The 69186-nt window shown below is 50.0% G+C and overlaps 4 protein-coding genes across 4 annotated transcripts; 2 read left to right on the top strand and 2 right to left on the bottom strand.

The window, feature by feature from the left end:
• The first annotated feature begins 245 nt into the window (after window positions 1–245).
• LOC148161541 (testis-specific Y-encoded protein 3-like) lies at window positions 246–3804 on the top strand. Its single transcript, XM_088020798.1, has 8 exons — window positions 246–410; window positions 863–1000; window positions 1262–1471; window positions 2185–2262; window positions 2402–2513; window positions 2612–2757; window positions 2851–2935; window positions 3646–3804. The coding sequence occupies exons 1-8, from the start codon at window positions 246–248 to the stop codon at window positions 3666–3668; spliced, it is 957 nt and encodes a 318-aa protein (XP_087876924.1). The 3' UTR covers window positions 3669–3804.
• Window positions 3805–18811: 15007 nt separating this feature from the next.
• LOC148161542 (polyserase-2-like) lies at window positions 18812–34256 on the bottom strand. The gene is made up of 9 exons (XM_088020805.1): window positions 32605–34256; window positions 31903–32085; window positions 30778–31038; window positions 30477–30610; window positions 30066–30366; window positions 21241–21376; window positions 20619–20866; window positions 19623–19756; window positions 18812–19081 (listed from the first exon to the last, which is right to left on the bottom strand). Exons 3-9 carry the CDS (start codon window positions 30944–30946, stop codon window positions 18812–18814), a joined length of 1392 nt encoding a protein of 463 aa, XP_087876931.1. The 5' UTR covers window positions 30947–31038; window positions 31903–32085; window positions 32605–34256.
• A 2309-nt stretch (window positions 34257–36565) lies between these two features.
• LOC148161543 (uncharacterized) lies at window positions 36566–43865 on the bottom strand. The gene is made up of 7 exons (XM_088020799.1): window positions 43808–43865; window positions 43326–43488; window positions 42768–43015; window positions 42238–42374; window positions 37799–39659; window positions 36692–37735; window positions 36566–36570 (listed from the first exon to the last, which is right to left on the bottom strand). Exons 1-7 carry the CDS (start codon window positions 43863–43865, stop codon window positions 36566–36568), a joined length of 3516 nt encoding a protein of 1171 aa, XP_087876925.1.
• A 7343-nt stretch (window positions 43866–51208) lies between these two features.
• On the top strand, window positions 51209–54078 carry LOC148161544 (testis-specific Y-encoded protein 3-like). Its single transcript, XM_088020800.1, has 7 exons — window positions 51209–51373; window positions 51826–51963; window positions 52225–52434; window positions 53148–53225; window positions 53365–53476; window positions 53575–53720; window positions 53814–54078. The coding sequence occupies exons 1-7, from the start codon at window positions 51209–51211 to the stop codon at window positions 53976–53978; spliced, it is 1014 nt and encodes a 337-aa protein (XP_087876926.1). The 3' UTR covers window positions 53979–54078.
• The last annotated feature ends 15108 nt before the right edge of the window (window positions 54079–69186 follow it).

The following is a 69186-nucleotide window of genomic DNA, read 5'->3' on the forward strand; positions in this document are numbered from 1 at the left end:
GGTGCAGCTGGGACCCCGAGGCCACCCCCGAGGAGGCGCACCGGCGGGCTCCCTTGCTGGATGGCTGTCTCCCGTGGGGGCGAGAGGCGGGGCCGGCGGCGGCCACGCCCACCACCGTGAGACTACTTGGACCCGGGGGCCGGCCCGCGTCCTGGGCGTGGCTCAGGGACTCCATCCCGCCAGGGCCGCACGGGTGCCCCGGCCAGGTCGGCCCCTTGGACACCCGGCCCCAGGCCCTTGTGCGCATGCGTCCCAGAGTCCGGCAGCCTCGGGGAAGAGACCGTTATCGGTCGCCGCCCCTGGGCGCCGGACGGAGCCCCACCTGCCGAGCCGCTTGCGGAGGCCTGCGCTCACACCTCCAGCCTTTCCCTCGCAGCTGCCCCAGCGAGGCAGGGTCCGGGGGTAGCGAGGTGGGGTCCGGGGGAGGCGGGGCGATCCCCAGAATCCTGAACCCGCCTCAGTCGGGGAAGGGGCCGGTCACGAGGTGTCTGTGCCCGGGGATAGAGGCCCCCGGGGCGAGCCGGGGGCGCAGAAGGCCCTAGGTGTGGGGATGGCCGACGAGGCTGTGCGGGAAGGGGAGGAGCGATGGGAGAGAGAGGATGCCATCCTGGTGGTGGAGCTGGTCCTAGTGGGGGCTGACCTGAGGTTGGTGCTGCAACTGGCCGTGTTGGAGGGGGAGGACGGAGAGGACGAGGAGGACACGGAGGAGGACACGGAGGAGGTAGACGAGGCTGACACGGAGGAGGAAGACGAGGCTAGGGAGGTTGAGGAGTCGGAGGAGGAGGGGGAGGGGGAGGAGGAGGAGGAGGAGGCTGACAAGGCTGTGGAGGAAGAGGGCGACGAGGCTGTAGTGGCTGAGCAGGAGCAGGGGGAGGAGGAGGAGGATGTGGACAGGGAGGAGGAGGGGGAGCCTGAGCATGCTGAGAAGGAGGAGGCTGAGGAGGCTGAGGAGGCTGAGCAGGAGCCAAGGGCGGAGGAGAAGCCCGAGGAAGAGGAGGAGGTGGAGGGGCCTGAAGAGGCTGAGCAAGAGGAGGGGGAGGAACAGGCTGAGGAGCAGGCTGTTGTGGAAGAGGCTGAGGTGGAGGAGGCTAAGGAGGAGCATGTTGGAGAGGAGGTGGCTGAGGCAGAGGAGGCTGGGGAGTGCGAGGAGCCTGAGGAGGGAGAGGAGGCTCAAGAGGCTGAGGAGGAGGCTGAGCACGAGGACCAGAGGGAGGAGGGCCAGAAGGAGGAAGAAGGGGCGCAGGAGCTGCAGGAGAAGCAGAAAGGGGAAGAACAGCCACAGGGGCGGCGGGGTCCGATCCCGTCCCCGCTCGAGGCTCTAGAGGCCTTGCAGTCAGAGCTGGAGCCCGAGAATAAACAAGCCAGCAGGTCCTCCTCTCGGCTCAGACTGAGCTATTGTCGGAGGCGGCAGCGTCACCTGGAACACCGAAGCGCCCTTATCCGGGGCATCCCTGGCTTCTGGGCCAAGGCTGTATCCTTGACGCTGTCATGGAGGAACCCGGATGTGGCCGGGCTAGAGCAAGAGGAACTGAAGGGAGGGGGCCGTTGAGTATCCAAATACATCGGTTGGAGAACCCCCCTCAACCCCAGCCACACCCCCGGCCGCGCCGCGGTGTGGGGGCCACGCTCATGCCCTGGTGATCCCGACAGCCTCAACATCCTCGTTCTGGTGGGGGTGGGGCCTGTGGGCCTCAGAGTGCTCTTGATGTCGCAAGAGGCACTGGAAGACCAGTGGGGGAGTAGGAGCAGAAGTCCAGCTGAGAATTAGGAATTAGGAGTCGCTGCAGGGCTTCTTCTCACAAAACAGCTGCAGGCAAAGCTCGGGTTCCCCTCGGGGTAACGCAGCAGGCCAGTGGCTGTGAGTGCCCACCTGCTCAGCCTGAGGCAGGAACGTGTGCTTGTCCGGAGATGAGCTAGTTGTGTCTGGCTGTCAGCACAGGAGGATGAGCTGGGGAGGGGGGTGTGGGGCGGGAGGGGTGGTCTCTCAGGATGCACAGCTTCCTGTGTGAGTGCCGAGATCTGCAGCATCCCCTGTGGGGACCCAGCGGGCCTTGACGCAGCCCGTGGGGAGGGAATGCAACCCGGGGAAGCAGACGGGAGGCCGTGCCCGGCCGCTGTCCAGACTTGCTCTGTTGTTGTAGCTCTTTCATCTCCAGCCCTCGGAGGGTCCTTGACTCACAGCAGTTTGTGAACCACCCCCAGATGTCAGCCGTGATCAGTAAGGAAGATGAAGGCCTCCTTGGCTACATGACGGATTTGAAGGTGTGGCGTGGCAGACTGAGACCGGGGCGGGGGACGGGAGTGGGGAGCGTGCTGAAGTGATCCATCTCTGAAGTCAGGACGGGGAGGTTCTGCTGGACAGAGATTTCACCCCCGTCTCCCCCACTCTGCCACCCGGCAGGTGGAGGATCTCAGGTTTCCCCGTGATTGCCGCCAGATCCTGCTCTTCTTTCGCAAGAACCCCTACTTCCGGAATGAAGTCATTGTGAAGGAGTATGTCCTCAGCGCTGCTGGTAAGAGGCCGCCGCCTGGATGGGCGGCCACAGGGACAGGAGGGGGGTCGAACCCGATTCTTTACCCGGTGCCTTCTCACATCCTTGTCTTCCGGCAGGGTACGGGCCTTTTCATTCCACTCCCATCCAGTGGCACCAGGATTATGAACAGGAGGCCTACAGTCGCAGGGACCACAACACCAGTCTTAACTTCTTCAACTGGTTCTCTGACCCCAGCTTTGCCAGCTCTAGCAGGATAGCCGAGGTGGGGCCCTGTGACAAAGAGCGGGAAGGACCCTGCTGGGCTCCCCGGCTGCTTGGGATGGGCCTCTGAGCCCTGCCCCGTTTCCCCTGCCAGATCATCATCGACGACCTGTGGCCCAACCCCCTGCAGTACTACATGAGGAAGAAGGCCCCAGGAGAGGGAACCGAGAGGAGGACAGGTGAGGGACCCAGGGTGTGGATGCCGAAATGTGCACCATGGGGCTCCGTGGAACCATGGCTCCACCAATGGAGAACCTGAGGCTCAGAGGAACTCTCCAACGCAGGGGCCCCGGGTCAAAAGGGCATCACCGTCAGAGAGGGAGATTGGACAAGTGCAGTGCCAAACGGCTTCTGCCTGGGGAATCTTGAGGCAGGCGGGGCCAGGCAGCATCCATGAGCAGAGCTGGAGAGGCAAAGGCGGCTCGGCAGCTGCACTTGGGGGAATTGTCATTCCGGGGCCATGAGCCCCAACCTCAGGTCTCCTAGCACCGCCTTACACTTAGGCCCACCAAAGTTGCCTCCCGTCATGCTTGGCAGAGACGTGTGGGTATCCTGGCGCAAAGGCTCACCCCGCCGCCCCGTCACCTTTCTGTGTTGGTCTGGACACCACCGTTGAACCCTTCATTTCCATAGGCAGCTCCTTTCCTCCCGCCCCCAGGCACACCGAAAGCACTGGCCAGGGTGCACAGATTAGTTGAATACATGGGTGGAGGAAAGGTAAGGCGATCACAGTCAGCAGCAGGGAGTGGCATGGGAGAGGGACCGCCGTTCCCAGGGAGGGCCTTCAAACCCTGAAGCAACCTTACCTATGGCCCAGAGAAGGTACACACGGGTCTCCTCCTGAGTGCGTGTGTATCTGTCTGCGTCTCGGTGTGTCTGACCCTCCCAGGGAGCATCAAGAATTTGAGATGAATATGAGGGAGCATCGCACTTGACCGAAGCCAGTCCAGAAGCTTCAGATGCTCAGGCCAGTTCCTCTGCGCAGGAAGTAACCGAAGACTGGTGCGGGGGCGAAACATGGGGCAGATTGAGGCCCCAGGAGCCCTGGAAAAACATTGAAAGGTTGATAAACAAGGTCAAGTGTGCTTTGTGTGTGTGAACGCGCGTGTGCGCTGGCGCTCGGGTGTGCGCGCTCCCCTTTGGGGATGGGGGTCGGGGGAGGGCCTGAGCACATCGGCCTCATGTGGGTGTTTGACTTCTCTGCCTGGGCATTGCCGGCCCGTGGAATGGCTCGGCCTGTATGCTTGCCCAGAGGGCTAGGTCACACATGCGTGGGGACTGCATCCCAGGGGGCAGAGGTCCTTCCCCTGGAGGTGCGGGGGTGCTGGGCAGGGAGCGGAAATGAGACCAAGGCCCGCTCCCTGGGGCTCATCTCTTCCCTGGAGAAATGAGGACGTTCAAGGAAAGGGAGCGACGAGCCAGGGCCAATGTGTGTAGGACCCAGGTTCAGTGGATGGAGATGACAGTCGTCCAGGGATGCTCCCTGGTGGGTGACCTCAGACACATTCACTGCAAACGCCACGGGGGAGGCGGGGGGAGAACCCAAGGTTCATTACTCAGTTGAGCGGGCGCTGGAGCTCTTCCTGGGCCTAGGAATGCGCACAGGCTCTTGCTGACACGGTCAGCCTCTCAGAAGCAGCAACGATGATAGTGAGTGTGGGTCAGGCCTGATGGCGGGACGCTGGGAGAGGGGACAGAGTGAGGTGGGAAGGTAGGAAGGATGGCACTCTCAGTCGGGCACAGGAGCCAGGGCGAGCGTCTAATCTGTGGGGAAAGACACGCATACACACACACACACGCACAGATGCACACTCAGGGGCACAATCACTCACCCCCCATACGGACACACTCTTTCAGGCACTCCCACACACTGACACCCACACTCACTCTCACTCACCGCCCCACCCACACTCCTTCACTGACCCACATCCCCTGACATACGCCCACTCGGTCCCTCACTCAGGCACCCACTCACTCAGGCCCCTCCCCCAGAGGCTCCTTCAGTCACATGTCCTGACACTCACACACTGACGCACCCAAGCTCCCCCAGAATCCCTAGGCCCCTGTTTCCCTAGGGCCCTCGTTTGGGGTCCGCCAGAGTGCAGAGAGTCAGAGGGGAGGGGCGGGGGTAGCACGATTGGTAAGTGCAAGGGACGGGCCACTCACCCGTGTGCTTTCTGTCCCATGATGACTCTGGGGCTGATATCCCTTAGCCTTCTGTGCGTCGGTCCATGGAAAGACCTGGAGCATACAGAGCAGCTGTCTAACGCCACACCCAGGAGGCGGTGAGGTGAGCCACTGGGGTGGTCTTCCCCCAAGCGGACGTCTGCTTTCCTGAGATGCCTCTGCCTGGGGAAGCTGGCAGACGACCGAGTCCGCTGCCAGTAGAGTGGGGAGATGTGAGCGTTTGCCCCACGAGGCTCTTCTCCATCCCCAGCTAAAGTGGCTGCAAGGCAGCAGCCCTGAGGGTGACGGACGATACTAATATTCCTGCCCCCCACCGCGCCGCACCCTGTGAAGCTCCCCGCTCCACAACTTCCGGGAAGTACGGCGGCTCTTTCCCAGAGGAGGGTTTGGCAGTCAAACAGCACGGATGCTGCTTGTCCCTTTCAGTATGCAGGACAGATCGCCTATCCAGCGTCAGGTTGTGGATTTGATGATCTGTAGGACCTAGCCTTGCCCCTTCCAGGGTGGGAAGAGGCGCCTGAGGCTCTAGGAGGGAAGGCTTGGCTCTCTCAGACTACGGGGAGACTGGCCTTCTCAGCTTCTTGGTCTGTAAATGCCGGGGTACCCGCCAGCTGGCCATTGGCTCCGCTTGTGCAGGTCAGATGAAAGTGTGACCTCAAAATCCGCAGCGGGACCAGGATAGCTCCCATGTTGGCGCACGGTCTGAGGGTTGTCCTAGGCTGGGCCGTTTTGGTGGACCGCAGGGTGTTCCTCTACACTTGTGCGGTTTGCTCGGGTGTTGCTGAGGACGTAAAGATTGGGGGGAGAGTTGGGCATAGGGGCCCCCACCTCTCAGCATCTCTGGCCAGCGCTCGGGCAACGGCGTGACGTTGAGGCCCGGCCCGGAGAGAAGGGTGAGGCGGGGGTGGGGGGGCGGATGCTTTGGGAGATCAGGGAGCCCCAGATGTCAGGAGTCAATTGGATGCTGAGGGCGTCAGGGCCAGGGTCCCCAACAGGAAAGCGGGGAGCCGGGACAGCTCAGACAAAGCTGTGCTGGCGTCCCGTTTGACCGCTTGGATAAGACCATGAGAGCATCCTGTCTAGCAGGCTCTGCAGGGGTGACCTTTCCAGCACGACCCAAAACCAAGCCACTAACCATGACACATCCGTCGCCGTCACGAGCTGAGGCACTTAGTCTCGAGATGTCGGCCCACAAGACCCATCATCACGGTAGACGGGGGCGTGATCCAAGCCCTGATTGGCAACACTTTGGCAACAAATCCACAGGCGGTCCACACTCAAGGTCCTGGAAAGAGCTTATAAGAAACCCTAAGTCTGAACGGGAACCCAGCAGCCTTCTCAGGGACTTTTGTACTCTGGCTCAATAAACTTTCCCTGCTGCCCAGTGCTCTTCGTCTGGTCTACCTCTTCCTTCCTCGAAGCAGCGCGGCCAAGACCCCAGGCACTAAGGGAACAAAACTCCTGTAACCCAGAGTGCAGTCTGATCGGAGAGGACCGCCTCAGGAATTCATGAGCGTTCTGGCTCCATGGTTCTGAAGCACGTGCTTCAGTCCCTGGCCTCTCTGGGTCTTCGAGTTCTTCTCTGCGTAAAGGGTGGATCGCGGGCGTCCCACTTTGCCCGTGTTTCTGTGTCTTCCTGAGCGTGCCTTGCCTTGGTGTGTCTTGGCCTGGCTCTGCCTGTGCCGTCATGTCTCGGTTCTCGCATCCGCGCCTGAGCCCCGGACGGGCACACCTGCGCCCCCATAAGTGCCTTGGGCTTTGCGAGTCTCGCTGCTTTGCTCCAGCTGCCGGGCTGTTGACCTGACTTGGGTCTGTTGTGAGAGTTCCTGTCTCTGAGTCTGTCTGCCTGTGGATTGGACCCCGTTCCTTCCATTTCGGGATCGGAATCCTGGCCTCCTCAAAACAGGCAGGAGGGGTGGGGTGGGGGTGGTGCTTTACTAATCACTGGTGAGCCCTGTGTAGTCCTTTGCTGCCTGTAGCCTATTGGGCGCTGTGACACCTCCTTCAGTACAGATGAGCAGCCACGCACCGAACCACCAGTCAGCGAGCGGCAGGGATCAGAGTGGCCTCGCTTAGGGCGTAAGGTCACTCTTCTTACTCCGTCCACCCTCTTCCAACTGCTCTCTGGCCTCGGGCCTAAAAGGTCAGTCTCTTGCACGGAGCATAGACTTGGGCAGCTTTTCAAAGGCAGAACGTTCTGCTGTTGTGCACATTGAGCGGGTTGCTGCCTACCCTCTTTACTGACCAGGGCAGATTGGCGTCCGCTGATGCACTACTTGGTTTCTGCGTACCCCGCGACATTTCCCATCCTCAATGCCTCCGTTACTTCCTCCTCTGGTGTCTCATTCATGTTTTAGGTACATGTGAACACTGACATCTTTGACACCGCAGGATGGAGCTCTGCTCGGCCTAGGAGAAGTTTGAGTTGCAGTGTGTGTGAGGGAGGTACGCAGGGTCGCGTCAGGGACGTGCGGGTGTCCGTCACGTCCACGGGGTCCTTCCTGCCCCCTTCGTTCTGAAATCTCTCTGCAAACGCTTGGCTTATCCATACGCTAGGGACACAGCCAAGTACGGTTTCCTGCAGGCCTCGGGCACCTTGGGTCTGCAGAACTCCTGCACCTGGCCGACCTGAGTCTTCATACCCTCGGGCCGACACGTCCCCCTTGTGCCCTCCCCACAGCCCTCCCCCACCCTGTTCACCACGTAACCTCAACTTTCCCCTCTGGTTGCTTGCACACCTCGGACTTAACTTTCAGCTTCCGCATTCATGGGTGGTTCCATCCAGTAGGCCCCCTTCTGGGGCTGGCTTCTTTCACTTTAGCACAGTGCTTTACCGCATCTACGTTGAACGCACCTTTTCGGTGCTCTCCCCTCTCACATTGCAGCAAACACCTTAGCCGGGGGGGACCCAGGTCGGCCAATAATACGGACTTGGTTGGCGTAAGGCGCGAGGGGCCTGCTCCCGGCTGTCTGTCATGACTCCACGGAAGGGCATCAAACAGCATACAAGATACAGCTCTGTGCGTGCTCAGCTGAGGAATGCAGACGGATGCCTGCTTGGACGGATTTGTCTTTGGGGCCAGATAGGCAGCCCAGAGTACTTCCATACTCAAATCCTGCTCTGGTGTTTCTTATGCATGTACTCTACGGGGTGCCTTATTTCAGGCCAGCAGCTTGACTTAATGGACACATGGACGCGCTTCATTTCGGCAGGCCCGACTCTCCTTAGCATAGAGCCCCGCCTCCCACCTCCATCCCAGCCCCACCCCTCCGGACCCACGGGCTCATCCTCCCACTCCTTCTCCTTTTGTCTTGTGAACATTTTCTGGGTCATTGGTGCCGAACATCGCCTGCACGTTACAGTAGTTTATCTCTGAACCTGTCGAACGTATCACGTACCGTGTTCTGGCCTCCGTGCATCCGTAGGGGAAGCTGGCTCTTCCTCTCCCTGAGGCTCCCTGGTGTGTGATCGGTCAGTCCCAACTCTGTAGGCTGCCAAGAGACATGTCTCTGCCTCGCTGGTCCACTGGCCTGGGCATCTCTTGGGAGCGTGCCTTCCGCTAGGAGCGCACCGGGCTCCTTGGATGTGCAGAGTGAGTATTCTGGGCCAAAGTGCAAAGCCCTGTCACCTTAGGTCTTCGTGCAACTGCTGCGTGACTAACTCCCTCCCACCTGACTCTGGCGTTCCCGACTCGTGCCTGCCGGTGGTGGGCATGAGGGTTTCCCGCAGACCTCTGAGAAGCCTTCACTTCATTGCTTTGGGGCTTTGCCTCTCCATCTCACCCCGCATGACCTCGTGGGATCTGTCTGCAGGTCCACAGGTGCCTTCAGATCTCCTCTTGACGTCCAGGGAGGAATGTTTCCTTTCAGGCTGTAGGCTTTGCAATGTACAGAATTCAGCCTCCCTCCCTGCCTCCGGCCGTCCTCGCTTCCTCCCTCTCTCCCCCCCCCCCTCCCTGTCCCCATGCCTCCCTCCTCCTCTGCCCTCCTCTCTCCCTCGCACCCCCTCCTCTCACTCCCTGTTCCTCTCCCTGGGCCCACCCTCCCTCCTCCTCTCCTTCTCCGCGCTGCTCTGCGTTGTTATCCGTGCAGGGTCCCCCGTTTGCGTCGACAAGTAGAGTTTGAAACGGTGACGCGCTACCGCCCAGAACCGGGCACTTCACCCCAAGGGGGCTCCTCCGGCCTCTTTCCGGTCAAATACCCCCTCCTGCCACGGGCGGGCCGACCCATTTCTCTTATGGACGGGAGGCCCTCCCACGGTGCAACACCAACACCCTTAGCCTTGCCATCACCCACTGGGCCTTCCTCCAACCTCATGCATCGTGCATCGTACACATTCCAGAATGCCTCCCTGCAGCGGACCGGCATGAGGTGTGGGACTGTCACCAAGGACATGCTGAGTACCGGAGAAAGGGCAGGTTGTGCTGCAAGTACTCACTTTGCCATCTGCTCCCTGGGTGGCACTCCACTGAGTGAGAGACAGACCAAGGAAGAACTTGCAGCAGAGCTGGGGCAGCCAAGACAGCCAAAGCTCCTCAGCAAGGCGATTTAAAGCAGGCTCTGTGGACCATTATGCTGGAACTCGGACATCCCTGGCAGTTAGGGTGAGGCGGGAAGGCAGACACAGGGAAAGGGAGCGCGGAAGTCAGACAAGGAGGGAGAAAGCAAAGATGAAGGGCCCAGCAGAGGAAAGTATGATAGGAGCGAGAACTACCAGTGGCTTTAACGAAAGAACACACCCAGAGTTACTCTTTAGGCTTCGTGGGCGGCCCATTAGCATGCCACCGAGTCCCAATCGCGGACCTCACCGGGGCTGTGCCGGTGGTTGTGTAAGCACAGAGGTGACCTCGGACCTTGGCTCCTTGTTAATTTCAGGCCAAATATCTGTGTGTGGTTCCTCTCTTTGTAGGAGAGGCAGGCCGTTGGGGCGGGGAGGTCCCTGCGTTCGTGATCCTCCTGGGCAGCCTCCTGACACCCTCGCGCACCGGTCGGGGAAAAGGGGGAGTGCCATGTGGACAGCCATGTGGCGGTGGTAGGAGCACCGGCTGATGACTTCAGGGCTTCGCCCCGGCGTGACTAAGAAGGGGCCGGGTGAGGTTTCCGGGCGGCGGGCAGTCACCCTATTGAGCCGCTGGGTTTGAATTCCCCGGTGCCAGTAGCGTGTTCCCAGGGGAACTGATGAGAAGGTGAACACGAGGTTTGTGATAGCAGGGACCTCCCAGGAATGGCCTGGGAGGTGTCAGTGAAGAAAATGGGCAGGGACCCGTCACGGACGCCAAAGCTGAGCAGATGCACTTGCGCACTGGCTCCCACGGGGGCGAGGGGCGGGGCCAGGTGCTGCCACGCCCACCGCAGTGCATCTGGTGGGTTCCCGGGGCCGGTGAGCGTCCTGGGCGTGAGGCCGGGGTTCCTTCCCGCGAAGGCCACATGCGCCCCCCCGCCCCGCCACCCAGACGCCACCAATCCCCAAGGCTTTGTGCGCATGCGTTCCCCAGGCCCGAGGCCTCTGCTAGGTACGGGCCTCCAGCCGTGGGCGCCAGAGCTCCACCTGCCGGCCGCTTGTGGGAGCCGCGTGCTCGCCCCTCCAGCTCCTTCCCTCGGTGGCTGCGGTGGTTCGTTCCAGGGCCCCATGGAGAGCGAGGCGGGGTCCGGGGATGCCGGGGCTGCCCCGGCATCCTTGGACCAGCTTAGTCCGCTGCCGCTGAGGGGGTCGTGGGGAGGAGGGGGCCCGTGGGGAGGCAGATGCCTGGAGCGAGGCTGGGGTGCCAGAGGCCCTGGGGCGGGGGGCATGGCGGCAGAGGCTGTGCGGGAGGCTGAGAACCGGCACCGCAGAGGCGAGGCCGGCCCGGGGGAGAATTTGGTGGCCCTGGGGGAGGATATCATGGCGGCGGTGGGGGTCGTGGCGGTGGAAGACGAGGAGGTGGCACAAGCAGAGCAGGACGAGAAGCTGCAGGAGCTGCGGCAGAAGGGCCAGTGCTGGGTCCCGATCAAGCCGGGGACCCCACTGGCCGCGCTGGAGGTTGTTCAGTTAGCGCTGAGCTCTGTGGATGCCCAAGCTACCGGGGCCTACTTGCGGCCCAAGCGCAGGATGAATCAGAAGCGGAGTTCTCACCTGGCTCGCCGGAGGGACATCATATCCAGTGCATCCCAGGCCGTATCCTGCCTCCGGCTGGTGGGGCTCGGCTGCTGTGGAGGATCACCGAGAGGAGGGCAGCAGCATAGCCACGGCCACGGCCATGAGCGCTGGGGGAAGGGCTCTTCGCCCCCTTCCCTGGTGGGAGTGGGCCCACGATCCCTACAATGCACAGCAGAGGAAGCCGGGGCGTGGCAGGGTTGAGAACGCTGGGGCTGCGCCCTGTCCAGACCCTGTCTGTGCAGAAGCTGCGGGCGGAAGCTTTGGACTCCCAACAGCCTTGCAGGGTTCAGGGAACACGGGTCAACACGCTTCGACAAGTAGTGTGAAGCCCGCTTGGCTCAGAGTAGATATTGGAAGGAAACGTTTGCATGGGGCAGACGGAGAGGCTGCCCTCCCCCCTTCCCTGTCCTTCAGAGCCTGCATGGTTTTCCAAATTTCCAAAGTTCAGGGCTGACCCACAATGTCGTCCGCTCTCGGGTTGCCAAGCCAGTCAGCCGGCCGCCTCGCTTCGGCCGCCCGCGGGAACCCAGACACGGCGCTGCCGGGATGCTGCAAACTCTGTCTCCACAGGCCCCACACAGCCAGGCCGGGACCCCAGGCCCAGGCGCCTACCCGCACCTTTCCTCCCTGCCTGTCGCTCCCTCTCTGTGTCCTCGCCCGCCCTCTCCCCCTGTCCTCTCTGCCCTCCCTCTTTGTCCCTTCCTCCCGGTGTGCGGTCTCTCTGTCCCTCTCTCTCTTTTGCTTTCCCCCTGCCCCCACCTACCGCTTTCCCTCCCTCCCTCGCTGACTCTGCCAGGACCACGCTTTGGGCCGTGGGTGCGCAGCCATGCTCCAGGTGACACGAGCGGCCCCCTCCTGGGCACAGGAGGCCCCTCAAAGTCACGGGGCTTCAGGCAAACACACAAGCAATCCCGGCCGTGACAGTGGGACGGGGCACACCCAGCCGTCCAAAGCAGTGACTGCCTGCAGGCCACACGCACAGGCCAGGGGGACGTGGGAACAGAGAGCAGTCAGGCCCTCGGCCTTGCCCTGTCGCGGGCAGGCAGCCTCAGAGGTGCTGGAAGCCAAGGGACTACCCAGGGTGAAGCAGGTGGGAAGAAAGTGCAGGTGCTGACGAGGTTGGGAGGGCGGCAGTGCTTGGCGTTTCTGCACTTTTGCAACTTCCGTCACTCCTCTCAGCCGGGAAGGTCCGGGTGGCTCCTGCCTCTCTTTCCGTAGCACGTGCCGGCGAGGCTCCTTGACCCAAGGCAGATCCTGAAACACCCCAAGATATCGGCCGTGACGGGTGACCAGGACAGAGACGTGCTCAGCTACATGACCAATTTGGAGGTCAGTCCTGGGAGACGGAGGCTGGGGGAGGACCGGTGGGCGTGGGGTTTGAGCAGGAGGGGGCCGGGCAACGTGGTTCAGTGCCGCAGCCAGGCAAACAGCTCGGGGCACCTAGAAGACACGTTCCCCCTTCCCGTCCTCTTTCTTCGGCGGGGCAGGTGGAGGTACTGGGCCATCCCAAATACCGCTTCAGTTTGATGTTTTCCATTGGAAGCAACCCCTACTTCCAGAACAAAGTGATCATTAGGGTGTATCGCCTTAGCATTGCCGGTGGGAGTGAGCTTGAGCTTCGAGGATGTTCGGGGCGGGCGGGGGGGGTGCACTTGGGAACGGGAGGGGTGGTGCGTGAGGTCTCCAGCATGGGGTGGACCAGGCCCAGGAGGGAGACCGGCTGGGAGGTTGAGAGGAAGAGAAGGCGAGAGGGCGTGGGTCCTAGGCCGTGGAGAGCCTCTCCTAAATTTTCCCTTCCTGCAGGATATAGGGCGTGTCGTTCCACACCTGTCCAGTGTTTTGGGACTATGAACATGGATCTGGCTGCCACAGGCACGACACCACCAGCCTTAACTTCTTCAACTGGTTGTGTGACCCCAGCGTCCCAGGTTCTAACAGGATCGCCGAGGCGGGGCCCCTGGCGGCCTTCGTCGGCCGGGCTGATGCCCGAGCCCCGGCTGCTTGGAACGGGGTCCAGGGCCTGTGCTCAGCTGGCCTGTTTCGCCTACCAGGTCGTCATCGAAGACCTGTGGCCCAATCCTCTGCTGTACTACCCGAGTTAGGAAGGCATCCGAAGGGAATGAACTGCGAGGAGTGCCTGTCGGTGAGAAGCCAGGGCTGCTGGGTCCTGACTTGTGTGTGTGGAAGTTGCCGTGGGACAGGCAGATTAGTGGTGGGGAAACTGAGGCTCAGAGGAGACTGGGCCCCAGCTCACCCAGGGAGCGGGTAGCAGGGTGAGAAGTGAACCTAGGGGAACTCAGCACACATCCAGGTGGGTGCGTCCATGCGGGCAAGTTCAGGCCCCCCATGCTGGCAGCCGGAACGTCCCAGGTCACACGGGAGAAGCAAGGTTTCTCCACCCCGTTATTCTGAACTGACACCTGTGCGCATCAGCCCCTTTCTCAGGACCCCGGCCTCTCGTTCAGTTGGGGATGTTCTGCCAGTCTTTTCGATTGGAGCTCCTTTTCCCAGCCCGCTCCTTGCCAAAATTCCCCCACTTCCCTCCATGTTCCGGACCCCCCCGTGGCTTCCCACGGCCTCATGGCCATTCTTGGGAATGGCACTGGGCCATGGGCTGGAGGCTCCTGAGTCTCTAGGTGAGGAGGAACAGGATCTCACGAGGACAGAGGACACCCTCATCCCGCCTTGGCTATCCTTGGCATTATGCAATTTCACGAATCCCTAACGTGTGTGTGTGTGTGTGTGTGTGTGTGTGTGTGTGCGCACGCGCGCGTGCGCCCAGGTCACGGTAGCTGTGTGGACGTGGACCACACAGAGATCAGAGTCTGACCAACCAGAAGATGTCAAGGAGATATTCACCACTGTGAACGATGGGAGGATGAGTTAGGTGGTGCTTTGCCTGCACAGGACAGAAATGGGGGAAAGGATCACGTGTGGCAGCTCTGGAGAGTATCCAGCACGTATCTGAACAGATGGCGAGAGACATAAGTTAAGAAGGGCTGTGCATCTGTGTGTGGGTTTGTCCTTGGAGCCAGGACAGGGCGAGGAGGCTATCTGCCTCATGAGACCCTCCAACCCCCGCCGTGTGGAATTGCCTATGTGGCGGTGATGTTCAGCATGGGCACAGGGCAGGCCAGGGCATGGCATGAGGACATCCGAGGCAGGCTCAAGAGGAGGGCGGAAAAGGCAGACCTCTGTTCATTAGTGTCTGATACTTCAGGGCAGGGCACACAGGTGGGGAATTGTCCTGGAGAGCAGGACCCTCGTGGCTTGGTGGCTCCTCGTCCCGCCCATTGACACCACTTAGGGAGCTTGGCCCAGTACCCTTGTTCCTGGAAGCATGCCCCGCACGGCTGTGATGCGTTCCCATGCATGCATCTGTCAGGAGCACTGCAAAACCCCTGTGTCCTGGGAGGACGAAGGAGGAGGCTGTCTCTCGTGGTCCCTGTGGACCCACGCTGTCCCGCGACGCAAAACCCGCCCACAGGGGACAGTTAGAAGGACGCATGAGGGAAGTCAGGTGTGAGTGGTGGAAGATAATGCGGCTTTGTGAGTGGGCTGTGTGAGGGAGGTCTGCGTTTGGCTGTCTGTGTGTGCGTGTGCGTGCATGTGTGTACTTGCACGTGCAGCCACCTGAGCATGCCTCTATGCCGGGGATCGTGTATGTTTGTGTGGTGTGTGTGAGTTTTAATGTGCACATGTGTGCATGGGAAGAGTGCATGCCTGTGGACCGGAGACCATGTGTCTTAGTGTGTGTATCGGGAGGGTGTTTTTGCAGGTGTACGGTTGTGTGTTTGCGAGGCCACGTGTGTGTGCTTTGTGTTGGGACCCTGGGTGTTTATGTGTTGTGTGGTTGCATGCCCATGTATGTGTTGGTGTGTGTGGCCAAGTGTACATGTTTGTGTGCCACAGACCTTGTGAGTTGGCGTGTGTTCCCTGAGTGTGTTTGCACACGAATAGGCGTGTGTGTGCGCGCGTGTACAGCCAAGTGCACATACCTGTGTCTGGGCACTGTGTGTGTTTCTATTTCATGTGTGTTTGCATGTGTGTGTATGTGTGTATGTGTGCGGCCATACGTGCATGCCTGTGTGCCGGTGATACAGTGTGTTTCCCAGGGTTGTGTGAGTGTGTGTTTGTGTGTGTTTCTTGTGCACCTTAATATGTGTTCCTATCAAGGCCTTGCCTGTGCACTGGAGATCATATGCGTTTGGTTTGTGTTTCCTGAGTGGCTCTTTGCCTGCACACAGTGGACTGTGTTTGTGGCCAAGTTGAATGCCTGTGTACGGGGACCATGTGTGTGTTGCGTGGTCCGTGGGTTTCCCAGGCATATGAATGTGTGTGTGCATGCTAGCAGAAATCTGCCTGGCTGTGTGTGCTAGTCCCTGGGTGTATGGTGTGTGCATGTGTTTTCAGGCGCACCTGGGTGTGTGACTTTCTGTGGGGCTTTGTATGTATGGACGTGTGCCAGGGACCTTCCGTGTGAGTGTTGAGTATTTGTGTGCTTTCATGTGTCTGTTGTGTGTCTGTGTGTTTGCAGGCCTTTGACTGATTGTGTGTGTGTGTGTGTGTGCGCACTTCTGTAGCCACCAGTTCATGCCTGTGTTGGAGATTGTGTGTGTGATTGGTGTGTGTGTGTGTGTGTTGCATTAGCATGTGTGTATTTGGGTGGTCATGTGTGCAGACCTGTGTGCCGAAAACATGCGTGGCTGTGTGTGCGTTGCTTATATATGTGTTGGCATGAGCGCGTGTGTGTATGTGTGTGTGTCTGTGGTTGCGGGACCAGCAGTGTATGCCTGTGTACTGAAGACCGTGTGTGTTCCTTGAGTCTCTGTGTGTTGTACGGGCTGTGTGTGTGTGTGTGTGTGTGTGTGTGTGTGTGTTTGTGTGTGTGTGTGTGTTCCCGGGGCCAATTGTGTATTCTTCTGTGCTGGAGGTTTGTGTATGTTGTGTGCATGGAATTACACGTGCAAAAGTGTGTGTGTGTGTGTTGGGTAGCTCAGCACACATGCCTGTGTGCCAGAGACTGTGTGGGGTGCATGTGTGCATGTTTGCATTAACACGTGCATGTGTGTATGTTGGTATGGCTCGTGCATTCCTGTGTGACGCAGACCGTGTGTATCTGTTCCCTGTGGGTATCCTGAGGGCAGGTGTGTGTGTGTGTGTGTCTGGGTGAGGGCCAGTTGTTTATGCATGTGTGCCTAAGACCATGTGTATTTGTTGCACCTGTGTCTATGGGAGTTCTTGGGCAGAGGGGGTTGTGTGTGTGTGTGCCAGGCCAAGCGTTTATGGCTATGCCAGAGACCTTGTGTGAGTGTTGTGTGTGTGTTTGCGAGTGCAGCTGTGTGTGTTTGCATGGGCAAGTGCGCATGGGTTTGTGCAGCACGTGTGTGGTTGTGTGTTATGTGATCTGAGTGTGTGTGCATGCACTGGTGTGAGTATAAGTGGGTGTGTGCAGCCACATGCATGCCTGTGGGCCTCAGATTGTGTGTGTGTGTGCACGCCTGTGTGAGAGAGAGAGAGAGAGTGGTGCCTGTCAGCATGGGTTTGTGTCTGCGTGCATGCGTGTGGCCATCTTCTTTCCCATGTGCTGAGCCCGGGTGTGTGGGTGTGTGTCATGTGTGTGTGTTTGCGTGTGCCTGTGTGTGTTGTGTCTCTGTGTGTTTCCAGGCATGTGTGTGTGTGTGTGTGTTTGTGTGTCCACAGGCGCATGCCTGTGTAGACCGTATGTGTGTGTGTTGCGTGTCTAAGTGTTTGCATGTGCACACGTGTGTATGAGTGCATGTGTAGGCCCCGGGCAGGAAAGGAGAGGTCCTGTGGGATTTCCAGCTCTGCCGATGATGGAGAAAGAGGCAAGAGGCCAAGTGCAGCCACGTCCCTCCAGACACACAGGTCTTGTTTGTATTCCGTGGTTATTCAGGGGTCTGTCTCCCCTCTCGATGAACAGACACACAGAGGTGAAGGCAAGGAGGATGCAGTGAGAGTTGGCAGGCGGGTGTGAGGCACACCACCCATCTGTGCTGCTTGCACGGATGGTCCCAGGTGTGGGAAATAGCTAGGGGTTTCCGTCTCCTTCCCAGGACGCACACCTCTTGTCATTGGCCCTTCTCACCTTCCCTCCCCGGCAAGGACAATGCCAGCGTCTGTCATTGAACAAATGTCACTCGGGAGTGCCAGTGGACTTGGACAGCATCCACATGAAGGGCGAACAGATGGAAAACATGGTCCAAGACCGTGGGGGCGCATATGAAATCCACTCTGGAGGAAACGTGTGGAGACCCGGTCGGGGACTAGGCCTGGATCTATGTGCATGCTTCCCCCAACTGAGACGGGGGGAGGGGGAGTACAAGGAGCCCCTGCTTGTCAGTGATGCCTGGATAGACTGGCTTGCATTGGTGCCAGACCAACGGCCCCAAGCCTACTTTGCTGGCTCAAAACCACTCGTGGGCATTCTCTCACCACATTTGTGGGCCAGCTCTGGGGACGTGATGGCCCGGCTTGATATTCTGCTCACGGTCTCACCCGGCTGGCCCGGAGCGGGGAAGTCGAGAGTGGATGCGTTCTCCTCTGCAGGCCAGATGACCCGGGAACCCCTTCCTGGGGCATTCATGCTGTTGGCAGAATGCAACACAAGATGCTCCATCTCTGGTGGTGAAGGCGTTCGTGCTGCCTGTCACCTGGGTGCCATGTTCAGCTCCTTGCCGCCTGACCTTGGCCTTCCAAAGAGTGAGCACTGAGGTCACCGACCCAGCAGACTGCATCCACCTGCCACCCTCTCCACAGTGTTCGCCCAGACTTCCTCTTCAGGGAGGGGCATCTGGATCCCCTTTGCTGTATGCCTCCAGGAAAAGCATATGTTTTCTGTCATCCGGTTTGGTTTAGTTGATCTTATTTGTTCTAAAAAAAAGTTTTTTCTTTGCAATGTCCCATCTTTACAGCTAACTGTATTCATGATTTCTTCATTTACCGCGACTCCTTTATTTTTTTAATTTTAATTTCAATTGCAGTTAATTTAATATATTGTGCCATATTACTTGTCTGTGTTTATAATCATTTTTCAGTTTCAAACAAGTACTTTGTCTCTATATAGCTGCTCTATGTTTAATTCCTATAATCTTTTTAATCCAAGCCACCATCTCATGATGTTAAGACAGTTTTAATAACTAAGATTGTATTTCTTGTTTGTGGTTTGCCTTTTTCCCCTTTGTTAACTTGTTTAGTTACATATGGAAAAATCCAAAGGAAAACTCCTTCTTTCATGTTTATTTTTATATAATTAAGGGTTTTATGTACATTGTGTATTAATTTTTTTATGTTTTACTAACTACTTCAAGCTTTATAATTGTCTTATTCTCTTTAACAACTGAAATAGAATAAGTTTAGGCGTATATGTTTTTGATAGAACACATGAGCGCTCTGAAGTTTTATGAGGTGTGATTATGTATTTGTCAACTTTTCAATGTGATTTATTTTTTTATATTATCTTATTAACTATTATCACAAGTCATGGTGGAAGGTTTTACATTTTTGAAATTTTAATTGTTAAAATATTTTTTTTTACAATGTTAAAAGACTGTCATTTTAATGGATAGAATTGATGCTTTTCTAAGGAATAACTGCAGAGAAGTTAGGGTCTTAATACAACTGTTTTGTTTTAATTGGAAGTTCTGATCTCTTTTTTTTTTTTTTTTATCACAGTGTGACCAGATTGGTACTGGTCATTATAACCACTGGTTTACAATAGACTCTGCATTACAAGAATCATTAATGATGAAAGTGGTAGTGTTGCCTGTTTATGAAGACTAGATGACTTTGGCTTTTCCACCCAAGGCATGAGTGCCTGGTTTAGGGGATGACCTGTTTTGGCTGATGTGGAAAATATCCAGGAATAGTGTGGGCTGACAATGGTAGCAAGTGCCTTTAGACTGGTAAAGCCTATCTGTCTCCAGCTGCCATTTCCAGACACTGGTCTGCACATAACAGCACTGCCAGGAGTCACAGGTTCCTGTGAAGGCAATGGTAGAATTTTGATTAAAGCCACTGTCTTAAATTCTTACTTATTATTAGACTTTGTTAGTTGGAAAAGAGAAAAACTATTCAGAAAATAAAGAGGTCTCAAATAGCTAGCAGCCAATCAATATAATTACCAAATAGATTCTTCTCATAGGAAACTACTGATAATGCCATTGACCGTTAGTCCATAAAGATGGCATTTATAAAGGCAAATTAAGGTTTCAGATATGATGAAATTTAGAAGCCATGTATTAGAATATACAGAATTATATGAAATTCCTAATTTCTATGGACACCACCAAAACAGCATTTCAGTGTGGATAGTTAAGAATAACAAGTGTCAGATAAACCAGAGATTAATAGCATACATTTTTGAGGAAGTTTGTTCTGTAAGTAATTTTGTTTATTCCCACTGAACAAAAACCCAATTTCTTATATTTATAACTTACTAATTGCATGGTCTACATTTTTATATGTAGAAAAATTTATAGTTTCTATGAATTAGAATTAAAAAATGAACAGGAACTGTTTACCACATTCGTATCAGAGCCTTTCTCCTGAGTAATGAAGCAGATAATAGAACTGCCAATGTCAGGGTGGAGGTGGGCACAGCCTGAAGCTCCCATCACCTGCATCTGTAACATTTCTGGATTCTCATCTGTTTCTCCTAGAAAAACAGGTATAAAATAAGAAGTCCAAGAGATATAGCCTGCATTGTAACACTAACTAATGAGATGATATCATCATCACTTTAAATTATCTCTAAGTTTTAATGCCAAAAAACTTCATTTATTTTGTTATCACCTTCTTACTGCACATATTTATCCATTCTAATAATTTTCTTCACGTTTTAAATGCCATTCCAAATAATTTGCAATTTTATTTTCATTTGTAAAATATATTTCAAGTCATATCTAACTTCATTTTCTTAAGTATAAGTAAAAACAATGACCTATGTTTTTCATTATTATAAAGTTAGCACATTTAGGAAGCAGTCCATGTCTACTTTATTTACTAAACTTGACTGTACACAGAAAGATCTACCTTGTATCATTTTGCACATTTGAAATCTTATGTAGTCATTATCAAAACTATCATTTTATAAAACCAAAACAAATCCCAGAGAATATCTCTTATTTTGATCAAAACCCAGACACTGAAAATAGAAGAATCACAGGATGATGGAATCCCTGGTTACACAGCCACATTTTCTTTTTACATTTCGGATCATGTTGTTAATCTAGTATTTACTAATGATTTCTTAGGGTCTCCTTGGATAGTAAGTAGCATGCAATTATAAAACTCCTGAAACCCTTGACTAAATTTTTTCACTGTTAATATAAGTCGATAGTTAAATACAAATTTTTCATGTTCCCATTAAAAATTAGTTGAGTTATGAAAAAAAATTAAAATTAATAATGGAGACAATATTGGCTAGAATTCTTACCTGAATTTTAACATCAAACAAATGGATCCCCCATCTCACATATTTTAGAACCACTGTCCTAATAAGCAAATTAACTACTGACCTGGTTTGAGAACTCTTGGCCCAGAAAGCCGGCATTCTGAGCTACTGAGGTTCTTCAGATGTCCCAATGGTGCTAAGAGCTGAATGGGAGTCTGGACCTCTTGAAGGAGCAGCAGTGCTAGATCATTTCTTGCTGCCCCACTCACCAACCGAAATCTCTCATGCAGTAGAATGTTAGACACCTTAATAACTCTCAGAGGTGCTCCAGGGTGCTTCAGGCCTAGTATTACAGCAGTGTCTTCAGGATTCCTAAGTGTGTAGTTAGAGACTAATTAGAATATATTCACTAGGATATATGAGGCCTTAACAGCCATCAGTATTAGGCTTTGTAATGTATTCCATTAGCTATGATGTATAAAGTTCCTACTTTACCTGTAGGGAAATCAGAACACTATGAAAACTCAAAATTCATACACAGTGGAACTAGGGAGGTATTAACTAAAGGAAATATCAATCAAACACGCTGAGGCAAATTTCTTGCCTAGCCTGATGCAAAGATTCTATAGAGATAAGAGATACTGTTCAGGCATAATATGAAGTGAATTAATTCAAAGAAGACTTCAACAAACTAATTTGAAAATACTTTAGCACAGTGTATTATATGAAGCAGGATGCAAACTTACATGTTCCTGACACAGTGGGCAGCAGTGAGAACCCAAGAGCTGCTAACAAGGGAACCACTGCAAATTTGACTGCCACAGCTGATGATCATGGCTTGCCAAGGCATGGCATATCGTAGAGAAATTCGATCTGCTAAAGCTGAGAATAAAAGTAAATTCAGTAGAATCGTCATCTGTAGCCCATCTTTAAAGTTTTTCATCCTTCCTATCCCTTCTAAACTTATCACGGTTACTAAAATTGACTTGCAAACACACAGTCTGTATTGTTACATATATGCTATTTCCCTAAAAGGAATAATTGCCTTATTGTTATGTTTCCAGATCAATCATTTCTTTATGGTCCAGTTTAATTACCTTTCATTTGTCAAACTATTGGGAACTATTATAGGTCTCTTCCCAAGGGGAATTCTTTTTCAGCTGTTAGTTTGCTTAGTTAGGAGTCATTAATATAGTAAGCAATAAAAAAAGAAGCAAAATTTTATTTGACCATTTATTGGAGAAATAAATTTAAAAATTTCAGTGGAACAGAAGGAACTGAGCTTAATTACTTTTTAAATATTCAGTGACACTTAGGAGGGGATGATGGTGGTATAGCAGGAAGACACTATAGTCACCCCATGCAATGAACACAACTATATAACCATCAAATTATCTGAAATGCAACATAATTTGATCTGAAGACTGAGAGAACATACATGTTCAGCTAAAGAGACAGAAGCAGCCATATCAAAGAAGGCAGGAAGTGTGGAGATGTTGTTTGGGAGAGAAATGGCTCATGGCCACTGCAGTGGGTAGGGAGCAATGATGTAGAAGAAGGGTGACAGACAGACTAGCACACATAGCAGTGCACAAGGATAACAAACCCCATAGGAATTAGCTTGGAAAGTGAAAGGGGCTGAATTTTGTAGTTTTAAAGGTCAGTAGGCTTGGCTCTGGGAGAGCCCAGAGGCCTTGAGGCTGCTCCTAGAGAAAAGACAGGTAAACAGCCTGGGAACATACAGTGTGGAAACAGCAATCTGAAGAGCACCTGGGCCACACAGCAGAGAGGCTTCAGTTCAGAGAATGTCCCAGAGGCAGTGTTCATAGACAGACCGTCTCCAGGAACAAAGGATCTAGAAAGTACCATTTATGTCCCCTGCCCCTCAGAATAAACACAGGGCCACCTGCGGTAACCAGTGCAGCATGGTTGCTTGCTACACAACTTTTTTACACCATGTTCCACCCCTTTGTGCCCTGGCAAGACTGCCCTTCTCAGTCAAATTTGCCTCAGTCTCAGTGTGGTGGATTTTTCACCAGGGTGGCCTTCCCATAACCCTAGTACAAACTCCTGCCTATGTCACATCTCCCAACCTGAGAGTTTTGTGAAGCCTTGCGTCCAGAGGCAGTGGTAACACATCTCATTTCACAAGCAGTCCAGAACACACCTAGTTAAAACCAACCACATTCAGGCCAGAGTTTAAACACTACCCAGAGCAGGTGAAGAGAGCCACTGTAAAAGACTGGCTGAAATGATAAAGTGGCCAGAATGAAACAAAAGAACAAAGGCAGCACACACTGGAAGCATGCCTGGAAGTGGCAGCATTTGGGGAACAGTAACACGATACAGCAGGTCACTACAGGACCTCTTCTTCCTAAGACCATTACTGTCCAAAGAGGAATTGTAGCTAACCTCCCTAACACAGAGAAATAGGCATGGAGACTTAGACAAAATAAAAAGATGGAGAAATCTGTCTTAAATGAAAGACCAAGATAAGGCCAAGGCCAGATGTCTAAGCAAAACTGCTATAAGTGGCATGCTTGATAGAGGATTCAAAATAATGGTCATAAGGATACTCACTGGATTGAGAAAAGACTGGAAGGCATCAGTGAGACTACTAACACAAAAAATAACATAGGAGATAAAGGGCTTAATAAATGAAATGAGAAACATTCTTGATGGCATGAAGAATAGAAGAAATGAGGAACAAATTAATGATCTAGGAGACAGAATAATGGAAAGTAATCAAGCTGAACAAAAGAGAGAAGAGAGAAGTACACAAAATGAGAATAAACTCAGTGACTCCATCAAATGTAATAACATTCATTTTATAGGAGCCAAGAAGTAGAGAGAAAAGGGGGCACAGAAATTATTTAAAGAGATAGTAACTGAAACTCCCCTAATCTGGAGAAGGAAACATATCCAGATGCACGAAGCACAGAAACCCCTCCACAAAATCAACAAAAGTAGACCCACACCAAGATTTAAACTTACACCAAGTAATTAATTTAATTTAATTCCACCAAGTAATTAAACTAGCAAAATACAGTGACAAGACAAAATTTTGAAAGCAGCAAAACAAAAGAAGGCAGTTACATACAAGGAAAATGCATAAGGATAAGAGTGGATTTTCAGCAGGAAGGAGTGGCATGATATTTTTAAAGTGCTAAATGCGGAAAATCTGCAGCCAAGAATACTCTATCTAGCAAGGCTATCCTTCAGAACAGAAGGAAAGATAGTTTTCCAGGCAAAAGACAACTAAAGAAGTTGGTGACCAGTAAACCAGTTCTGCAAGAAATATTAAAAGGGGACTCTTTGAGTGGAAACAGGAGACCAAAAGTTATAGTAGGAAGGTAGGAAACATATGAGGAGTAAAAATTAACACTTCTATAAAATGTCATGCAAGGAACTCAGAAAATAAAAGGATTTAAAATATGACAGCATACGGGGACTGGGTGGCTCATTTGGTTAAGCCCCTTGATTTTGGTCTGGTTTATGATCTCAGGGTTTTGAGTTTGAGCCCAAGTCCAGCTCCATGTTGGTCATAGAGTCTGTTTAAGATTCTCTCTCTCCCTTTCCCCCATCCCTCCCCTCCCCTCTTGCTCACGCTTTCTCAAAAAATAAACAAATAGATAAATAAAGAGATAAATAACAGCAGATATTAAAATGAGAGGCGGAAAGGAGTAAAGAATGGTTTCAAGCTTAAATGACCATAAACTTAATATAGACTGCTACATGTAGAAGATATTATATACAAACCTAATGGTAACTACAAATCAAAGACACTAATAAATATGCAAAGAATAAAGAAAAAATAACCAGGTATATCACTAAAGAAAATCAGCAAACCATTAAAGAAAGACAAGAATGTATCAAAGAAAATCTTCATAAACAACCACAAAGCAAATACATTGATATGTATTTAACAATAATTATGTTGAATGTAAATGGAGTGAATATTCCAATCAGAAGACAAAGAGTGACACAATGGATGTGTCCATCCATGGGGAAGACCCATCTGTATGCTGTCTATAATAGACTCATTTGAGACCTAAAGACACCTGCAGATTGAAATGAGGGGATGGAAAAACATTTATCATGCAAATGGCTATAAAAAGAAAGCCGAAGTGGCAATACTTTTATTGTACAAACTAGACTTTAGATTTTTAAAAAAATTTTTATTTGACAGAGAGAGAGAGAGAGAGCACAAGCAGGGGGAGTGGCAGGCAGAGGCAGAGGGAGAAGCAGGCTCCCCACGGAGGAGGGGGAGCCCAATGTGGGACTCCATCCCAGGATCCTGGATCCCAGGATCATGACCTGAGCCGAAGGCAGTCGCCCAACCAACTGAGCCACCCAGGCACCCCAAACTGGACTTTTAAACAAAGACTATTAACAAAAGACAAAGAAGGGCACTATATAATCATAAAAGGGACAATCCAACAAGAAGATCTAAAACTTGTAAATATTTCTACACCCAACATGGGAGAACCCAAATACATAAAGCAGTTAATAACATTAAGGAACTCATTGATAATAATGAAATAATAGTAGTGGACTTTAACACCACACTTACATCAATGGACAGATCATCCAAACAGAAAATCAACAAGGAAACAGGGCTTTAAATGACATAATGGACCAGATAAACTTAACATATATAATCATGACATTCCAACCTAAAAGAGCAAAGGACACATTCTTTTCAAGTGCATTTGGGTCATTCTCCAGAATAGATCACATGTAAGCCCACAAAACAGGCCTCAAGAAATTCAAGATGGAAGTCATACCATGCATCTTTTCTGACCACAATGCTATAAAATGAGAAATTAACCACAAGAAAAAAAAATCTGGAAAGACCACAAATACATGGAAGTTAAACTAAATATAAGTAATGAATAAGTGAACCAGGAAATCAGAGAAGGAATAAAAAAGTACATGGAAATAAATGAAAATGAAAACACAACAGTCCAAAACTGTTGAGTTTCATCAAAAGTGGTCCTAAGAGGGAAGTACATAGCAATACATACCTAGTTCAACCAGCAAGAAAAGTCTCAAATAAGCTCACCTTACACCTAAAGGAGCTAGCGAAAGAACAATAAACAAAGCCTAAAACCAGGAGAAGGAAGGAAATTATAAACATGAAAACAGAAATAAATGATATAGAAACTAAAAACAACAACAGAACAGATCAATGAAACCAAGAGCTGGTTCTTGGAAAAATACTAATAAAATTGATAAGCCTCCAGGCAGATTTATCAAGAAGCAAAGAGGAAGGACTAAAATAAATAAAATTACAAATGAGAGAGAAATAACAACCAACACCACAAAAATACAAACAGATATACAGATAATTATAAGAAAATATGAGAAACTATATGCCAACAAACTGGACAACTTGGAAGCAATTGGTAAATTCCTAGAAAAAGGAATAGAAAATTTGAAAAGATTGATTACCAACCTATAAATTGAATCAGTAATAATAATGATAAAAAAAACTCCCAACAAACAAAAGTCCAGGATGAGATGGCTCCCCAGATGAATTCTACCAAACATTCAGAGTTAATACCTATTCTCAAACTATTCCTAAATACAGAAAAGGAAGGATCACTTCCAAATCCATTCTATGAGGAGAGAATTACTCTAAAATCAAAACCAGAGAAACGCTCCACTAAAAAAGACAATAGGCCAATATCTGATGAACACGGATGGAAAAATTCCTGAGAAAATACTAGCAAATCAAATAGAACAATACATTAAATAAATCATTCACCCACTCAAATCGGATTTATTTCTGAGTGGTAGGTGGTTCAGTTATCACAAATCAATGTGATATACCATCAATAAAAGGATAAAACCATATGATTATTTCAAGAGACACAGAAAAAGCATTTGACAAAGTACAAATATCCATTCATGATAAAGATCCTCACCAAGGTAGATTTAGAAGGAACATACTGCAACATAATAAAGGCCATATATGAAAACCCCAGACACCATCAACCACAATGGCAAAAAACAGAGCTCTTTCCCTATTTAGGAAAAAAAAAATGATGTCCACTCTCACCACTGTTATTAATCATAGTATTAGAAGTCCTAGCCTCGGCAATCAGATAAGCACTAGAATCAAAGGCATCCAGTCAGCAAGAAAGAAGCAAAACTTTCACTACCTGCAGATGACGTGACACTATATACAGAAAACTGACATGACTCCAACAAAAATTCAGGTAGAACTGATAAAGTCAAGTCTCAGGATACAAAGTAAATGTGCAGAAATCTGTTACATTTCTATACACCAATTAATGAGCAGCAAAAAGAGAAATTAAGAAAGCAATCCCATTTACAGTTTTACCGAAAACAATAAGATATCTAGGAATAAATGTAACCAGAGGTTTGAAAGACCTGTACTCTGAACTGTAAAACACGGATGAAAGAATTTGTAGAGCACACAAAAAATGTTGAACATCCCACAGTCATGCACTGGAAGAAAAATTACTTGAAAAGGTCTCTAACCCACAGCAATCTACAAATTTAATGTAATCCTATCAAAACACCACCCGGGTTTTTCATAGAGCTAGAAAAATCCAAAAATTTGTTTGGAACCACAGAAGAACTTTGTTTTTAAATTATTTTACGTATATATTTTTATTATTATGTTCAGTTAGCGAACATATACAGAAGAACTTTAATTGTCAAAGCAATGTTGAAAAAGAAAAGTTAAGCTGGAAGCAGTACATCTAGTCTTCAAGTTATATTACAAAGCTGTAGTGATCAATACAGTGTGGTACTGGTACAGAATATACAGATACATAACACACAAAAATAGATCAATGAAACAGAATAGAAAATCCAGAAATAATTTTGTGGTCAACTAATCTTTGACAAAGCAGAAAAGAATATCCAATGGCAAAAAGACAGTCTCTTCAACAAATGGTGTTGGGAAAACTGGACAGTCACATGCAGAAGAATGAAACTGGACCACTTTCTTACAGCATACACAAAAATAAACTCAAAATGGATTAAATGTGAAAGCTGAAACCATTAAAATCCTAGAAGAGAGCACCTATAGTAACTTCTCTTGACATCAGCCACAGCAACTTCTTACTAGACACATCTCCTGAGGCAAAGGAAACAAAAGCAAAATTTAACTATTGGGACTTCATCGGGATAAAAAGCTTCTGTACAGAAAAGGAAACAATCAACAAAACTAAAGGCAGCCTGCAGAATGGGGAAAGATATTTGTAAACAATATATCTGATAAAAGGCTAGTATCGAAAATATAAAAAGCATTTGTTAAACTTAACACCCAAAAGCCCAAACCCCAGTTAGGAAATTTTCAGAAGATATGAACAGATATTCCTGCAAAGAAGACATCCAAATGGCCAACAGACACATGAAAAGATGCTCAACATCACTCATCATCAAGGAACGACAAATCAAAACCACCATGAGTTATCACCCCACACTAGTCAGAATGGCTAAAATTAAAAAAAAAAAAGAAGAAACAACAGATGTTGGCAAGGATGCAGAGAGGAACCCTCTTGCACTGTTGGTGGGAATGAAAACTGGTGCAGCCACTCTGGAGAACAGTATGGAGGTTCCTCAAGACATTAAAATAAAACTGCACTATGACCCAGCAATTGCAGTACCAGGTATTGACCCTCAGAATAAACAATAACGATTCAGAGGGGTACATGCTCCCTGATGTTTATAGTAGCAATGTCCACAATAGCCAATATATGGAAGCAGCCCATCGACAGATGAATGGATAAAGAAATGTGGTACATATATACTTTGGAATATTACTCAGTCATCAGAAAGGAATGAAATCTTGCCATTTGCAATGACAAGGATGGAACTAGAAGGTATTATTCTAAGCAAAATATGTCATTCAGAGAAAGACAAATACCATATAATTCACTCACATTTGAAATTAAAAAAAAAAAAAAAGAGATGAGCAAAGGGGGAAAAAAAAGAGAGGCAAACCAAGAAACAGAAATTCTATTCTCAAGAAATTCTAGAGAACAAACTGATGGTTACCAAGGGGAACTCGGTGGAGGATGGGTGAAACAGGTGATGGGAATGAAGCAATGCACTTGTTGTGATGAGCACATGGTGTTGTATGGAAGTGCAGAATCGCTATATTGTACACCTGAAAGTCATATTACCATGTATGCTAACTGGAATTTAAATAACAACTTTAAAAAATTAAACCTTAGTGTGATGTGCAGTTGTTACTTTAAATATGATTTTCAGGTTTGCCACTTAGGAAAGTGAAGTTTAGAGTTTGTCATAAAAGTTTTGAGTTGAAGTAATACATATATAAATTGAAATATGGTAGAGATAAGAAGATAAGAAGTTCTTTGCTCAGATATTTCAAAGTCCTCATCACTTTGACAATTAACACAGTGTAATTCCCTGGATAGTCTAGATTCTGTCTTCACCTATTCTCTTCCCTTACTCTTTTTATACATCTTATCTCTACCATTATTTCAATTTATATATGTATTAACTACTATTACTTCAACTCAAAACTTTTGGGACAAACTCTAAAATTCACTTTCCTAAGTTGCAAACCTGAAAATCATATTTAAAGTAACAACTGCACATCACACTAAGGTTTAATTTTTTAAAGTTGTTATTTAAATTCCAGTTTGCATACATGGTAATATTACTTTCAGGTGTACAATATAGCGGTTCTACACTTCCATACAACACCATGTGCTCATCACAAGTGCTTTAGAGGGTAGGAATTGGGGGGATGGGTTATTAATACCCTGGTGGTGGGTATTAAGGAGAGCATAATGAAAGGAGCACTGGTTGTTATACACAAACAATGAATCATGGAACACTACTTCAAAAACTAATGATGTGATGTACAGTGATTGACATAACATAATGAAATAAATTTTTTTAAAAAAGCTTTAAAAAAGCACCCATTACTATGGATAGGACAGTATGAACATGATAAATAAGTTTAATTAGGTGAAAATATAATATGGAGAAATATGATTTGTTAGAAATAATTTTCTAAGGAAAGAAAAGTGAGGTTGTCATTGATGATAGTATGACAGATTTCATAATAGTAAGGAAAAGAAAGATGGTCACAATGTAACAGATTTCAGTAGAGCATATTAGAGAAATTTATATATATATTTCTACCAAGAAAGTATATTCTCAACTTAAAATTCTGACATAACTTTTGTTAAGATTCTGTGGTAGTAAAGACGTTCACGTGAGAAGAATAAAAAGTTTGAGTGTCTATGCTAACCTTGTTCCCTCTTTCTATACTGATAATGTGATTAAACCATTCTAGTTCCATGGGTATCACAGTAAATAAGAAAATTATTATAATCACGTCATCTGTATCAGAAAGAAATATTATGGCAGTTAAATAATACACCAAGGATGAAATACCTTTGGAAGTCATAAGGTTAATGATTCCTAATATTTGGTATTAAAAACTCATGCATTTCTCTGGGAAAAAACTCTCCCCCTCCTTTTCTATTTCCATTATCCTTTTCTCTTCATTTTTTTTTCATACCTCCCTGACTACCATTTTCTTGGGCCTTACTCTGAGGCTGTGGCAGAGAGATGAACTGTGGCCGAACAGAAGCAGGAGTGGCAGTAAAAGCTGAGTTGTTTGTAGAGGTAGAGACTGAAAGGGAGATGGAAGCAGAGGTAGTCATGGCCCCTTGCTGGGACCATGGTGCATGGCTGGGCCGTGTAACTCCCTGAAGCCAAAAAAGGAAAGGGCTCACTTGGCTGAAGACGTAGGGCTTTGTGCAATGTTCATCGAAGTAACTCAAAATTCCCACCTGCACCCATGTGTTCTTTTGTTGTAGATGGCATACCAGAGGTGCCCCTAAGTCACCCTGCAAGAAACAAAGAGCAAAATGTCCATGTGCACTTTAAAGGAGGCTAGGAAGTAACTTCTGGTTTTGAAGAAGTAACTTTTGCTTTCCACACCCCTCAGCTGTATCACCTTACAGCCAGTCTCGCCAAGAGCTTGCTTGGCTTCCACACAGAAAGTGAACTCATTCAGCTTGGGCCAAAACTGGGCACATGTGCTGACTTGCAGTATTTTTAGATGCCTTTTCTGCAGAATTCCAGGACTTCCTAGTGGAAAAGGGAGAACAGAGAGGATTTTAGTTTTACCCTAGTTAGAGGGAGAAATATGGCTGAAGGAAAAGATAATCACAAACCTTCTATTACATGAAAGCATACTACTCCTTCTTTTCAAATATATCATACTTATGCTCATGTAAATATGCTGCATTACTCACCTCTCATGAGGGACCAACTGGGTAGCCAGCAGTCATACAGCTGTATATTTTTCTCTTGCTCCAGGTTCTCCTCTAGACAGATAGGAAGCACCAAGGGTTGAAAATGTAGGGGCTGTTTCAGGAAGATCAGCCCAGGACCCAAAGGTCCCTTGGGACCTAGGTAGGGCATGGCACGGGGAATGCCTACAGTTTGAGCTTGAGCAGGCTCCTGAAGATCAGTAAGCCCAACTTGGACCAGGGCTAGTGCTTCTGAGTTTTTTTCTGGGAGGGAAATTTATCAAGCATTTTATTATTACATATTTCAATGTGGAAAAGAACTCTAGAGTTAACATGAATAAAATAAAGTCCAGGTGAGCATTAAAGTACTACCATTCCCTTCACTACTCCTGTCTTATTAGGAACACTATGTTTAGACACCTTCAGAAATGAGGAGGTAAGTTTTACAATGCAAACCATTTAATTGTTGAAAATTCCTAACTTGAATTATTAGGCATCCTAATATTTATCGTGAAAGTAAAATACACCAAATACACCAAATAGTGAAATACACCAAAAACTAATGATGTACTGTATGGTGACTAACATAACATAATAAAAAAAAACACTTATTGAAATACATTTTGAAAGTTAGGAGTTGAAATATTGTATAGTAATAATATAAATAACTTTGGACAGTTATTCCCTTTCTGGGGGCTTTGTTTTCCTTGTTTGTCCAAAGACTTACTTCACTATGCTAAAAGAAGAAATAAAACTATGCTCAAAAGGATATTTTTCAAAGAGTTATAATTCTTCTACAGATCCATATATTTAAGAGATAACATGGTTGAAGTCAGAAAGTGGAAAACTGTGAACCTTACTATTTAAACTTTCCATCATTTTATTATAGGTAAAATTATACAAAAATAGGGTATCTTTTAACAGTTCTATTGATTTGGATCCTGAAATTATCTCTGAAAAACAGGTAAAGCACCCATTTATGGATATTTGAGATATGACAAGATACAAGTAGAGATGCTTTCTCTTTAGTTAAGGGAATGTAACAGATGTGACTACTGCAAGAAGATACACAAAATTTGATTTCTGTAACAAAGAATATGCACCATCTTTAAAGAATCTTGAAATGACATACTCAGACTTACATGAAATTTGCACATCTAGCTGAGGTAAGGATCCACTGTTCATTCAATACAGAGCCAGCACAGAAATGGGAGAAAGAGAGTTGCACGGAAACCATCCAAGGAAATTCACCCATGTCTGCCTCCCAGCAGTTGGGACAGTGGGGCACAAGGCCAGGTGGTAATCCACACTCTGCAGAAGGAATCCATATTTTCAATAGGTGAAGGAAGTATTATTACCTCCTTTACCTGAACAGTTTGATTTCCTATTTTTTGACTTTATCAAAGTGCTTGTAAATTTTCAACTTTAGGAAAATGCTTGGAAATATAAATTTTAACCCTATATAGTTGGGTATGGGAATAGAGATTGTCTGAATACACCTCTCTGAAAATAACATATGTCTATTCACTCCTCAAATAGAAGAGTAAACCATTTCTAAGCACTAAAAGCATTTTTATAATATGCTCTGAAAGGAACTACACTTATAAAAAAACTGTTTCTAGCAAAATTGGTCTTCTCTGAATATGTACATATCTGTTAAGATTTTGTTATCCATTCCCCATTCTCTGATCTAAATAATGGTTTGAATTATGTCCTGCCCAAGTATGAGGGCATGACTTCTGACCTATAGAGAAACTCTTGTAATTAGGCTCTAACAAAGACCTTGGTGCTAAGGATAATAACTCAAATAGATGACTACCCTGAACTTGCCTGTGGCTTCATGAGAAATAACAGCTGTCTTGAAGAGCCAGAAAGCCTGGACACTCCCTTTCCAGGCCACACCTAGGTGACACTCAGCCAAAGAAACGTTGAGTTGTGAATACTTGAGAGGATCTTGTTCAGGCTGATGAGACTTGGTTCCAGATTGAGACCCAGGCATCAGAGAAGGTTCTTTTCTTAAAAGGGTGGCTGGAGCAGCAAGCAGATATGAAAAAGTATGAGAAAGAATGTTCTCTTCAGTAAATTTTAAGGAAGACAGTTCCTTGACAGAGCTATCAGAAGAGGAGGCTAAGGCAGGAGAACAGGAGAGAAGGCTGCTGGAGAAAGAATGGAGCAAGAAGGGAAAATATAGAATAAAGGCAATATACCAGAAGAAATGACCAAATAGGAATGGGGCAATGCACATGGTGATGGGAGAGAACAAGGAATAAGAAAGGAAAATGATGGAGAGAGGGGGCTAAGAGATGTAGATGTTACATCAGGGCTTCCATTTGTTTTTGTAATTTGGAATTTGACAACCTTCGGGTAATGAAGTCTTTCAGGAAGCCAAGTACTTGCAAGGGGAAGAAAAGAAAGGGAATGTTTGTGAGCTCACTCAAACGGAGAGAATTGATTTGATATTGGCTTTCTGTTGTACCTATCTCAGTTGACAAAGCTATAAAATACTGATGTGGGGAAGGAATTATTTCTATTGGTTAAAAAAGGTACATGTTTAGACCAGGAACTGAAATGGCTAGTTAAGGGAGTTGCTCTATCTGGCTCAACCTCAGAAGGAACAAATGATATAATTCTATCGGCTTATAATGCCTGTCAGGTCTGATTTCTACTTCAGTATGGATCCATGTTCTGACTTTGTCATGTTTATGAATAGCAAATGATGCAATCATACCAGTTTCAGGGTGGGCCCAGGATCTCACTGCTTGGGTTTCAGGATGGATCCAAGGGTGAAACATACCAACTTCAGGCTGCAACCCGGAGCTGAAGATCTGAGATTCGGAATTGGTCGATGGTCTGACTTTATTCATTGGAATGTAGAACCAAGATCTAAGTGCATCAGCATCTACCTTCATCCAGGGTCTGACTGTTTGGATTTCTGAGTAGGGTTGATTCACAGTACCTCTTTGCTGAATCCAGGGGTGATTTATACCGTCAGCCTGACTCCAGGGACTGACAGATTGGGAGTCAGATTTAATCCAGGGTTGAAATGTATCACTTTGAGTCTGTAACCAAGATGTAATTGTATCAAGTTCCAATGAAGTTGGAGGTTTTACTACTTTGCCCTCTGTCTGGGTCCAAATTTGGATTGTTTCAGTTTCAGGTTGAGTCCATGATCTAACTGTATTGGCTTCAGGCTGGTTCCAAGGTTTTATTGAATCCAGTTTAGTCTGGAACCAGTGTCTTATTACTGTACCAGCTTCTAACTGGGTCAGGGGGTATATTTCTATATTTTCAGACTGGGTCCGTGATCTAATTGTAGCAGTTTCAACCTGAATCCAGGGTTGCACTGTACTGATTTCAAGCTTGGTCCAGGATCTGACTGTACTAGTTTCATACTGAGTCCAAGAGCTACTTATACCATTTTGGGTCCCAGAAGATGTCATTTGAGATTCAAGATGGGACCAAGGCCTAACTGCATCATTTTGAGTCAGGTACCAAAATGTGCCTGTATTTCTTTCAGTCCAGATACTGACTGACTGAGACCCAGGCTTGGTCCAGGGTGTGACTGTACTGCTTTTAGACTGGATCCAGAGGTTGAATATACTAGCTTCACTGTGAATCCATGGTCGCAAGGCATCACCTCCAGAAAGGGTCCAGGTTCTTACTTTGTCTTTTTCAGACTTATTCCAGGGGTGGGATATACCAGTTTTTGTTGGAATCCATGGTATGACTGTAGGAGTTTCATGTTGGGCCAAGGGCTCAAATCTATCAGTTTCAAACTGGGTCAAAGTTCTCACTGTTTGAAGTTTTGAGCAGGCCGAGGTACTTACTCTTTCTGTTTCAGGTTTAAACCAATATCTGCTAATATCAGTTTCAGATAGGGGTAAGAGTGTGGCTGCTTGTGACAAAGGCACTCTCCATGATACCAGTGTTTCAAATTCTGGCAAAGGCCATGTATTAACATTATTAATTCCAGGATGTGTCGACAGAAGAGATGCTTGATTTTCTCCTTGAATCAAGGATTGAGTAGAATCACTTTGAGGATGCAATGAAATACTGAATACACCAGCTTCAGGCAGTATCCATGATTTCTTAGACTCAGATATAAGTACAGTCCAAAATATGACCGTATCAGTTACACTCGGTATATAAGAATTTACTGCTTGATATTCAGACTGAGTCCAGGATATAATTGTGGACATTGCAGAATGTGTCCAGGATTTTACTAATGAATATTCATTATGAGTCCATATTTTCACTGTAGAAGCTTTAGTGTCTGTCAAAGGATTTAGAAGAGAGGAGGCCTGGGTCCATGTTGTGACGGTAGAAACAAGTGTCACTGTCCAGGGATTTACTGCTGGAAACACACCTTGGTTCCATGACATGACTCTGGAAGCAAGAGCCTCTGTCCAGGGATTTACTGCTGGAGGTACAGCTTGAGTCCATGATGTGACTCTGGATGTATCAGTGTCTGTCCAGGGATTTACTGCTGGAGGTACAGCTTGGGTCCGTGGAGTGACTCTGGATGCACCAGCCTCTGTCCAGGGATTTACTTCTGAAGGGATAGCTTGGGTCCATGGAGTGACTTTGGATGCATCAGCTTCTGTCCAGGGATTTATTCCTGGAGGTGCAGCTTGGGTCCATGGCATGACTCTGGATGCACCGGCGTCTGTCCAGGGATTTCCTTCTGGAGATACAGCTTGGGTCCATGATGTGACTCTGGATGTACCAGCCTCTGTCCAGGGATTTATTGCTGGAGGAAGAGCTTTGTTCCATGATGTGACTCTGGATGCACCAGCCTCTGTCCAGGGATTTATTGCTGGAGGTACACCTTGTGTCCATGGAATGACTCTGGATGCACCAGTGTCTGTCCAGGGATTTACTACTGGAAGTACAGCTTGGGTCCCTGGAAAGACTCTGGAAGTGACAGCCTCTGTCCAGGTATTTACTGCTACTGGAAATACTACTTGGATCCATGGTATGTCTCTCAAAGTGACAGCTTCTGTCCCTGGATTTACTGCTACAGATATAGCTTGGGTCCATGATGTGACTCTGGAAGCAACAGCCTCTGTCCAGGGATTTACTGCTGGAAATTCAGCTTGGATCCATGGTGTGACGCTGGAAGTGATAATCTCTGTCCAGGGATTCACAGCAAGAGCCTGACCCTGAGTTAGGGCTGTGACTGTGTCACTCTCAAATTGTGTCCAAGTTTTAACCACTACAGATTGAATAAGGGTGAATTGTGGGAATATTTCAAAAGTAGACCAAGGAATTACTGTTTTGGCTTGGGTCCAAAATATATCTGATGAAGTTAATATCTGTGTCCAAGGTTTTGCTCTTGAAGATTCATCCAGGGCCCACACTGTGACTGTATCTGCTACAGACTTTGTCCAGGGATTTAATGCTTGGGATTCGGCCTGAGGCCACAGGATAATTGTATCAGCTACAGCCTGTGTCAATGAACTTACTGCTGGATATTCAGCTTGTGTCCATGGCATGACTAAGGAAGCTACAGGCTCTATCCAAGGATTTACTTCTGGAGATTCAGTCTGAGTCCACAATATGACTATACTAGCCTCATGCTCAACTGACTGTTTTAGGGCTGGAGATTTGTACTCTGATTCAGACTGTGTCCGTGGATTTACTGCCAGAAATTGAACCTGAGTCCAAGTATTTACTGATGGAGATTTAGTCTGTGTCCATTCTGTGACTCTATAAGCTATAGGTTGTGTCCACTGATTTACAGCTAGAGATTCAGCCTGGGTCCATAATGGGACTATGGAAGCTATAGCTTCTATCCTGGGAATTAAGGGTGGAGATTCAGACTGAGTCCACCTTTTGACGGTACCAGTTTCAGTGTCCAATGTTTTGGGCAACTGTTGTGTCCAAAGTTTTACTTCTGAAAATTGAGATTTGGTGCCTGGTGTGACTTTATCAAATTTAGTCTCTATCCAGGGCTTCATGGTTGGAAAAAATCCCATGGTCCATGGTATGGCTGTTTCAGAAACAGCCTCTGTCCAGGTATTTTCTTCTGGGGATTCATTCTGAGTCCATGGTATGACTGTGTTATTTTCAGTCTGTGTCCAGGTATTTACTGCAAGAGATTCATCCTGGATCCAAGGTGTGACTGTAACATTTTCAGGTTGTGTCCAGAGATTTGCCACTGGCAGTTCAGGCTGAGTCCACTGTGTGACTATACGAGACAAAGGATACATCAAGAGCCTTTGTCCTGGAAATTCAGTCTTTGCCCATGTTGTGACAGTATCAGCTAAAATATCTGTCCGGTGATTAATTGCTGAAGCTTCTCCCTGTTTTGAGAGTATAACTGCTTCGGTTTCAGACTGTGCCCAGGGATTAACTTCTGGAGTCTCAGCCTGTCCCCATGCCCATGGTGTTGATGTATCAGCTTCATTTCGTGCCCTGGGATTGATTATACCCACATCTGGCTGAATCCAACGTCTTATGTCAGATTCAGATTGTGTCCAGAATCTAACCTTATCACCTTCAAGCTCATCCCAGGGCCTTACAGTGTAAATGTCATGTTGTATCCAGGCTCTTAGCTTGTCTGCCACAGGTTGGTTCCAGGGCCTAACTATTTCTGTTTTGGACTGTATCCAGTGGTGGGCTACTTGGGATACTGGCTCTGTCCACATTGTGGGTGTCTCCACTTGAGTCTGGAACCAATGTCTGACATTGTCAGCCTCAGATTTAGTCCTAAGCCTGGGTATATCACCTTCAGGTTGGGTCCAGGAATGGGCTGTTTGAAATTCTGTCTCAATCCAAGGTTTGAATGTATGCATTTGAGTATACAACCAGGGTCTGACTCTATCAGCTTCAAGCTCAGACCAGGAAATGGTTGTCTGAGATTCAAGTTGGTTCCATGTTCTGAATGTATTGGTTTGTATTTGCAACCAAAGTCTAGCTATATCAGCTTCAGGCCCTGTCCAGGGTGTAATTGTATTAACTTTAAACTGCCTCCAGATTCTGAATGTCAATGCTTCAGGCTTCATCCATGGTTGGATGCTACTAGCTTTTGACTGAGTCCATGGTCTCACTATGTCAACCTCAGGCTGAGTCCAAGGGTAGAGTGTTTGCAAGTCTGGCTGAGACCTTGCTCTCATTTGATTAGACTGAGTCCAAAACCAGGATCTGGCTGTACCAGCTTTAGGCTTGTTCCCAAGTCTGAAGGTTTCAATTTCAGTGTGTGTCACGGATCTAATTATATGTGCTTCTGACTGGGTCCAATGTTTGTCTTTACCATTTTCAGTCTGGGCTCTAGGTCTGACTATTTGAAACTTAGGCTGAATCCAGCGTCTGATTCTTTCAGTTTTAATCTGTAACCATGGTCTGATTTCTGCTTTCAGCTGAGTCAGTGGTTTTCTTGCCTGGGTTTCTGGCTGGGTCCAGGTTTGGGTTATGGCAGCTTCAGGTTTACTCCAGGGCCTGGTTGTATCAGCTTTAGACTGAAAAAAAGGCTTAATTACATTTGTAATAATATGTGCCAAAAACCAGGTTGTATCTGCAGTTTGAATCTGGGGTTTGACCATAAAAGATTCACGTTTACTCCATGGACTTATTCTCTCCATTTGACTTGAGGCTTTGCTCAGACTGGTATTATATTGTGCCCAAGACTTAATAGTGTTGCTTGCAGATGGTATCCAAGTGAAAGGCATATTAAGTGCTGAAGAAGTCCACAGTTGAGCTGACTTAGATTCAGGAAGAATCCAGTATTCATTAGTCTTTTCTGTAAGTTCTTGGGATCCATCTAAATTTAAGACTGACTGAAACCAGGGTTCCAACGTAAGAGTTAATGTAGGATACTGAGATCCATCTGCATTTAGCGTGGAATGAGTCCAGAATTCATTTTTATTAACTGTTAAAGGAACCCATGCATTCAAGTTATAAGTTACTGGTTTAAAAGCAGTGTGAACTCTATCGACTACATGGTGTATTTGGCTTCCAATATTCTCTTCACTTGATTGTATCTGCATCACTGTTCCAGTTTTATCAGGTACAGAATGTGTCCAAGGTCCAATGTCAGGGGTAATTTCTAGCCAGGGTCTAGCTAGAAGTTGACCATGGAAAGGAACCTTACTAGACTGAACTTGAAACTGTACGGTATTAACCCCAGAAAGAAGGTGGGATCCATCTATGCCACTTGAAAACAAAACCCAGGATATAGCAGAACTAACTAATGGTAGAGTATGAAGCCCAATGATACCAGCTAAAGGATTAACCCAGGGGTTTACTGAATTGGTCATCGTTTGGTATTGATATTTCATTGTATCTTTCTGAGGAAGGCCCCAGGGTATAGATTTATCAGGTGTTGGAGTCTTTGGGGGTCCAGAAAGAACCAAAGTTTCAGAAGTACCAGCTATTGGGGTATTCCAGGGCTCAGAAATATCAGAAGGATCCCGCTGTTTGGTAACAAGAGACGTCCAAGATTGTATCATTGGGAATTTGCTAGTTGAGGAGAGCTGACTAGCTTGAAGGTGTAACTGTCTACTGCCAGGAAAAGAGTCTCTATTATTTAAACGAAAAAATACTGGAGGAGGATTCCGGTGCTGTCTGTTCAGTGGGAAAGTGCCTAATCTTCTCTTCCGTGACTGTACAGAGAGTCTGTGGGAGGTCAAAATGGCAGTACCCCTGCTCAGGCTAAGCCTGTCTTGTGGACGATGTTCTACCCCAGGAGTAAAATTGCAGGGTAGGGAAAAAATAGGATCCAGTGGCTTCTGAGATGTCTTGATAAGCCATTTCACCCAAGATAAATATGGGGCTGTCTTGATGACAAGAACAGGGTCATAACAGGCCATTGAGGATTCACTGACCAGGCCTACCAGTTCCCAGTGGTTGCCACAGAGGCAGAGAACAGGACTACCCTGCTGTACCTGAATGAGGAAAAAAGATAAGCCGTATTTATGTGGGACAAACGGGCAGACAAACATAAATCGTAAGAATATATTAAATATATGTAACATAAGTTATATGTAAATATATAATATATAAATTATAAAATGTATGGCTACACTTTTGTCATAAATAATATCTGTATATTATATACATATTATCAATAAATACATTGAAATAGATAAGATTTATATATTTTTCTGCATATATCCATATGACATGGTGAAAAATAATAAATGTTACCTGGTACATACTTCATAAAGCTCCAGAATAACTTACACACACATAATTGTAACTCCATTTAAAGGAGAAAAACTAAATTACAAAGGATATTTAGAGAAAACTCCCACGTTCTAAATAGCAATTACATATTCAACATTCTTTATTTGGATATCACTTATTCCCTTTGCTGAGTATTTCTAGGCAGGGCAAACTTACACAATCATATGTAATGACTGTGTTTATCCTTATCACTCCACGTCATTACTCTGGTTCAAGTTGTCCTCATTTATTTTCAAACCATCGTCATTTCTGCTATTCTCTCATACCCAAACTTATTCCATGCTTTGTTCCTCCTGGCAGGCAGGATGATACTCAGAGTAAAATCCAAAGGTGTTGTTAATTAGTTTCTGATCTCAGCTCAACATTTTTCCTTTGTTCATTTTGCTACCATCATATTTGTTTCATTCTTCACGGAAATTTTTCCACAGTAGTATCCTTTGCCTGGAATTGGCTTCCCTCATGGGATTTACTTGGGTTGATTTCTCAAGGGCTGTAAGTTTTTGGTCAAATAGAACATTTTTAAAGATCTTCTGCATTTCTCCTATTTTAACAGCCCATCTTCATTATTTTCTTGGGAAACAATTGTTAGCTTTTGAGTAAGCTTCATGTGGATAAGGATAATTATATGTTTTTTTTAAACTGCTGCATCTTAGTATAGCACCAAATCATGTTTAGGCAATCAATATTTGATGAATGAATGATTCCTTATTGTTTTTGCAGTTCATGCCAGACCATTTTGTGGGAATAAATGTGAAGAGTACAAAGGTACTTTAATAGACTTTGTTGGTTAGATTTCTAAATAAATCTGGCCTCTTGAATTTAATTTTAAAAGCCATCTTTCATTCCACCTTCCAGAACAGGAAATATTTGATTCTTCTAAAATACATTTTTTTTTTTTTTGCATTAAAATCTTTCTGTGACTCCAAGGACTTCTACAACTGAGTCCAGGCACCATTACTTCATAATTGGTCCAAAGCAATTTTCTTTTCTCTTTTTTTAAATATTTTTCTTAGCATCATGTGCCCCTTACAAATTTTACCACTCAAATATTTTCTATGCATTGAATGGTCATTACATTTGCACATCTTATTTCTATTATGAAGAGCTACTTTCCTCTCAAAATTTTAAGTATGCCCTTCTTCTATCCAAATGTAGATATAATTGTTATCTCCACTGTTCACAATAAAGATTTCTATAAGAACATTAACAAAATTATATTTTTACTAAATTACTGCACTACTCTCTCCTATCAAAACATAAACTCTGGTGACCGGGCCCAGAAAATCAGGATTTTCTAAGAACTGGGACCAGGCCTATTTCCTCTATGTACCCTATCAATTTGTAATCTACCACGCGGTGGTTACCTTGTCTTTCTTAATTTCAAATTTCTCAAATATTGGTTTCAACGCTTTGGTCTTTTGGGCTTGACAAAGTTTTGGCAATATGTTTATTAAGAAGAATTTGATATCACCCATATCCCTTTTCCACTACAAATTTTAACATCTTCCTTATTTGTAAATTTCAAACATTTTTATTTTTGCCTCTCACTTTTTTTGCCTTAAATTTCTTTGTAGCCATTTGTGACTTCTTAAATTTTATCTGTTACAAACTAAGTATTACTACATGTAGTATATAACACAAATATTACTACATATCTTCTAGGTTGAGCGTTGGGAAAAAAGTCATGATACTCTTTTAAAATATATATTGGTAGCAGGTACTCCTCATCTCTAACTCAGTTACAATATTTTTGTAGCTTCAGGATGGTGAGATAATAATTACACCTCATAACTGAAGACTTTTAAGTACTCAGTTTGTATTTGTAAAACTGACTTCCATTTGTATTCTAACAAACCAATCCAAGGATAACCTGTTCTTCCCATTGCCTCGAATATATTTTAGCAAATTTTCTAATTCTGAAATTTCATTGATGAAAATATTCCTGCTTTATTTGTGACCTTAAGAATAAATATATCTTTGAATATTTTTTGACATAATGTATGTATGATTATATAATCACATAAACATTACACCTGTGGATTGCATGTGAAAGTAAAGAAACTTTCTTTTTTATTAAGGGAGGAAGAGTCAACATGTTATCGAACGCTCTTAAATTTTTAAGTGTACAGTGTAAGATTGTTAACTATATACACTAGGTTGTTCAGCAGATCTCCAGCACTTATTCATCTTGCATAAATGAACTTGTATCCATTTTACATTTGACATATATTTTTACATCTCCCCCCAATGGTAACTCTGCCCTTATACAGTAAGTACCCAGCAGTCTCCTTGTGGCTGACTCCAGATGCATAAGTTGTTACTTTTAGTTAGGTGGATATATTGATGGTGGCAGAATGAGAGGTCCAGCAGCTTAACTGACAGCTTTTTGATACTGGTTCCAAAGTTATTGTGGTCTGAGGGAATAGAGATAGAAAGGACTATGAGATATGGGTTATTATATTCCTATGATTTACTACTAGGTTGGTACAACTTTCAATCTTTCAATCACAAAAAATTACTGAGATAACTCTGACTTCTCCTTTCCTTCCATCTAATCTCATACATACTTATTTCATACTTTCTTGTATTTTTTAGCTGTTCCTAAATCCCTCTTAATAGAACACAGAATATTATAACCCATGATATTGTCACTTTTCCTTCTTTCCTCCATGTGAAGTGGAGTAATATGGCCTTAATTATTTACAAGATTTTTTAACATCCTATTTTTGCACTGTTTTGCTTTGTTTTTTCTATATCATTATATGAGCTACATTTATGATATGACAGAACATGACACTTGAGCTTACTCTGATATTGGTATACCCTGCAGTGTCTGTACTGGCAGTTATAACAGCTCTTCCAGAAGATGTTATAAGTGTGATAAAGTGGTATTCCCCCCACCCTGATAGGGTACTGTAGCAGGATGACTCCTATGTCTCCTTTGACTGGATCCATTCCAACTTGTGGACCAAAACTGGGGTGCAGGCATATTGTATGGCCAAGTAAGATATCTTCTTGGTCAATGACTGCTGAAATGTCAGAGTCCAAATGTTTCCTAAAGGAATAGAAAAGTACAGAAGAGCATAATGAAATTAGACTGAGAAAAACATTTCATTAGCTTCATTTAACCTGAAATGTTAATGTAATCCAACAAATTTCTCTTAACATCCCTGTAAAATGATGCTCTACATTGCAATAGAATTTGACTTTTAGAACTCCAAGCTTCATTTTTAATATGTTATTTTCCAACAACAAAGTCCCTTGAATGCGTCACTAACCAATGCAAATAAAATTAATTTTGACAAAACAAATATAAAGTATATATGTAACTATGATCCCTTTATCGCGATTCTAGATGTACTTACAGTTTATTCAGACAGCTGGCTGTGGAGAGGATCCACCACTGACTCAGAATAATGCCCTGGCAGTTTTCAGCCAGGGACACTAGCCATGGGATGTTGCTGGATGCTGTCAATGGGGCAACCGTTGGGGTCAATGAGCTTAACCACTGCTTTTGAGAATTGGGTACTAAAAGGCCAGATAGGGAGGAGAGGAGGTAAATATAACATGATAAACAACATCTTGCTGAATGATTATTGATATTTGTCATCCTAACTTTCATTTGTTGAAGATGTGAAATAAGAGAATATAGAGAAGAATGAGAAACATAAATAAAAGTGGCAAAATGTAAGACTAGATGAAAGACAAACATGATAAGAAGTAAGAAATGAAATAAACATCAAGGAGAAAAACAGAAGATATTTTAAAAAGTTAAGGAAAATAAAAAATATTTCCCCAGTAATAACACAAACAGAGGAGAAAAAAATCCCAATTATCTGTAACTTACCACCACAGCAGTGAAAAAACAGTCCCCAAAACTGATAGAAGCAAAGTGGAGATCTCATGTTGGCTCAAGTGGATGTGAATGCAAGATAGGGTTCTAGTCGAGTAGTTGCCAGGGTTGGGATTGAAATTATAGCATATAGAATGTCTGACATCGTAATACCTACTTATGAGATAAGTGCCTTCTTCTATTATGTTCACCCAACAAGAAATGTTTCCCATATTTACTCAAGTTAAATGTAACTTAAATATTGAAACAAACTTTTATTTAGTTCAATATTGACTTTCATTTTTGGAGTGAGAAAATGAAATACCCCATTCCCACACTTTGTAAAGAATATAATCTCTCTGGCTTTACCATGTAGCTTTACGTACCTGCCACATATACATACTAATTAAAAGAATTAGTTCCACATGATCTAACACAGAAGTTGATGAAATACTAAACAATGATAGTTTAAAATAACTTACAAATCAGTATGAAAATGATAGAAACTACAATCGTAGAAAATTAACTCAAGAGCTACAAACACTTCTCTCTGATGACAATATTGGGCAAAGAGCAACAATTCAATAATATTTACCTACTCTCATATGGAGTGTGCCATAAGTTGAACACATAAATCTGAGGACAAGAAGCCTTGGCCTGCCTAAGTTTTTTAATTCAGTGGAGGAATATATTAGTTAAGGTTAGTTTCTGCTGGACTGGACAGAAAATATAAATCAATTATATAAGAATAAATATATATTTCATATGATAGGAGTCGTGAGATACCTGTGAAGTCAGCTTCATGAATTTATCTGAGTTCTTTCTATCTTTCTGGTCAGCAATTTTATTATTTGAATTCCATTCTGACAATGCCTAAAAAATGCTTTATCTCTACCATGTCCTTGTTCAAAACACCAATTAAAAACAGAGAAAAGAGGGCAAAGGCAAAATCTAATGTCTTCCATTTAAGTCTTTATTCCATTTTGAGTCTGTTTTTGTGTATGGTATAAGGAAATGGTCCAGTTTCATTCTTCTGCATGTGGCTGCCCAATTCCCCAACACCCTTTAGTGAAGAGACTGTCTTTTTTCCATTGAATATTCTTTCCTGTTTTGTCGAAGAATCGTTGACAACAGAGGTGAGGGTCCATTTCTGGGCTCTCTATCCTGTTCCATTGATCTATGTGTCTGTTTTTGTGCCAATAGCGTACTGTCTTGGTGACAGCTTTGTAATAGAGCTTGAAGTACGGAATTGTGATGCCGCCAGCTTTGCTTTTCTTTTTCAAGATCGCTTTGGCTACTTGGGAGCCTTTTCTGGTTCCATACAAATTTTAGGTTAGTTTGTTCTAGCTCTGTGAAGAGTGCTGGTGGTATTTTGATAGGGACTGCATTAAATGTGTATGTTGCTTTGGGAACTATGGGCCTTTTAATAATGGTTTTTATTCCTATCCATGAGCATGGAACATTTTTCCATTTATTGGTGTCCCTTTCAATTTTTTTCAGGAGTGTTCAACTTTTGCAGAGTACAGATCTTTTTCCTCTTTGATTAGGTTTATTCATGGGTATCTTATGTTTTTTGGTGTAATTGTAAATGGGATCAATTTCTTTTTTTAAATTTACTTTTTTATTATGTTCAGTTAGCCAACATATAGTACTCATTAGTTTCTGATGTAGTGTTCAATGATTCCTTAGATGCCTATAACGCCAAGTGCTCATCATACCTGCCCTCCTTAGTACTCTAGAGAAGAACACAAGCAGCAACCTCTTGAAACTTGGTCATATCACCTTCTTACTAGACACATTTCTGGGGGCAAGGGAAACAAAACCAAAATGAACTTTTGGGTCTTCATCAAGATACAAAGTTTCTGCACAATGAAGGAAACAATCAACAAGCCAAAAAGGTAACCAATGGAATGGGAGAGGATATTTACAAATGACATATCTGATAAAGGGTTAGTATCCAAAATCTATAAAGAAATGATCAAACTCAACACCCAGAAAATAAGAAATCCAGTTAAGAAATGGGCAGAAGACATGAACAGATATTTTTCCAAAGAAGACATCCAGACGGCCAACAGACACATGAAAAGAACCTCATCATCAGGGAAATACAAATGAAAACTACACTGAGATATCACCTTACACCTCTCAGAATGGCTAACACAAGAAACAGGTGTTGGTGATGATGCAGAGAAAGGGGAACCCTCTTACACTCTTTGTGGGAATGCAAACTGGTACAGCCACTCTGGAAAACAGTACGGAGTTTCCTTAAAAGGTTAAAAATAGAGCTACCTTATGACTTAGCAATTGCACCTCTAGGTACTTATCCGAAAGACATAAAAATACCAATTAACAGAGGCACATCCACCCCAATGTTTATAGCAGCATTAAATTCAAAAGCCTAACTATGGAAAGAGCCCTAATGTCCCCTGAGTAATGAATGGACAGGGAAGATGTGGTATACATACAATGGAATATTATCTGCCATCAAAAATAATGAATCTTGCCGTTTGCAATGATATAAATGGAACTCGAGGGTATTATGCTAAGCAAAATAAGTCAGTCATATGTGGAATTAAGAAACAAAACAGATGAACACAGGGGAAGGGAAAAAAGAGAGGGAGGCAAACATAGTAGTTAAACTATAGAGAACAAACTAGGGTTGTTGGAGGGGAGGTGGGCTGAGGATGAGCTAAAAGGGTGATGAATATTAAGAAGGGACTTGTGATCAACACTGGGTGTTATATGTAAGGGATGAATCACTTCCTGAAACCAATATTACACTCTATGTTAAATAACTAGAATTTAAATAAAAACTTAAAAAAAACTAATGTCTTCCAGCAGATGAAACTCAATAAGTCATCTTTTCCTGTATTTCCACAGCAACCCCACTGTTTGTTTTTCCTTCCCTCTTTCACTATTCTGTGAAAGGCACTACTGTAATAATTTAAGCTTTATGATAGCTCTCAAAATGTTTTAAAGATAACTTTTATATTAACAATTAGTAAAAATGAGAGCACAATGTTTAATAATGAATAATGGATAAATTGATTTTAAAATGCTATTAAACTAATGCTTACATTGAAATCTGCGTGAGGAATACAATTAAGCAAACAAAATAGGACAAGGAATAGAGTGCCTACTGTTTGTTTAGATGCCTAAATGAGGAAATAAAACATGCAGTGTCCAAGACATTTAACGAAATCCAGTGTAAATGAGTAAAAATGAGAGTGGAAGCAACATAAAGCTACAGAGGAAGATATTTACCCAATATTAACAAATCTATAATTTGTTTGGTGTGTTTGCAGGTGCCCGGGTATGTGTGTTTGTGAGGCCCTGTGTGCGTACCAGTGCGGAGGGACCCTGAGTGTTTATGTGTTGTGTGTGTGTGTTTGCATGCCGACGTATGTGTTGATGTGTGTGTCCAAGTGTGCATGCTTGAGTGCCACAGAACTTGTGAGTTGGTGGGTGTTGCCTGAGTGTGTGTTTGCACATGGATGGGTGTGTGTAGGGGTGACCATTTGCACATACCTGTGTGGAGACACCATGTGTGGTCCTATTTCATTTGTGTGTGTGTTTGCATGCGTGTGTATGTGTGTATGTGTGTGGCGATGTGTGAGTGCCTGTGTGCCGGTTACAGTGTGTGCTTCCCGGTGTTAGGTGTGTGTGTGTGTCATGTGCACGGCCGTGTGTGTTCCTGGCAATTGTGCATGCCTGTGTACTAGAGATCAAATGTGTTGGGTGTGTGTTTCCTGAGTGTCTTTTCCTGTTTGTGTGGCCAAGTGTGCATGCTTGTATGCGGGGACTATGTATTTGTTGTCTTTGATTCCCAGTGCACGTGAATGTGTGTGTGCATTGGAGCAGAAACCTGTCTGGCTGTCTGGGCAAGGCCATGGGTGTATGGTGTGTATGTGTGTTTTCAGGCACACCTCGGTGTGTGACTTTCTGCGGTGCTAGGTATGTATGGACATGTGCCAGAGACCTTTCAAGTGAGTGTTGAGTGTATGTGTGCTTGCATGCGCGAGGGTGTCTGTGTGTTTCTCTGTGTTTGCAGGCCGTTGGGTGTCTGTGTGTGTCTCTGTGTTTGCAGGCCCTGTGTGTGTGTGTGTGTGTGTGTGTGTGCGCACATCTGTAGCCACCTGTTCATGCCTCTGTGTTGGAGATTGTGTGCGTGTTTGGTGTGTGTGTATTGCATTAGCACGTGTGTGTGTGTTTGCGAGGTCATGTGAGCACACATGTGTCCCGAAAAAACGTATGGGTGTGTGTGATTTGCATGTATGTGTGTTAGCATGAGCTCATGTGTGGGTGTGCGTGTTTGAGGGTGCACGATCAGAGGTGTATGCCTGTGTGCTGAAGATTCTGTGTGTTTCTTGAGTGTCTGTGTGCTGTATGGACCGTGTGTGTGTGTCTGTGTGTGTGTGTGTCTGTGTGTGTGCGTGTCTGTGTGTGTGTGTGTATGTTGTTCTGGGGCCAATTGTGTATTCTTCTGTACTGGAGACCGTTCGTGTATGTTGTGGGTATGGGGTTACATGTGCAAAAGTGTGTGTGTGTATTGGGAAGCTCACTGCACATGCCTGTGAACCAGAGACTTTGTGTCACGTGAGTGTGTGCGTGTGCGTGAGCACGTGCATATGTGTGTGTTGGAGCGGCTCAGTGTGCATTCCTCTGCGACACAAAACGTGTGTTTCTGTTACTTGTGCGTATCCTGAGTGCAGGAGTGTGTAAATGTGTCTGTGTGAGGGCCAATTGTGAATGCATGTGTGCCTAAGACCGTGTGTATTTGCTGTGCGTGTGTGTGTGTGACTTTTTGGGTGGAGGGGGGTGTGTGTGCTAGTGCCGGGCCAAGCATGTATGGCTGAGCTAGATACCGTTTGTGAGTGTTGCGCATGTGCTTGCGAGTGCAGCCGGGTGTGTTTGCACGGGCAAGTGTGCATGCCTGTGAGCAGGACACGTGTGTTTGTGTCTTATGTGATCTCAGTGTGTGTCCATGCACAGGTGTGTGTGGGAGTGGACATGTGCAGCCAACATGCATTCCTGCGGGTTGCAGATTGTGTATTTCTGCACATGTGTGTGTGAGAGAGAGAGTGGTGCCTGTCTGCATGGGTTTGTGTCTGTGCGTGTGTGCGGCCATCTTCTATCTGCTGGGTCAAGCCCGGGTGTGTGGGTGAGTGTCCTGTGTGTGTGTTTCCATGGGCTTGTGTCTGTGGTGCCTGTCTCTGTGTGTTTCCAGGCACATGTGATTATGAGTGTGAGCGGCCAGTGGCACATACCTGTGTGTCGAGACTATATGCGTGTATGTTGTGTGTCCAAGCGTTTGCATGTGCACACGTGTGTATATGTGCGTGTGTAGGCCCCAGTCAGAAAAGGAGAGGGACTGCGGGATTTCCAGCTCTGCGGATTATGGAGAAAGGGGCAAGAGGCCGAGGGTAGCCATGTCCCTCCGGACACACAGGCCTCGTGTGCATTTGTGTTTCTTCAGGAATCTGTCTCCCCTCTCGATGCCCAGATGCACAGGGCCCAAGGCAAGGAGGGAGGGGCTGGAGTTGTCAGGCGGGTGTTAGGCACACCACCCATCCGTGCTGATTGCACAGATGGTTTCAGGTGTGGGCAATAGCTAGGGGTTTCAGTCTCCTTCCTGGGCCGCACACCTCTTGTTGTGTGTGTGTGTGTGTGTGTGTGTGTGTATGTTGTTCTGGGGCCAATTGTGTATTCTTCTGTACTGGAGACCTCTCACCTTCCCGCCCCGACAAGGGCAATGCCAGAAGTCTGTCATTGCACAAATGTCACCTGGGACTGGGAGTGGACATGGACAGCATCCACATGAAGGGCGAACAGATAAAAACTAGGGTCCAAAGACCATGGGTGCGCATATGAAATCCACTCTGGTGGAAACGTGTGGAGACCCAGTCGGGCACTGTACCTGTAGATATGTGCACGCTTCTCCCACCTGAGACGGGGGGAGGGGGGCTGTGTGAGGAGCCCCTTCTTGTCGGTGATGCCTGGAGCCAGGCTTCCATTGGCACCGGACCCACGGCCCCAAGCCTACTTTGCAGGCTCGAAACCACACTTGGACATCTCTCACTACATTTGTCGGCCAGCTCTGGGGTTGTGATGGCCCGGCTTGATGTTCCACTCACGGTCTGACCCGGCGGACCCAGAGAGGGGAAGGCTAGGGAGGATGCATTCTCCTCTGCAGTCCAGACGAGTCGGGAACCCCTGCCCTGGGCATTCTTGCAGTTGGCAGAATGCAACGGAAGACAGTCCGTTGCTGGTGGTGGAGGCGTTTGTGCTGCCTGTCGCCTGGGAGCCGTCCTCAACTCCTTGCCGCCGGGCCTTCCAAAGAGTGGGCACTGAGGTCACCAAACGGGCAGACAGCATCCACCTGGGGATGGATGGTGGACAACATCCCTCTGCCGTCCTCTCCACAGGGATGTTGCAGACTTCCTCTTCATAGAGGGGCATCTGGGTCCCCTTTGCTGTATGCTCTTGGCTCCAGGAAAAGGCATGCGTCCCTCTGTCCCCCATGGCAAACACACTGTGTGTCTGTGAGACTGTGTGAGGGTGTGTTTGTGTGGGCACTCAACCTGGCACCTTTTCGAGGATCACCGGACTGGCTGCCGGTCCCAGAGGGGGAGATGACTTTGATTTCCTGGGAAAGGAGCTGCTCCGAGACTCATCTGCATCTTTCTTCCTGAAGCCTTTAGGTTCCAGAGGCCGTGTGGCCAGAGGGGTCAGAGAAAGAGCACCGGAAGCCAAAGTCAGAGAGGAGGACGGAGAGGAGAGCGTGAGGAAAGGACAGGCGGACCGGTGGACAGAGAGCTCTTCCTCGCTCGTCTCCTGACCAGCAAAGGACATGCACTGGGACAAACTGTAGCCGCACATTTCCCCCGAGCAGGCAGACGGTTTCGGGGCCTCTGTCTCCTGGAATCGCACGATGACTACTCCAGGGCCTGGGCTGACCATTTCCACGCACACTGGACCAGGCTTCCCGGTGGTGCACACAGTGTCCCGAGTCTCAGAGGAGTCTATTCGGGAAGGGCGAGGGACAGCTTCGCATTGTTGGTAGAAAATCCAGGCAGAGGGCGCGCCCGACGAGGCCGCGGCAGGGGCGTGGGCGGGGTGGTGGGGTGCGGATGGTGTTGGGGGGCGGCGTGGGGGTGCGAGGGTTGGGGTCGGTGCAGCTGGGACCCCGAGGCCACCCCCGAGGAGGCGCACCGGCGGGCTCCCTTGCTGGATGGCTGTCTCCCGTGGGGGCGAGAGGCGGGGCCGGCGGCGGCCACGCCCACCACCGTGAGACTACTTGGACCCGGGGGCCGGCCCGCGTCCTGGGCGTGGCTCAGGGACTCCATCCCGCCAGGGCCGCACGGGTGCCCCGGCCAGGTCGGCCCCTTGGACACCCGGCCCCAGGCCCTTGTGCGCATGCGTCCCAGAGTCCGGCAGCCTCGGGGAAGAGACCGTTATCGGTCGCCGCCCCTGGGCGCCGGACGGAGCCCCACCTGCCGAGCCGCTTGCGGAGGCCTGCGCTCACACCTCCAGCCTTTCCCTCGCAGCTGCCCCAGCGAGGCAGGGTCCGGGGGTAGCGAGGTGGGGTCCGGGGGAGGCGGGGCGATCCCCAGAATCCTGAACCCGCCTCAGTCGGGGAAGGGGCCGGTCACGAGGTGTCTGTGCCCGGGGATAGAGGCCCCCGGGGCGAGCCGGGGGCGCAGAAGGCCCTAGGTGTGGGGATGGCCGACGAGGCTGTGCGGGAAGGGGAGGAGCGATGGGAGAGAGAGGATGCCATCCTGGTGGTGGAGCTGGTCCTAGTGGGGGCTGACCTGAGGTTGGTGCTGCAACTGGCCGTGTTGGAGGGGGAGGACGGAGAGGACGAGGAGGACACGGAGGAGGACACGGAGGAGGTAGACGAGGCTGACACGGAGGAGGAAGACGAGGCTAGGGAGGTTGAGGAGTCGGAGGAGGAGGGGGAGGGGGAGGAGGAGGAGGAGGAGGCTGACAAGGCTGTGGAGGAAGAGGGCGACGAGGCTGTAGTGGCTGAGCAGGAGCAGGGGGAGGAGGAGGAGGATGTGGACAGGGAGGAGGAGGGGGAGCCTGAGCATGCTGAGAAGGAGGAGGCTGAGGAGGCTGAGGAGGCTGAGCAGGAGCCAAGGGCGGAGGAGAAGCCCGAGGAAGAGGAGGAGGTGGAGGGGCCTGAAGAGGCTGAGCAAGAGGAGGGGGAGGAACAGGCTGAGGAGCAGGCTGTTGTGGAAGAGGCTGAGGTGGAGGAGGCTAAGGAGGAGCATGTTGGAGAGGAGGTGGCTGAGGCAGAGGAGGCTGGGGAGTGCGAGGAGCCTGAGGAGGGAGAGGAGGCTCAAGAGGCTGAGGAGGAGGCTGAGCACGAGGACCAGAGGGAGGAGGGCCAGAAGGAGGAAGAAGGGGCGCAGGAGCTGCAGGAGAAGCAGAAAGGGGAAGAACAGCCACAGGGGCGGCGGGGTCCGATCCCGTCCCCGCTCGAGGCTCTAGAGGCCTTGCAGTCAGAGCTGGAGCCCGAGAATAAACAAGCCAGCAGGTCCTCCTCTCGGCTCAGACTGAGCTATTGTCGGAGGCGGCAGCGTCACCTGGAACACCGAAGCGCCCTTATCCGGGGCATCCCTGGCTTCTGGGCCAAGGCTGTATCCTTGACGCTGTCATGGAGGAACCCGGATGTGGCCGGGCTAGAGCAAGAGGAACTGAAGGGAGGGGGCCGTTGAGTATCCAAATACATCGGTTGGAGAACCCCCCTCAACCCCAGCCACACCCCCGGCCGCGCCGCGGTGTGGGGGCCACGCTCATGCCCTGGTGATCCCGACAGCCTCAACATCCTCGTTCTGGTGGGGGTGGGGCCTGTGGGCCTCAGAGTGCTCTTGATGTCGCAAGAGGCACTGGAAGACCAGTGGGGGAGTAGGAGCAGAAGTCCAGCTGAGAATTAGGAATTAGGAGTCGCTGCAGGGCTTCTTCTCACAAAACAGCTGCAGGCAAAGCTCGGGTTCCCCTCGGGGTAACGCAGCAGGCCAGTGGCTGTGAGTGCCCACCTGCTCAGCCTGAGGCAGGAACGTGTGCTTGTCCGGAGATGAGCTAGTTGTGTCTGGCTGTCAGCACAGGAGGATGAGCTGGGGAGGGGGGTGTGGGGCGGGAGGGGTGGTCTCTCAGGATGCACAGCTTCCTGTGTGAGTGCCGAGATCTGCAGCATCCCCTGTGGGGACCCAGCGGGCCTTGACGCAGCCCGTGGGGAGGGAATGCAACCCGGGGAAGCAGACGGGAGGCCGTGCCCGGCCGCTGTCCAGACTTGCTCTGTTGTTGTAGCTCTTTCATCTCCAGCCCTCGGAGGGTCCTTGACTCACAGCAGTTTGTGAACCACCCCCAGATGTCAGCCGTGATCAGTAAGGAAGATGAAGGCCTCCTTGGCTACATGACGGATTTGAAGGTGTGGCGTGGCAGACTGAGACCGGGGCGGGGGACGGGAGTGGGGAGCGTGCTGAAGTGATCCATCTCTGAAGTCAGGACGGGGAGGTTCTGCTGGACAGAGATTTCACCCCCGTCTCCCCCACTCTGCCACCCGGCAGGTGGAGGATCTCAGGTTTCCCCGTGATTGCCGCCAGATCCTGCTCTTCTTTCGCAAGAACCCCTACTTCCGGAATGAAGTCATTGTGAAGGAGTATGTCCTCAGCGCTGCTGGTAAGAGGCCGCCGCCTGGATGGGCGGCCACAGGGACAGGAGGGGGGTCGAACCCGATTCTTTACCCGGTGCCTTCTCACATCCTTGTCTTCCGGCAGGGTACGGGCCTTTTCATTCCACTCCCATCCAGTGGCACCAGGATTATGAACAGGAGGCCTACAGTCGCAGGGACCACAACACCAGTCTTAACTTCTTCAACTGGTTCTCTGACCCCAGCTTTGCCAGCTCTAGCAGGATAGCCGAGGTGGGGCCCTGTGACAAAGAGCGGGAAGGACCCTGCTGGGCTCCCCGGCTGCTTGGGATGGGCCTCTGAGCCCTGCCCCGTTTCCCCTGCCAGATCATCATCGACGACCTGTGGCCCAACCCCCTGCAGTACTACATGAGGAAGAAGGCCCCAGGAGAGGGAACCGAGAGGAGGACAGGTGAGGGACCCAGGGTGTGGATGCCGAAATGTGCGCCATGGGGCTCCGTGGAACCATGGCTCCACCAATGGAGAACCTGAGGCTCAGAGGAACTCTCCAACGCAGGGGCCCCGGGTCAAAAGGGCATCACCGTCAGAGAGGGAGATTGGACAAGTGCAGTGCCAAACGGCTTCTGCCTGGGGAATCTTGAGGCAGGCGGGGCCAGGCAGCATCCATGAGCAGAGCTGGAGAGGCAAAGGCGGCTCGGCAGCTGCACTTGGGGGAATTGTCATTCCGGGGCCATGAGCCCCAACCTCAGGTCTCCTAGCACCGCCTTACACTTAGGCCCACCAAAGTTGCCTCCCGTCATGCTTGGCAGAGACGTGTGGGTATCCTGGCGCAAAGGCTCACCCCGCCGCCCCGTCACCTTTCTGTGTTGGTCTGGACACCACCGTTGAACCCTTCATTTCCATAGGCAGCTCCTTTCCTCCCGCCCCCAGGCACACCGAAAGCACTGGCCAGGGTGCACAGATTAGTTGAATACATGGGTGGAGGAAAGGTAAGGCGATCACAGTCAGCAGCAGGGAGTGGCATGGGAGAGGGACCGCCGTTCCCAGGGAGGGCCTTCAAACCCTGAAGCAACCTTACCTATGGCCCAGAGAAGGTACACACGGGTCTCCTCCTGAGTGCGTGTGTATCTGTCTGCGTCTCGGTGTGTCTGACCCTCCCAGGGAGCATCAAGAATTTGAGATGAATATGAGGGAGCATCGCACTTGACCGAAGCCAGTCCAGAAGCTTCAGATGCTCAGGCCAGTTCCTCTGCGCAGGAAGTAACCGAAGACTGGTGCGGGGGCGAAACATGGGGCAGATTGAGGCCCCAGGAGCCCTGGAAAAACATTGAAAGGTTGATAAACAAGGTCAAGTGTGCTTTGTGTGTGTGAACGCGCGTGTGCGCTGGCGCTCGGGTGTGCGCGCTCCCCTTTGGGGATGGGGGTCGGGGGAGGGCCTGAGCACATCGGCCTCATGTGGGTGTTTGACTTCTCTGCCTGGGCATTGCCGGCCCGTGGAATGGCTCGGCCTGTATGCTTGCCCAGAGGGCTAGGTCACACATGCGTGGGGACTGCATCCCAGGGGGCAGAGGTCCTTCCCCTGGAGGTGCGGGGGTGCTGGGCAGGGAGCGGAAATGAGACCAAGGCCCGCTCCCTGGGGCTCATCTCTTCCCTGGAGAAATGAGGACGTTCAAGGAAAGGGAGCGACGAGCCAGGGCCAATGTGTGTAGGACCCAGGTTCAGTGGATGGAGATGACAGTCGTCCAGGGATGCTCCCTGGTGGGTGACCTCAGACACATTCACTGCAAACGCCACGGGGGAGGCGGGGGGAGAACCCAAGGTTCATTACTCAGTTGAGCGGGCGCTGGAGCTCTTCCTGGGCCTAGGAATGCGCACAGGCTCTTGCTGACACGGTCAGCCTCTCAGAAGCAGCAACGATGATAGTGAGTGTGGGTCAGGCCTGATGGCGGGACGCTGGGAGAGGGGACAGAGTGAGGTGGGAAGGTAGGAAGGATGGCACTCTCAGTCGGGCACAGGAGCCAGGGCGAGCGTCTAATCTGTGGGGAAAGACACGCATACACACACACACACGCACAGATGCACACTCAGGGGCACAATCACTCACCCCCCATACGGACACACTCTTTCAGGCACTCCCACACACTGACACCCACACTCACTCTCACTCACCGCCCCACCCACACTCCTTCACTGACCCACATCCCCTGACATACGCCCACTCGGTCCCTCACTCAGGCACCCACTCACTCAGGCCCCTCCCCCACAGGCTCCTTCAGTCACATGTCCTGACACTCACACACTGACGCACCCAAGCTCCCCCAGAATCCCTAGGCCCCTGTTTCCCTAGGGCCCTCGTTTGGGGTCCGCCAGAGTGCAGAGAGTCAGAGGGGAGGGGCGGGGGTAGCACGATTGGTAAGTGCAAGGGACGGGCCACTCACCCGTGTGCTTTCTGTCCCATGATGACTCTGGGGCTGATATCCCTTAGCCTTCTGTGCGTCGGTCCATGGAAAGACCTGGAGCATACAGAGCAGCTGTCTAACGCCACACCCAGGAGGCGGTGAGGTGAGCCACTGGGGTGGTCTTCCCCCAAGCGGACGTCTGCTTTCCTGAGATGCCTCTGCCTGGGGAAGCTGGCAGACGACCGAGTCCGCTGCCAGTAGAGTGGGGAGATGTGAGCGTTTGCCCCACGAGGCTCTTCTCCATCCCCAGCTAAAGTGGCTGCAAGGCAGCAGCCCTGAGGGTGACGGACGATACTAATATTCCTGCCCCCCACCGCGCCGCACCCTGTGAAGCTCCCCGCTCCACAACTTCCGGGAAGTACGGCGGCTCTTTCCCAGAGGAGGGTTTGGCAGTCAAACAGCACGGATGCTGCTTGTCCCTTTCAGTATGCAGGACAGATCGCCTATCCAGCGTCAGGTTGTGGATTTGATGATCTGTAGGACCTAGCCTTGCCCCTTCCAGGGTGGGAAGAGGCGCCTGAGGCTCTAGGAGGGAAGGCTTGGCTCTCTCAGACTACGGGGAGACTGGCCTTCTCAGCTTCTTGGTCTGTAAATGCCGGGGTACCCGCCAGCTGGCCATTGGCTCCGCTTGTGCAGGTCAGATGAAAGTGTGACCTCAAAATCCGCAGCGGGACCAGGATAGCTCCCATGTTGGCGCACGGTCTGAGGGTTGTCCTAGGCTGGGCCGTTTTGGTGGACCGCAGGGTGTTCCTCTACACTTGTGCGGTTTGCTCGGGTGTTGCTGAGGACGTAAAGATTGGGGGGAGAGTTGGGCATAGGGGCCCCCACCTCTCAGCATCTCTGGCCAGCGCTCGGGCAACGGCGTGACGTTGAGGCCCGGCCCGGAGAGAAGGGTGAGGCGGGGGTGGGGGGGCGGATGCTTTGGGAGATCAGGGAGCCCCAGATGTCAGGAGTCAATTGGATGCTGAGGGCGTCAGGGCCAGGGTCCCCAACAGGAAAGCGGGGAGCCGGGACAGCTCAGACAAAACTGTGCTGGCGTCCCGTTTGACCGCTTGGATAAGACCATGAGAGCATCCTGTCTAGCAGGCTCTGCAGGGGTGACCTTTCCAGCACGACCCAAAACCAAGCCACTAACCATGACACATCCGTCGCCGTCACGAGCTGAGGCACTTAGTCTCGAGATGTCGGCCCACAAGACCCATCATCACGGTAGACGGGGGCGTGATCCAAGCCCTGATTGGCAACACTTTGGCAACAAATCCACAGGCGGTCCACACTCAAGGTCCTGGAAAGAGCTTATAAGAAACCCTAAGTCTGAACGGGAACCCAGCAGCCTTCTCAGGGACTTTTGTACTCTGGCTCAATAAACTTTCCCTGCTGCCCAGTGCTCTTCGTCTGGTCTACCTCTTCCTTCCTCGAAGCAGCGCGGCCAAGACCCCAGGCACTAAGGGAACAAAACTCCTGTAACCCAGAGTGCAGTCTGATCGGAGAGGACCGCCTCAGGAATTCATGAGCGTTCTGGCTCCATGGTTCTGAAGCACGTGCTTCAGTCCCTGGCCTCTCTGGGTCTTCGAGTTCTTCTCTGCGTAAAGGGTGGATCGCGGGCGTCCCACTTTGCCCGTGTTTCTGTGTCTTCCTGAGCGTGCCTTGCCTTGGTGTGTCTTGGCCTGGCTCTGCCTGTGCCGTCATGTCTCGGTTCTCGCATCCGCGCCTGAGCCCCGGACGGGCACACCTGCGCCCCCATAAGTGCCTTGGGCTTTGCGAGTCTCGCTGCTTTGCTCCAGCTGCCGGGCTGTTGACCTGACTTGGGTCTGTTGTGAGAGTTCCTGTCTCTGAGTCTGTCTGCCTGTGGATTGGACCCCGTTCCTTCCATTTCGGGATCGGAATCCTGGCCTCCTCAAAACGGGCAGGAGGGGTGGGGTGGGGGTGGTGCTTTACTAATCACTGGTGAGCCCTGTGTAGTCCTTTGCTGCCTGTAGCCTATTGGGCGCTGTGACACCTCCTTCAGTACAGATGAGCAGCCACGCACCGAACCACCAGTCAGCGAGCGGCAGGGATCAGAGTGGCCTCGCTTAGGGCGTAAGGTCACTCTTCTTACTCCGTCCACCCTCTTCCAACTGCTCTCTGGCCTCGGGCCTAAAAGGTCAGTCTCTTGCACGGAGCATAGACTTGGGCAGCTTTTCAAAGGCAGAACGTTCTGCTGTTGTGCACATTGAGCGGGTTGCTGCCTACCCTCTTTACTGACCAGGGCAGATTGGCGTCCGCTGATGCACTACTTGGTTTCTGCGTACCCCGCGACATTTCCCATCCTCAATGCCTCCGTTACTTCCTCCTCTGGTGTCTCATTCATGTTTTAGGTACATGTGAACACTGACATCTTTGACACCGCAGGATGGAGCTCTGCTCGGCCTAGGAGAAGTTTGAGTTGCAGTGTGTGTGAGGGAGGTACGCAGGGTCGCGTCAGGGACGTGCGGGTGTCCGTCACGTCCACGGGGTCCTTCCTGCCCCCTTCGTTCTGAAATCTCTCTGCAAACGCTTGGCTTATCCATACGCTAGGGACACAGCCAAGTACGGTTTCCTGCAGGCCTCGGGCACCTTGGGTCTGCAGAACTCCTGCACCTGGCCGACCTGAGTCTTCATACCCTCGGGCCGACACGTCCCCCTTGTGCCCTCCCCACAGCCCTCCCCCACCCTGTTCACCACGTAACCTCAACTTTCCCCTCTGGTTGCTTGCACACCTCGGACTTAACTTTCAGCTTCCGCATTCATGGGTGGTTCCATCCAGTAGGCCCCCTTCTGGGGCTGGCTTCTTTCACTTTAGCACAGTGCTTTACCGCATCTACGTTGAACGCACCTTTTCGGTGCTCTCCCCTCTCACATTGCAGCAAACACCTTAGCCGGGGGGGACCCAGGTCGGCCAATAATACGGACTTGGTTGGCGTAAGGCGCGAGGGGCCTGCTCCCGGCTGTCTGTCATGACTCCACGGAAGGGCATCAAACAGCATACAAGATACAGCTCTGTGCGTGCTCAGCTGAGGAATGCAGACGGATGCCTGCTTGGACGGATTTGTCTTTGGGGCCAGATAGGCAGCCCAGAGTACTTCCATACTCAAATCCTGCTCTGGTGTTTCTTATGCATGTACTCTACGGGGTGCCTTATTTCAGGCCAGCAGCTTGACTTAATGGACACATGGACGCGCTTCATTTCGGCAGGCCCGACTCTCCTTAGCATAGAGCCCCGCCTCCCACCTCCATCCCAGCCCCACCCCTCCGGACCCACGGGCTCATCCTCCCACTCCTTCTCCTTTTGTCTTGTGAACATTTTCTGGGTCATTGGTGCCGAACATCGCCTGCACGTTACAGTAGTTTATCTCTGAACCTGTCGAACGTATCACGTACCGTGTTCTGGCCTCCGTGCATCCGTAGGGGAAGCTGGCTCTTCCTCTCCCTGAGGCTCCCTGGTGTGTGATCGGTCAGTCCCAACTCTGTAGGCTGCCAAGAGACATGTCTCTGCCTCGCTGGTCCACTGGCCTGGGCATCTCTTGGGAGCGTGCCTTCCGCTAGGAGCGCACCGGGCTCCTTGGATGTGCAGAGTGAGTATTCTGGGCCAAAGTGCAAAGCCCTGTCACCTTAGGTCTTCGTGCAACTGCTGCGTGACTAACTCCCTCCCACCTGACTCTGGCGTTCCCGACTCGTGCCTGCCGGTGGTGGGCATGAGGGTTTCCCGCAGACCTCTGAGAAGCCTTCACTTCATTGCTTTGGGGCTTTGCCTCTCCATCTCACCCCGCATGACCTCGTGGGATCTGTCTGCAGGTCCACAGGTGCCTTCAGATCTCCTCTTGACGTCCAGGGAGGAATGTTTCCTTTCAGGCTGTAGGCTTTGCAATGTACAGAATTCAGCCTCCCTCCCTGCCTCCGGCCGTCCTCGCTTCCTCCCTCTCTCCCCCCCCCCCCCTGTCCCCATGCCTCCCTCCTCCTCTGCCCTCCTCTCTCCCTCGCACCCCCTCCTCTCACTCCCTGTTCCTCTCCCTGGGCCCACCCTCCCTCCTCCTCTCCTTCTCCGCGCTGCTCTGCGTTGTTATCCGTGCAGGGTCCCCCGTTTGCGTCGACAAGTAGAGTTTGAAACGGTGACGCGCTACCGCCCAGAACCGGGCACTTCACCCCAAGGGGGCTCCTCCGGCCTCTTTCCGGTCAAATACCCCCTCCTGCCACGGGCGGGCCGACCCATTTCTCTTATGGACGGGAGGCCCTCCCACGGTGCAACACCAACACCCTTAGCCTTGCCATCACCCACTGGGCCTTCCTCCAACCTCATGCATCGTGCATCGTACACATTCCAGAATGCCTCCCTGCAGCAGACCGGCATGAGGTGTGGGACTGTCACCAAGGACATGCTGAGTACCGGAGAAAGGGCAGGTTGTGCTGCAAGTACTCACTTTGCCATCTGCTCCCTGGGTGGCACTCCACTGAGTGAGAGACAGACCAAGGAAGAACTTGCAGCAGAGCTGGGGCAGCCAAGACAGCCAAAGCTCCTCAGCAAGGCGATTTAAAGCAGGCTCTGTGGACCATTATGCTGGAACTCGGACATCCCTGGCAGTTAGGGTGAGGCGGGAAGGCAGACACAGGGAAAGGGAGCGCGGAAGTCAGACAAGGAGGGAGAAAGCAAAGATGAAGGGCCCAGCAGAGGAAAGTATGATAGGAGCGAGAACTACCAGTGGCTTTAACGAAAGAACACACCCAGAGTTACTCTTTAGGCTTCGTGGGCGGCCCATTAGCATGCCACCGAGTCCCAATCGCGGACCTCACCGGGGCTGTGCCGGTGGTTGTGTAAGCACAGAGGTGACCTCGGACCTTGGCTCCTTGTTAATTTCAGGCCAAATATCTGTGTGTGGTTCCTCTCTTTGTAGGAGAGGCAGGCCGTTGGGGCGGGGAGGTCCCTGCGTTCGTGATCCTCCTGGGCAGCCTCCTGACACCCTCGCGCACCGGTCGGGGAAAAGGGGGAGTGCCATGTGGACAGCCATGTGGCGGTGGTAGGAGCACCGGCTGATGACTTCAGGGCTTCGCCCCGGCGTGACTAAGAAGGGGCCGGGTGAGGTTTCCGGGCGGCGGGCAGTCACCCTATTGAGCCGCTGGGTTTGAATTCCCCGGTGCCAGTAGCGTGTTCCCAGGGGAACTGATGAGAAGGTGAACACGAGGTTTGTGATAGCAGGGACCTCCCAGGAATGGCCTGGGAGGTGTCAGTGAAGAAAATGGGCAGGGACCCGTCACGGACGCCAAAGCTGAGCAGATGCACTTGCGCACTGGCTCCCACGGGGGCGAGGGGCGGGGCCAGGTGCTGCCACGCCCACCGCAGTGCATCTGGTGGGTTCCCGGGGCCGGTGAGCGTCCTGGGCGTGAGGCCGGGGTTCCTTCCCGCGAAGGCCACATGCGCCCCCCCGCCCCGCCACCCAGACGCCACCAATCCCCAAGGCTTTGTGCGCATGCGTTCCCCAGGCCCGAGGCCTCTGCTAGGTACGGGCCTCCAGCCGTGGGCGCCAGAGCTCCACCTGCCGGCCGCTTGTGGGAGCCGCGTGCTCGCCCCTCCAGCTCCTTCCCTCGGTGGCTGCGGTGGTTCGTTCCAGGGCCCCATGGAGAGCGAGGCGGGGTCCGGGGATGCCGGGGCTGCCCCGGCATCCTTGGACCAGCTTAGTCCGCTGCCGCTGAGGGGGTCGTGGGGAGGAGGGGGCCCGTGGGGAGGCAGATGCCTGGAGCGAGGCTGGGGTGCCAGAGGCCCTGGGGCGGGGGGCATGGCGGCAGAGGCTGTGCGGGAGGCTGAGAACCGGCACCGCAGAGGCGAGGCCGGCCCGGGGGAGAATTTGGTGGCCCTGGGGGAGGATATCATGGCGGCGGTGGGGGTCGTGGCGGTGGAAGACGAGGAGGTGGCACAAGCAGAGCAGGACGAGAAGCTGCAGGAGCTGCGGCAGAAGGGCCAGTGCTGGGTCCCGATCAAGCCGGGGACCCCACTGGCCGCGCTGGAGGTTGTTCAGTTAGCGCTGAGCTCTGTGGATGCCCAAGCTACCGGGGCCTACTTGCGGCCCAAGCGCAGGATGAATCAGAAGCGGAGTTCTCACCTGGCTCGCCGGAGGGACATCATATCCAGTGCATCCCAGGCCGTATCCTGCCTCCGGCTGGTGGGGCTCGGCTGCTGTGGAGGATCACCGAGAGGAGGGCAGCAGCATAGCCACGGCCACGGCCATGAGCGCTGGGGGAAGGGCTCTTCGCCCCCTTCCCTGGTGGGAGTGGGCCCACGATCCCTACAATGCACAGCAGAGGAAGCCGGGGCGTGGCAGGGTTGAGAACGCTGGGGCTGCGCCCTGTCCAGACCCTGTCTGTGCAGAAGCTGCGGGCGGAAGCTTTGGACTCCCAACAGCCTTGCAGGGTTCAGGGAACACGGGTCAACACGCTTCGACAAGTAGTGTGAAGCCCGCTTGGCTCAGAGTAGATATTGGAAGGAAACGTTTGCATGGGGCAGACGGAGAGGCTGCCCTCCCCCCTTCCCTGTCCTTCAGAGCCTGCGTGGTTTTCCAAATTTCCAAAGTTCAGGGCTGACCCACAATGTCGTCCGCTCTCGGGTTGCCAAGCCAGTCAGCCGGCCGCCTCGCTTCGGCCGCCCGCGGGAACCCAGACACGGCGCTGCCGGGATGCTGCAAACTCTGTCTCCACAGGCCCCACACAGCCAGGCCGGGACCCCAGGCCCAGGCGCCTACCCGCACCTTTCCTCCCTGCCTGTCGCTCCCTCTCTGTGTCCTCGCCCGCCCTCTCCCCCTGTCCTCTCTGCCCTCCCTCTTTGTCCCTTCCTCCCGGTGTGCGGTCTCTCTGTCCCTCTCTCTCTTTTGCTTTCCCCCTGCCCCCACCTACCGCTTTCCCTCCCTCCCTCGCTGACTCTGCCAGGACCACGCTTTGGGCCTTGGGTGCGCAGCCATGCTCCAGGTGACACGAGCGGCCCCCTCCTGGGCACAGGAGGCCCCTCAAAGTCACGGGGCTTCAGGCAAACACACAAGCAATCCCGGCCGTGACAGTGGGACGGGGCACACCCAGCCGTCCAAAGCAGTGACTGCCTGCAGGCCACACGCACAGGCCAGGGGGACGTGGGAACAGAGAGCAGTCAGGCCCTCGGCCTTGCCCTGTCGCGGGCAGGCAGCCTCAGAGGTGCTGGAAGCCAAGGGACTACCCAGGGTGAAGCAGGTGGGAAGAAAGTGCAGGTGCTGACGAGGTTGGGAGGGCGGCAGTGCTTGGCGTTTCTGCACTTTTGCAACTTCCGTCACTCCTCTCAGCCGGGAAGGTCCGGGTGGCTCCTGCCTCTCTTTCCGTAGCACGTGCCGGCGAGGCTCCTTGACCCAAGGCAGATCCTGAAACACCCCAAGATATCGGCCGTGACGGGTGACCAGGACAGAGACGTGCTCAGCTACATGACCAATTTGGAGGTCAGTCCTGGGAGACGGAGGCTGGGGGAGGACCGGTGGGCGTGGGGTTTGAGCAGGAGGGGGCCGGGCAACGTGGTTCAGTGCCGCAGCCAGGCAAACAGCTCGGGGCACCTAGAAGACACGTTCCCCCTTCCCGTCCTCTTTCTTCGGCGGGGCAGGTGGAGGTACTGGGCCATCCCAAATACCGCTTCAGTTTGATGTTTTCCATTGGAAGCAACCCCTACTTCCAGAACAAAGTGATCATTAGGGTGTATCGCCTTAGCATTGCCGGTGGGAGTGAGCTTGAGCTTCGAGGATGTTCGGGGTGGGCGGGGGGGGTGCACTTGGGAACGGGAGGGGTGGTGCGTGAGGTCTCCAGCATGGGGTGGACCAGGCCCAGGAGGGAGACCGGCTGGGAGGTTGAGAGGAAGAGAAGGCGAGAGGGCGTGGGTCCTAGGCCGTGGAGAGCCTCTCCTAAATTTTCCCTTCCTGCAGGATATAGGGCGTGTCGTTCCACACCTGTCCAGTGTTTTGGGACTATGAACATGGATCTGGCTGCCACAGGCACGACACCACCAGCCTTAACTTCTTCAACTGGTTGTGTGACCCCAGCGTCCCAGGTTCTAACAGGATCGCCGAGGCGGGGCCCCTGGCGGCCTTCGTCGGCCGGGCTGATGCCCGAGCCCCGGCTGCTTGGAACGGGGTCCAGGGCCTGTGCTCAGCTGGCCTGTTTCGCCTACCAGGTCGTCATCGAAGACCTGTGGCCCAATCCTCTGCTGTCCTACCCGAGTTAGGAAGGCATCCGAAGGGAATGAACTGCGAGGAGTGCCTGTCGGTGAGAAGCCAGGGCTGCTGGGTCCTGACTTGTGTGTGTGGAAGTTGCCGTGGGACAGGCAGATTAGTGGTGGGGAAACTGAGGCTCAGAGGAGACTGGGCCCCAGCTCACCCAGGGAGCGGGTAGCAGGGTGAGAAGTGAACCTAGGGGAACTCAGCACACATCCAGGTGGGTGCGTCCATGCGGGCAAGTTCAGGCCCCCCATGCTGGCAGCCGGAACGTCCCAGGTCACACGGGAGAAGCAAGGTTTCTCCACCCCGTTATTCTGAACTGACACCTGTGCGCATCAGCCCCTTTCTCAGGACCCCGGCCTCTCGTTCAGTTGGGGATGTTCTGCCAGTCTTTTCGATTGGAGCTCCTTTTCCCAGCCCGCTCCTTGCCAAAATTCCCCCACTTCCCTCCATGTTCCGGACCCCCCCGTGGCTTCCCACGGCCTCATGGCCATTCTTGGGAATGGCACTGGGCCATGGGCTGGAGGCTCCTGAGTCTCTAGGTGAGGAGGAACAGGATCTCACGAGGACAGAGGACACCCTCATCCCGCCTTGGCTATCCTTGGCATTATGCAATTTCACGAATCCCTAACGTGTGTGTGTGTGTGTGTGTGTGTGTGTGTGCACGCGCGCGTGCGCCCAGGTCACGGTAGCTGTGTGGACGTGGACCACACAGAGATCAGAGTCTGACCAACCAGAAGATGTCAAGGAGATATTCACCACTGTGAACGATGGGAGGATGAGTTAGGTGGTGCTTTGCCTGCACAGGACAGAAATGGGGGAAAGGATCACGTGTGGCAGCTCTGGAGAGTATCCAGCACGTATCTGAACAGATGGCGAGAGACATAAGTTAAGAAGGGCTGTGCATCTGTGTGTGGGTTTGTCCTTGGAGCCAGGACAGGGCGAGGAGGCTATCTGCCTCATGAGACCCTCCAACCCCCGCCGTGTGGAATTGCCTATGTGGCGGTGATGTTCAGCATGGGCACAGGGCAGGCCAGGGCATGGCATGAGGACATCCGAGGCAGGCTCAAGAGGAGGGCGGAAAAGGCAGACCTCTGTTCATTAGTGTCTGATACTTCAGGGCAGGGCACACAGGTGGGGAATTGTCCTGGAGAGCAGGACCCTCGTGGCTTGGTGGCTCCTCGTCCCGCCCATTGACACCACTTAGGGAGCTTGGCCCAGTACCCTTGCTCCTGGAAGCATGCCCCGCACGGCTGTGATGCGTTCCCATGCATGCATCTGTCAGGAGCACTGCAAAACCCCTGTGTCCTGGGAGGACGAAGGAGGAGGCTGTCTCTCGTGGTCCCTGTGGACCCACGCTGTCCCGCGACGCAAAACCCGCCCACAGGGGACAGTTAGAAGGACGCATGAGGGAAGTCAGGTGTGAGTGGTGGAAGATAATGCGGCTTTGTGAGTGGGCTGTGTGAGGGAGGTCTGCGTTTGGCTGTCTGTGTGTGCGTGTGCGTGCATGTGTGTACTTGCACGTGCAGCCACCTGAGCATGCCTCTATGCCGGGGATCGTGTATGTTTGTGTGGTGTGTGTGAGTTTTAATGTGCACATGTGTGCATGGGAAGAGTGCATGCCTGTGGACCGGAGACCATGTGTCTTAGTGTGTGTATCGGGAGGGTGTTTTTGCAGGTGTACGGTTGTGTGTTTGCGAGGCCACGTGTGTGTGCTTTGTGTTGGGACCCTGGGTGTTTATGTGTTGTGTGGTTGCATGCCCACGTATGTGTTGGTGTGTGTGGCCAAGTGTACATGTTTGTGTGCCACAGACCTTGTGAGTTGGCGTGTGTTCCCTGAGTGTGTTTGCACACAAATAGGCGTGTGTGTGCGCGCGTGTACAGCCAAGTGCACATACCTGTGTCTGGGCACTGTGTGTGTTTCTATTCCATGTGTGTTTGCATGTGTGTGTATGTGTGTATGTGTGCGGCCATACGTGCATGCCTGTGTGCCGGTGATACAGTGTGTTTCCCAGGGTGTGTGAGTGTGTGTTTGTGTGTGTTTCTTGTGCACCTTAATATGTGTTCCTATCAAGGCCTTGCCTGTGCACTGGAGATCATATGCGTTTGGTTTGTGTTTCCTGAGTGGCTCTTTGCCTGCACACAGTGGACTGTGTTTGTGGCCAAGTTGAATGCCTGTGTACGGGGACCATGTGTGTGTTGCGTGGTCCGTGGGTTTCCCAGGGCCTATGAATGTGTGTGTGCATGCTAGCAGAAATCTGCCTGGCTGTGTGTGCTAGTCCCTGGGTGTATGGTGTGTGCATGTGTTTTCAGGCGCACCTGGGTGTGTGACTTTCTGTGGGGCTTTGTATGTATGGACGTGTGCCAGGGACCTTCCGTGTGAGTGTTGAGTATTTGTGTGCTTTCATGCACAATGGTGTCTGTTGTGTGTCTGTGTGTTTGCAGGCCTTTGACTGATTGTGTGTGTGTGTGTGTGTGCGCACTTCTGTAGCCACCAGTTCATGCCTGTTTTGGAGATTGTGTGTGTGATTGGTGTGTGTGTGTGTGTGTTGCATTAGCATGTGTGTATTTGGGTGGTCATGTGTGCAGACCTGTGTGCCGAAAACACGCGTGGCTGTGTGTGCGTTGCTTATATATGTGTTGGCATGAGCGCGTGTGTGTATGTGTGTGTGTCTGTGGTTGCGGGACCAGCAGTGTATGCCTGTGTACTGAAGACCGTGTGTGTTCCTTGAGTCTCTGTGTGTTGTACGGGCTGTGTGTGTGTGTGTGTGTGTGTGTGTGTGTGTGTGTGTGTGTGTTTCCGGGGCCAATTGTGTATTCTTCTGTGCTGGAGGTTTGTGTATGTTGTGTGCATGGAATTACACGTGCAAAAGTGTGTGCGTGTGTGTTGGGTAGCTCAGCACACATGCCTGTGTGCCAGAGACTGTGTGGGGTGCATGTGTGCATGTTTGCATTAACACGTGCATGTGTGTATGTTGGTATGGCTCGTGCATTCCTGTGTGACGCAGACCGTGTGTATCTGTTCCCTGTGGGTATCCTGAGGGCAGGTGTGTGTGTGTGTGTGTGTCTGGGTGAGGGCCAGTTGTTTATGCATGTGTGCCTAAGACCATGTGTATTTGTTGCACCTGTGTCTATGGGAGTTCTTGGGCAGAGGGGGTTGTGTGTGTGTGTGCCGGGCCAAGCGTTTATGGCTATGCCAGAGACCTTGTGTGAGTGTTGTGTGTGTGTTTGCGAGTGCAGCTGTGTGTGTTTGCATGGGCAAGTGCGCATGGGTTTCTGCAGCACGTGTGTGTTTGTGTGTTATGTGATCTGAGTGTGTGTGCATGCACTGGTGTGAGTATAAGTGGGTGTGTGCAGCCACATGCATGCCTGTGGGCCTCAGATTGTGTGTGTGTGTGCACGCCTGTGTGAGAGAGAGAGAGAGAGTGGTGCCTGTCAGCATGGGTTTGTGTCTGCGTGCATGCGTGTGGCCATCTTCTTTCCCATGTGCTGAGCCCGGGTGTGTGGGTGTGTGTCATGTGTGTGTGTTTGCGTGTGCCTGTGTGTGTTGTGTCTCTGTGTGTTTCCAGGCATGTGTGTGTGTGTGTGTGTTTGTGTGTCCACAGGCGCATGCCTGTGTAGACCGTATGTGTGTGTGTTGCGTGTCTAAGTGTTTGCATGTGCACACGTGTGTATGAGTGCATGTGTAGGCCCCGGGCAGGAAAGGAGAGGTCCTGCGGGATTTCCAGCTCTGCCGATGATGGAGAAAGAGGCAAGAGGCCAAGTGCAGCCACGTCCCTCCAGACACACAGGTCTTGTTTGTATTCCGTGGTTATTCAGGGGTCTGTCTCCCCTCTCGATGAACAGACACACAGAGGTGAAGGCAAGGAGGATGCAGTGAGAGTTGGCAGGCGGGTGTGAGGCACACCACCCATCTGTGCTGCTTGCACGGATGGTCCCAGGTGTGGGAAATAGCTAGGGGTTTCCGTCTCCTTCCCAGGAAGCACACCTCTTGTCATTGGCCCTTCTCACCTTCCCTCCCCGGCAAGGACAATGCCAGCGTCTGTCATTGAACAAATGTCACTCGGGAGTGCCAGTGGACTTGGACAGCATCCACATGAAGGGCGAACAGATGGAAAACATGGTCCAAGACCGTGGGGGCGCATATGAAATCCACTCTGGAGGAAACGTGTGGAGACCCGGTCGGGGACTAGGCCTGGATGTATGTGCATGCTTCCCCCAACTGAGACGGGGGGAGGGGGAGTACAAGGAGCCCCTGCTTGTCAGTGATGACTGGATAGACTGGCTTGCATTGATGCCAGACCAACGGCCCCAAGCCTACTTTGCTGGCTCAAAACCACTCGTGGGCATTCTCTCACCACATTTGTGGGCCAGCTCTGGGGACGTGATGGCCTGGCTTGATATTCTGCTCACGGTCTCACCCGGCTGGCCCGGAGCGGGGAAGTCGAGAGTGGATGCGTTCTCCTCTGCAGGCCAGATGACCCGGGAACCCCTTCCTGGGGCATTCATGCTGTTGGCAGAATGCAACACAAGATGCTCCATCTCTGGTGGTGAAGGCGTTCGTGCTGCTTGTCACCTGGGTGCCATGTTCAGCTCCTTGCCGCCTGGCCTTGGCCTTCCAAAGAGTGAGCACTGAGGTCACCGACCCAGCAGACTGCATCCACCTGCCACCCTCTCCACAGTGTTCGCCCAGACTTCCTCTTCAGGGAGGGGCATCTGGATCCCCTTTGCTGTATGCCTCCAGGAAAAGCATATGTTTTCTGTCATCCGGTTTGGTTTAGTTGATCTTATTTGTTCTAAAAAAAAGTTTTTTCTTTGCAATGTCCCATCTTTACAGCTAACTGTATTCATGATTTCTTCATTTACCGCGACTCCTTTATTTTTTTAATTTTAATTTCAATTGCAGTTAATTTAATATATCGTGCCATATTACTTGTCTGTGTTTATAATCATTTTTCAGTTTCAAACAAGTACTTTGTCTCTATATAGCTGCTCTATGCTTAATTCCTATAATCTTTTTAATCCAAGCCACCATCTCATGATGTTAAGACA

Source organism: Eumetopias jubatus, unplaced genomic scaffold (assembly GCF_037043125.1).
Source record: "Eumetopias jubatus isolate StellerSeaLion01/CBP00866 unplaced genomic scaffold, mEumJub1_p1.0 scaffold_172, whole genome shotgun sequence".
Lineage (NCBI taxonomy): Eukaryota > Metazoa > Chordata > Mammalia > Carnivora > Otariidae > Eumetopias > Eumetopias jubatus.

What these genes read in the sequence shown, in the direction of transcription:
- LOC148161541 (XM_088020798.1), top strand. Translation starts at nt 246, where the DNA reads ATGCGTCCCAGAGTCCGGCAGCCTCGGGGAAGAGACCGTTATCGGTCG. An exon ending in CTGGCTTCTGGGCCAAGGCT is followed by an intron (nt 1,472 to 2,184) that starts GTATCCTTGACG and finishes GACTCACAGCAG; the next exon opens with TTTGTGAACCACCCCCAGAT. An exon ending in GCTACATGACGGATTTGAAG is followed by an intron (nt 2,263 to 2,401) that starts GTGTGGCGTGGC and finishes GCCACCCGGCAG; the next exon opens with GTGGAGGATCTCAGGTTTCC.
- LOC148161542 (XM_088020805.1), bottom strand. Translation starts at nt 30,946, where the DNA reads ATGCCCTACCTAGGTCCCAAGGGACCTTTGGGTCCTGGGCTGATCTTC. An exon ending in TTGGCGAGACTGGCTGTAAG is followed by an intron (nt 30,367 to 30,476) that starts GTGATACAGCTG and finishes TGTTTCTTGCAG; the next exon opens with GGTGACTTAGGGGCACCTCT. An exon ending in CTCTCTGCCACAGCCTCAGA is followed by an intron (nt 21,377 to 30,065) that starts GTAAGGCCCAAG and finishes TTTTATTCTCAG; the next exon opens with CTTTAGCAGATCGAATTTCT.
- LOC148161543 (XM_088020799.1), bottom strand. Translation starts at nt 43,865, where the DNA reads ATGAGATCTCCACTTTGCTTCTATCAGTTTTGGGGACTGTTTTTTCAC. An exon ending in GTTTTTTCACTGCTGTGGTG is followed by an intron (nt 43,489 to 43,807) that starts GTAAGTTACAGA and finishes CTGGCCTTTTAG; the next exon opens with TACCCAATTCTCAAAAGCAG. An exon ending in AGCCACAAGGAGACTGCTGG is followed by an intron (nt 39,660 to 42,237) that starts GTACTTACTGTA and finishes TTCCTCATTCAG; the next exon opens with GTACAGCAGGGTAGTCCTGT.
- LOC148161544 (XM_088020800.1), top strand. Translation starts at nt 51,209, where the DNA reads ATGCGTCCCAGAGTCCGGCAGCCTCGGGGAAGAGACCGTTATCGGTCG. An exon ending in CAGGGTCCGGGGGTAGCGAG is followed by an intron (nt 51,374 to 51,825) that starts GTGGGGTCCGGG and finishes GTGGCTGAGCAG; the next exon opens with GAGCAGGGGGAGGAGGAGGA. An exon ending in GCTACATGACGGATTTGAAG is followed by an intron (nt 53,226 to 53,364) that starts GTGTGGCGTGGC and finishes GCCACCCGGCAG; the next exon opens with GTGGAGGATCTCAGGTTTCC.